The sequence below is a fragment of the Salvelinus fontinalis genome, chromosome 23, assembly GCF_029448725.1.
Source record: "Salvelinus fontinalis isolate EN_2023a chromosome 23, ASM2944872v1, whole genome shotgun sequence".
In the NCBI taxonomy this organism is placed as follows: Eukaryota; Metazoa; Chordata; class Actinopteri; order Salmoniformes; family Salmonidae; genus Salvelinus; species Salvelinus fontinalis.
The window spans coordinates 35,880,795-35,944,073 of NC_074687.1; the positions used below are offsets into that span (position 1 = coordinate 35,880,795).

Genomic DNA, 63,279 nt, shown 5'->3' on the forward strand with positions numbered 1-63,279 from the left:
ACAGATTGACACACACACACACACACACACAAACACACACACACACACACACACACAAGTGCCCTCCTGGAGATCTGTATCATTGCACATGCAGGTGTACAGCTCAGCTTTACTGTGGCCTCTCACAATGTAAACCTTGATAAACCGGCCCTGACGACAGAGGATGGATTAGAGAGAGAGAACACTGTGGTGTAAGCACTACTCCCATAGAACAGCACACATGGGCAAAATGTACACACACACACATAAACTCACACACGCACACAGCAGTTTACAGGAACCACATAGAACCACAGACACACACTGGTGTCTGTCTATTGACCCAAGGCAAAAACGTTTGTATGCCGTTCCCCTCAGGCTATCCCCAGCTATTTATTCTTCTTCTTTACCCAGATTCTCTCACATAAGGGTGACCACTGGTTGGAAAAGGCCTGTGGGGTGTGTTGGTGGTTGTATGGCTGACCTACAGTGACACCAACCCACACACACACTCTCCCTGTGATCTTTGCTTTGGTTCCCCATGTTTCTCTCCCACCAGACTGTGTCTGAGACACACACTGTATTGGCATTTGTGCGGCTGCTGTCGCCCACCCCCTGGGCCAAACCAAGCGTCATAGATTTCCAGTCGTCTGGCATTAGCCTCTGACTCCCGCCCGCATCCACTGGATCGCTCGCTCTCTTTCAACCTTATCTGAGCCATGTGCATCTGAGCATGTGCAATGCAAGAAGGAGCGAGAGAAGGAGAGGCAGGCAGGGGAGGGAGGGAAAGCAAGGGCACTAGACAGAATAAGCAATAAGGAGAGACGGAGGGGTAAAGGAAGAGCGAGAGAGGAGAGACTGAGAGTCGGTGGTGGGAAAAGGGAATAAAGGAATACAGATGGAACAGAGGAGGATGGAGAGTGAGTGAGGAAAAAATAAAGAAAAGAGGGTTGGTAAGATGGCTGGTGAGAGAGTACGCGTGGCAGCAACACAGAGCTGAGGGAGGGAGAGCACATAAGGCATTGTCAATACTTCTAATGAGAATGACATTCATACGGCATTATGTTAATGGAATAGGAGATTATTCTGAGGGACACATTGTACAAGATGATGCAATTACAGTCCTTACAGAGACCCAACTAAAGGAGGAGTGTGAAAGTGATGAAAACTGATGAACAACAGTGTTCTCTGTGGACTCATCAGCAGAAAGATAAGAGCCAGAGCTCCTCTTATTGGTTGGTTTAGGTACTGCTGCACTATTCCACCCTGGCACCTGAGAGCAGTTTGTGTTCCATAGAACTAAAGGAAGATGATAAGGAAAATAGAAAGTTGAAAGTGCTGTGTAGGAGCAGACATGTGCACAGATGGGGCTCTAGGGCACCTGAGCATCTGCCCTTGTGACCTCCTATGAGAAAAGTGCCCTTTCAGATTGGTAGCATTTTTTATTAATACATTTTTATTTGACTTTAAGTAGGTTTTCTCTCCTGTTCTGTGACAGAATTGCCCATCAAATTAGCTAAGTAAAAAAATACAATGGAAAATTCCACCTCCCCTGTCCCTCTGCCCCCCAGCAAGCGTGCACTGCACTCGTCCTTCTGCTGCTGCACAAGAAGAAGCTATAAGTAGTAGCACACTGGCTACATTTTGAGCTGCATGTCATCTCTCACGGACAGGGAATGGAAGGGTTCAGTTTGACAGTTTTTAATTAGGCCTAAAACCCAGTTGTTGGAAGCAGAACAAACTCCAATCAAGAGTAGTTATATTGTTACATCAGCATACAGTAGCTAACAGTTAAAAAATAATTGTTACTCCATGTTTTTTCCTGAGTTATTTTCTACTTCCATTGTTTCTCTATATTCATCAATTTCTTTAGTGTAGTTAAACACAGACAACATAATGAGAGCATTGCTATAATATAATGTTGACGGTACGTGACCGTTGGTATTATACATTGGGTATGTGACCTGCTAGTGTTGGGTGATGTGGGCAGGCTGGTGGGAATGTATTCTAATTTGTGCTAAGCGGACTATAAAATCTCTGTCCCTCTTGATACATGGGTGTTGTTTATCCAGAGTCATTCAGCATTTGTCACCTCAATAACAATAAGAGGGAGGAGAAATTACGATTTTGAATAATTAGTCTGAACATTCTAAATGGCACTTACAAAATGGTGCACCAAGCAGGGAATGTTGATTTAAATGGTAAAGTTTGTTCTATTCAAATGGTGTGTTTGTATGCTGTATCTTACAGTATGGAATGTACTTTGTCACTTTGCTGTACCTTAATTATATAGTTGACGTGAAATCAGGAAACTTTGCTAACTGCTCTCATTTTTAACCAATTTCACTTTGAGACAGAAGGGCTGTACTCAAAGCTGTGATACAGTACCTGTATTTTTAAATCTCCCGCTGTTTAAGGCATAGAAATAGAATTCTAATTCTATGTTTCGAGTTTATCATCTGTTCTTTCCCATCCTACCATCCGTTTCCTTCCTCCATCTCTTTATCTGGCATCTGCCTCTGGCACCTGATGAGACACTAGTACTGACAAGCCCAAAATGCCAACCAGTGAGAATCCCCACTGGGTATACTGTCTTTGACATCCATCGCACATCTCATCCTGCCATTATCTCAACTTTCCCGCAAAAACAGTCAAAGAAAAATGAAACGGAACAGAGAACTCTGTGATGAATCTCTTTTGTCTTCCTCTTTTGAAATAAACAACTTTATAAAAAATAAAAACAACGTGATCCACCATTTAAGCATTGTTCCACTCTGACACTGCTAGATAATGTCAACTCAAAGTTGACATGGCTTCCATGCAACAGAAATCATTACCATGTTTTTGATCGTTCTGAATCTATTCATTTCAGATGGTTATTTAGAGCTGAAACCCATTAGAGCTGTGAACCTTTGAGTTCGCTACACTTCTTTGTGCTTAATGACTCAATTAGTGCATCCATTTGTTCAATTAGACAATTAAAATGGTGTTAGTTGCATTTTACACTTTGAACAAGTTCACTGTTAAATGGATAGAGGGAATTGCAAGGAGGTAAGTTATCAGAGAATAAGAAAACCAATCCAACAAAAGAAGACAGAAGTAATTAGTGTGTTGAAGTCGATGTAAATATGACTTTTATGTTAAAGAAATTATTTTAATTAGCGAGATGATGTGATAATATGTGATATTACAGTGGTGTTATGCATTAGTTCAGAAAGCTGTCAATTTGCCCTTGGAAGAATACTGCCAAAACAATTGTCCATGTTTTGTCAGCATCACCACGGGAACAGACATGATGAAAAATATATTCTCAACAATATACATTTAAGCATATACTATAATGCCAGGTCACATGTAGATACACACATGCGCACATGTACACACACACATTGTATCAGGAGCCTAAGCTGACAGAACCATGGTAATAGCATCACCAACGTAAATCAAACCAGTTGAATCAGATGCAATTCATGTCTTTTGGAGGCAAAATGCAAATGGTTTTATGTGTTCAATTTACTCCTGAATCAATTTGTGCATATGTGTGTGTGTGTGTGTGTGTGTGTGTGTGTGTGTGTGTGTGTGTGTGTGTGTGTGTGTGTGTGTGCGTGCGTGCGTGCGTGCGTGCGTGCGTGCGTGCGTGCGTGCGTGTGTTGCGTACTTGTGTTAAGTATGTGTTTGTGCCCTCAAACCAATCATCAGAAGTCTTCCTGGACCTGCCTGGCTGTAAGAATGTAGAAGTATTTTCAGTAATTACAACAAACAGTCCATCTCAGTAATGGATCAGAGAGCTGGGTCTTACTGAACAAGCCTGCCAGCACCTTAGCTAGAAATTAAGATACAGTCCCCAGAGGACAATAGTGCAGTCAGGGTAGGCCGGGTAGGCAGTGCTTACCCTGTGATAATCTAAGCCAAATAAAACATTGAATTATATCAAAATTGGTCATTCAATTTTTTTATGTATATTTTTTCCCCAATTGGTAATTACAGTCTTGTCCCATCGCTGCAACTCTCGTACGGACTCGGGATAGGCATAGGTCGAGAGCCATACGTCCTCCGAAACACGACCCCGCCAAGCTTCACTGGTTCTTGACACACTGCTTGCTTAACGCGGAAGCCAGCCGCACCAATGTGTTGGAGACCTTCGTCAGCGTGTACGTGCCCGGCGGACCACAAGTAGTTGCTAGAGCGTGATGGGACAAGGACATCCCGGCTGGCCAAACCCTCCCCTAACACGGACGATGCTGGGACAATTGTGCACCGCCTCATGGGTCTCCCGGTCGGCTGTGACACAGACTGGGCTGGAACCAGGGTCTGTAGTGATGCCTCTAGCGCTGCGATGCAGTGCCTTAGACCGCTGTGCAGTGTTTTTTATGCTCAAAATCAAAACAATTGTTAAATCTGCATCAAAACCTCAGGAAAGGTGCCAGGGTCTGCATGCCTTCCCAATGTCCCAATCCATTCAAATTGTTGACACGCGTGCCAATACCTGACTGCAGTCACTGTTAATAGACAGGGTCAGTATAGGACTCATTGCTTTTCCTAGCTGACATTCGTTGCATTGTGCGTTTTTTTGTATTTTGCTCATTCGTAGTGCCTTAACATGTTGTGTGGGTAAGCTCTGCACATTTGGGCATGTCTACATAATTTGGAGGGCACATCCCTTAAACTAAATGAAGCTAGCTAGCTAGAAAAAACTACCTGAAAAATAGACACTAAGTTGCCTGACCAATGCCCTCAACAAACATGAAAAATCGACATCACACATCCAATACCTATGGAAGTCCAGAGAGGACATATGAATAAAAAATGAAATTTCCTCGTTATGTCGAGATCACGACGCATTTGTTTCATGATCACTACATAACAAAAGTTGTTTTGTGAAGATGACGAGATAATCAAAAGTACCACGCATTTGTGCAGATGCACGATAACCACCTCATCAAAGATCCCTGTGGTTGCATTAATCGCAATGCACTCGTGGGGCATTTAAGCCCTGAATGTTGCTTTACAAGCAGCCCTGTCTCCCAGGCTGCGTACTGCCCCCAATACCAAAGCCAATCACATGCAAGAAACAATGCAGATAACTTGGCTAGTCTTGTGAGCTAATATTCTTTGCTAGCTAGAAAACTATCTTTTATCTATGCTGATTGTTAGCTTCCAATACTGATCTGTATATAATTATAAGGGACACTTCATGTTTTGTGGATAATATAATACGACAGACTGATTAGATTCAATTTCAGCCTCAAGAGGCTGATAAGTCAGGATGCTGCCTTTTAGGCTGTTTTGTAGGTAAGACACCTTGCAGGCAAAATAGCAGTTCAAGTGCTTTATAGGCAGATGAATATCTGATCCAGGAGGTGATCTCTATTCCTGGCAGGCTGATCTGATTCAATAGTAGCCTCAGAGGCTGATGTCAGGAGGTTGTCTTGTAGGCTGTTTCATAGGTAAAGCTCCTTGCAGGCAGATTAACTGTCAGCGCATATCTTTTGCACACCAGTATCTCTTCTTGCACATGATCATCTGATGATTTATCACTCCAGTGTTAATCTGCTAAATTGTAATTATTCGATTTATTGCCTACCTCATGCCTTTTGCACACATTGTATATAGATTCTCTTTTTTCTACCATGTTATTGACTTGTCTATTGTTTACTCCATGTGTAACTCTGTGTTGTTGTCTGTTCACACTGCTATGCTTTATCTTGGCCAGGTCGCAGTCGCAAATGAGAACTTGTTCTCAACTAGCCTACCTGGTTAGGTGAAATAAAAATAAAAAAAATAAAAAATTATCGGCTGATGCATATCATCCAGAGTGAGTGAGCTCTATTCCTGGCAGGCTGATCAGATTCAATAGCAGCCTCAGAGGCTGATCAATCAGGATGCTGCCTTGTAGGCTGTTTCATGTGTAAGGCTCCTTGCAGACAGCCTACAAGCAGCATCCAGATGTATTAGTGTGTGAGGCTGCTATTGAATCTGATCAGCTTTCCAGGAATAGAGCGCACCCACTCTTGACACATAATGACTGCTAATCTGCCTGTAAGGAGCTTTACCTATGAAACAGCCTACAAAGCAGAACCCTGACTTATCAGCCTCTGAGGCTGAAATTGAATCTGATTAGCTTGTCATGAACGGCGCTCACCCACTCTGTAAATGTAATTATTATTCATAAAACATGAAATGCACCTTACAATTATGCACATATCAGGTATGCAAGCTAACAACCAGCCCAGATAACAAGCTAGTCAGCTAGCTAAAAAGACTACCTAGCTAGCTAGCTCGCTCACAAGACTTGCCAAGTTTGCTGCGTTGTTGCTTGCATGCACTTGCCGGTGGTCTTAGGTGTGGCACACAGCCTGGGAGACAGAGTTGCCTGTCAGGCATCGTTCAGGGCTTAGATGCTCCATGAGGGCTTAGATGCCCCATGAGGGCTTAGATGCCCCATGAGGGCTTAGATGCCCCACACGCTCTTGGCTCAAGGTAAGGGACAATTAGCTTGTTAACATTCTAACTAATAAATGGATAATGAGCTCCAAACACAAATGAAAGCATGATGTTAGAATGGAATGTACTATCCCTTAGTGTAGCAATCAATAAAAATGTATGGGCTGATCCAAGTGGGCTCTGCTGCCTCAGGCAGGGCATTTTGTCTTCATCACAGCCAGGCATTTTGGACCCCATGAAAATATATCACATTGGTCCTCACCACCACAGGCCACACCAACCCTGCACAATTGCTGTAACCACACACCTCCAGAACCCAATCGACCCTTCAAAGCTTTAAATAACTCTACCTTTGCAGGCTTGCAACTCTCTTGTAGTCCAATATTTACTGTACGATATATACTGACAGTGAGCTGTGAAAATACAACACTGTGCAGACATGCATGCAACATTCTGCATACAGTGGAATTCACTATTTGATGCAAGACTGATACCCTCTATAAGAAATGTGTTAAAAGCCATCTTTTACAGTCTAAATGTAATTTGAATGGTAAAATTCTTGAATGGAAAATTCTCTTACCATTACTGAATAACTTAAATACACATTAACCTTTACTTAACACCCATCCCGGATCCGGGAGCATCCTCATCAGTAAAAGCTGACTAGCATAGCCTAGCATAGCGCCACAAGTAAATAATAGCATATAAATATCATGAAATCACAAGTCCAATACAGCAAATGAAAGATAAACATCTTGTGAATCCAGCCAGCATTTCCGATTTTTAAAATGTTTTACAGCGAAAACACAATATGTATTTCTATTAGCTAACCACAATAGCCAAAGACTCAACCGCATATTTTCACCATGTTTCTACCGCATAGGTAGCTATCACAAAACCGACCAAATAGAGATATAATTAGTCACTAACCATGAAACAACTTCATCAGATGACAGTCTTATAACATGTTATACAACAAATTTATGTTTTGTTCGAAAATGTGCATATTTGAGGTATAAATCATAGTTTTACATTGCAGCTACCATCAAAAATATCACCAAAGCAGCCAGAATAATTACAGAGAGCAACGTGAAATACCTAAATACTCATCATAAAACATTTATGAAAAATACATGGTGTACAGCAAATGAAAGATAAACATCTTGTGAATCCAGCCAATATTTCCGATTTTTTAAGTGTTTTACAGCGAAAACACAATATAGCATTATATTAGCTTACCACAATAGCCAAACACACAACCGCATTTATTCACCTCTTAGATAGCATTCGCAAAAACCAGCAAAAGATATAAAATGAATCACTAACCTTGACCAACTTCATCAGATGACAGTCTTATAACATCAGGTTAAACAATACACTTATGTTTTGTTCGAAAATGTGCATATTTAGAGCTGCAAACCGTGGTTAGACATTGTGAATATGTAGCATCGATTCACCAGAATGTACAGAGCTATTTTGGACACTCACCTAATCTGACCAAAGAACTCATCATAAACTTGATATAAAAATACTTGTTATATGGCAAATGAAAGATACACTGGTTGTTAATGCAACCGCCGTGTTAGATTTTTTAAAATAACTTTACCATAACAAACAGCTTGCGTTATTGCGAGACAGCGCCCGCCAAAACGGCAGAGAATAGGAATCAACATTTTCCACAGAAATACGAAATAACATCATAAATTGTTCTTACTTTTGTTGAGCTTCCATCAGAATCTTGTACAAGGAGTCCTAGGTCGAGAATAAATCGTTGTTTGGTTTTAGAATGTCCTTTTCTCCTGTCGAATTCGTGCCACAATGCTAGCCAATGTTGATGACGTTCCCAGTTTCTCTCGACGCAAAGAACGGAAAACTCCAAAAGTCCAAATAAACGTTGAATAAACTGGTAGAACTCGGTTGAAAAACCTGCTTTACGATGTTATTATCACATGTATCAAATAAAATCAGAGCCAGAGATATTAGCCGTGTATACCGAACGCTTATCATAAGACAATATGGAGGTGCTTCCCGAGCCTTGGAAGACAAAGGAAATTCTGGATACGTCATTCCATGAGCTCTTGTTCGACCTCAGATCAAGCTAGACACCCCATTCCACCTTCCACTGCCTGTTGACATCTAGTGGAAGGCGTATGGAGTGCATGCATATCGATAAATATTAGGCAATTGAATAAGCAGGCCCTGAAACAAAGCCTCGTTTTCAGATTTTTCACTTCCTATCTGGAAGTTTGCTGCCAAATGAGTTCTGTTTTACTCACAGATATAATACAAACAGTTTTAGAAACTTGAGAGTGTTTTCTATCCAATAGTAATAATAATATGCATATTGTACGATCTAGAATAGAGTACGAGGCAGTTTAATTTGGGCACGATTTTTTCCAAAGTGAAAACAGCGCCCCCCTATTAACAAGAAGTTTTAACCTCTTCAATACAGAGGCTCTCTGGATGTTTCGTTTTGCCAAAAACAAGAAAATAAAAAGAAACCGTTAGTTTTATTAGTACATTGTAAATAAAATATTATATTAATGATGATAGGTTAATAATTTAATATTGATAAAAATGTACCTAATGTTCTAATAATTTTTTAGTGCCCCTGTCAGTCACAGGCCCTTAGAATCGTCCTAACTTTCCCCCCATACGGCGCACCTGGCCACAGGCATACTGTAAATCTATCATCAATATGTCCACTCCTACTTATAGCGTTTATATCGTGATCTCAACAAAGTAACTTTAGTTATGTCGTGATCATGAGATAAATAAATGCAAAGTCAATGAATAGTTTTGGGGATTTGATGAAGTGAGCGATGACAAATGAGCTGCGGCCTTGGCGGATTATGTATTGGGAGTGTTGGGAAAGTACAACCACGCCATTCTTGGCCCTCATGCCAATTGAAACTGAGAGACTTGTCAAACTCCAAGGGAATAAAGACTTTTACAACACTGTCACCGAGAGGTTCACCCCGATGGACTTCATTTACAAGTAGTAAGGGTAGGCCTAAATGCTCATGTTCATTCAACAGGCTACTCCATTCAGCACCATGGAGTTAACCTATAGTCTATCATATAAGTTGCCCCCAAGGCGATGTCCATTCAACAGTATAAAAGATGTCCCTTAGTAGCCTCCATCATTTTCACTATTGTCTACAGTGGTTTTAATTTGTATTTCATTTCCTAAAGAGGTCTAGCTGTTTATGGTTTAGATTTACGGACAACATCCCTGTGACGCATTTGACATTTTTGCAGTTTTACTTTAGTGCCTTATTGCAAACAGGATGTAAGTTTTTGAATATTTGTATTCTGTAGAAGCCTTCTTTTCACTCTGTCATTTATGTTAGTACTGTGGAGTAACTACAATGTTGTTGAACCATCCTCAGTTTTCTCCTATCACAGCCATTAAACTCTGTATCTGTTTTAAAGTCACTATTGGCCTCAAGGTGAAATCCCTAAGCTGTTTCCTTCCTCTCCAGCAACTGAGTTAGGAAGGACGCCTGTATCTTTGTAGTGACTGGGTGTATTGACACACCATCTAAAGTGTAATTAATAACTTCACCTTGCTCAATGTCTGCTTTTCTATTTTCTATTTTTTACCAATCTACCAATAGGCATGAGGCATTGGTTTGTGGTTGGATCTGTTTTTGAAATTCACTTCTTGACTGAGGGACCTTACAGATAATTGTATGTGTGGGGTACAGAAATGAGGTAATCATTCAAAAATAATGTTAAACACTATTATTGTACACAAGGTGAGTGCATGCAACGTATTATGTGATTTGTCAGGCACATTTTTACTTCTGAATTTATTGAGGCTTGCCATTAAAGATTTACATTTTTTAATCATTTGTAAAAACTGTTGACATGAGGGGGTATTGTCTGTCTACCAGTGACACAAAATCTCAATGTATTCCGGCTGTAACACAACAAGATGTTGAAAAAGTCAAGGGGTGTTAATACTTTCTAAAGGCACTGAATGTGTGTGTTACAGGCTTTGTTTTGTTATTGTTTTTTCGATTTGAAGGTTGGTTCTGCACAGGTGATATTCAAGAGCTGCAGAGACTCGCTTGGCATGAGAGATGTTGGAAGAGCTACACAGCCATTTAGCTCGTCCTGTTTGTTTGTGAATACAAAAGCCTTTTATTTTGTCTCCCTTTTTGGTTTGCTCCATGTCTATTTTAACTCCCTAACCTAAGTTGATTGACATTAGGATTAGGATGCCTTTCAGAACCCATTTTAAAACTCCACCTAGTTTAGCTGTGGTTGTCCGTGACTCATTTGTTAGTTTCCCTTTTATGTTGAGCAATTGGGGAACGTAACAGTGTGTAATAATATTTGACATAATATTATTATGGCAGTGGCTGCGAATGCAGAGTTTAAATTGCTAATTAGACTGTGTGTCTGTATCTTGATTGTGTTTGATATGCTACCTAGATAGCTGCATGTAACTCCCCACTTGAGTTTTACATTAGGGGGGAAAAAACAATTAGCATTTTAACCACACACAGGCCCTACTAACTGCTATTTAGCTTCTCAATGTTCATGCAAGTACCGCATGAGGAGGCTACCTAACTGCTCCACCTCTGGGCGGCCAAACTTTGTAGGCAGCTGGGCATATGTATCTGGACCGGTAACCAGAGTCTGACAATGGCGGAGATCATTTTGCATCGCCCTGCACGCTAAAGTTCCTTAGTTCGTTTGTCTGACTGCCTACTATTTCTGTCGGGAAAAAAACTAGCACATTTTTGCAATGATGATTGCTATTTTGACAGCCTGCCAGTGTCTCGCTTGTGTTTGATCTGCTTGCCTAAATAGCTGCATGTAACTCAGCAGCTAAAAACACGAAATAAACTGCCTTTGTTTCTGGCTTCTGTTTGCAATACTGTTACAACACACAACAAAGATTGTACAAACATGTTGATTATGTCTTTTGTGTACAACATGATAGCTACTGTAACGAGTGACGCTCTCCTCATCCTCGGATGAGGTGAGGAGAGAGGGATCTGAAGACCAAAACGCAGGCTTTGGGAAATAAGCCATCTTTATTAAACAACGATAAAGATGGCAACACGAAACGAAACAAACACTTGCAAAACTACAAAATAACAAAACGACGTTGACGAGACCTGAACATAAACTTACATAACTAAACATAAACTTACGTACAGGTAACAGACGACATCGAAACGAAAACGAAACAAACAAACGCTACAGTCCTATGTGGTACGAACATAACATACGGACACAGGAGACAATCACCCACAAACAAACAGTGAGAATGCCCTACCTAAATATGACTCTTAATTAGAGGCAAACGCAAACCACCTGCCTCTAATCAAGAGCCATACCAGGCAAACCAAAACCAACATAGAAACAGATAACATAGAATGCCCACCCAACCTCACGTCCTGACCAATTAACACACAAAAACTAACATAAATAGGTCAGGAACGTGACAGTACCCCCCCCCACAAGGTGCGAACTCCGGACGCACCAGCACAAAGTCTAGGGGAGGGTCTGGGTGGGCATCTAACCACGGTGGTGGTTCAGGCTCGGGGCGCGGTTCCCACCCCACCATAATCCATCCTAACTTCTTCCCTCCAAGAATGTCCACCCTCTTTTGACCCCCACAAAATTCCCTTAACAACATATCTAATAGGAAAAACACCGGGACAGAGAGATAAATCAAGAAAGAGGGATAGATAAGAATATAGAGATAGATGAAGATAGAGAGGGAGATTAGGATAGAGGGGCAACTCCGGACTGAAAGGCAGCTCCGGACAGAGAGACAGCTCTGGACTGATGGGCAGTTCTGGGTATCCAGCCTTTTCAGGCTGAAGGGCAGCTCATGGCTGACTGACGAATCTCGATGCTCATGGCTGGCTGACGGCTCTCGACGCTCATGGCAGGCTGACGGCTCTCGACGCTCATGGCAGGCTGACGGCTCTCGACGCTCATGGCAGGCTGACGGCTCTCGACGCTCATGGCAGGCTGACGGCTCTCGACGCTCATGGCAGGCTGACGGCTCTCGACGCTCATGGCAGGCTGACGGCTCTCGACGCTCATGGCGCTCTGACGGCTCTGGCTGCTCATGGCGCTCTGACGGCTCTGGCTGCTCATGGCTCTCTGACGGCTCTGGCTGCTCATGGCTCTCTGACGGCTCTGGCTGCTCATGGCTCTCTGACGGCTCTGGCTGCTCATGGCTCTCTGACGGCTCTGGCTGCTCATGGCTCTCTGACGGCTCTGGCAGATCCTGTCTGGTTGGCGGCTCTGGCAGATCCTGTCTGGTTGGCGGCTCTGGCAGATCCTGTCTGGTTGGCGGCTCTGGCAGATCCTGTCTGGTTGGCGGCTCTGGCAGATCCTGTCTGGCTGACGGCTCTAGCGGCTCCTGTCTGGCTGATGGCTCTAGCGGCTCCTGTCTGGCTGACGGCTCTGTAGGCTCATGGCAGACGGGCGGCTTTGCAGGCTCATGGCAGACGGGCGGCTTTGCAGGCTCCTGGCAGACGGATGGCTCAGACGGCGCTGGGGAGACGGATGGCTCAGATGGCGCTGGGGAGACGGATGGCTCAGATGGCGCTGGGGAGACGGATGGCTCAGATGGCGCTGGGGAGACGGATGGCTCAGATGGCGCTGGTGAGACGGATGGCTCTGGCCGGATACGGCGCACTGTAGACCTGGTGCGTGGTGCCGGAACTGGAGGCACCGTGCTAATGATAAGCACCTTCCTACTAGTGCGGGGAGCAGGGACAGGGCACACTGTATTCTCAAAGCCTACTCTATCCCTGATGCGTGGTACCGGCACTGATGACACCGGGCTGAGGACAAGCACATCAGGATTAGTAGGGGGAGAAGATACAGTGGGTTCAGGGCTCTGGAGACGCACAGGTAGCTTAGTGCGTGGACCCGGAACTGGAGGCACCGGGCTAGATACACGCACTACAGGGAGAGTGCGTGGAGGAGGAACAGGGCTCAGGATACGCACTGGTAGCCTAGTGCGTAGTGTATACACTGTAGGTACTAGGCTGGGGCGGGGAGGTGGTGCCGGAAATACCGGACCGTGGAGGCGTACTGGCTCTCTTGAGCATTGAGCCTGCCCGACCTTACCTGGTTGAATGCTCCCGGTTGCCCGGCCAGTGCGGGGAGGTGGAATAACCCGCACCGGCCTATGTAGGCGAACCGGAGAAACCATGCGTAAGGCCGGTGCCATGTATGCCGGCCCGAGGAGACGCACTGGAGACCAGACGCGTTGAGCCGGCCTCATGACACCTGGCTCAATACCCAATCTAGCCCTCCCAGTGCGGGGAGGTGGAATAACCCGCACCGGGCTATGCACTCGTACAGGAGACACCGTGCGCTCTACTGCGTAACACGGCGCCTGCCCGTACTCCCGCTCTCCACGGTAAGCCTGGGAAGTGGGCGCAGGTCTCCTACCTGCCCTTGGCCCAATACCTCCTAGCCCCCCCCCAAGAAATTTTTGGGAATTACTTACGGGCTTTTTTGGCTTCCGTGCCAGACGCGTTCCCTCATAGCTCCGGTTCCTCTCCCCGGTAGCCTCTGCTCTCCTCCGTGCCTCCAGCTCAGCTTTGGGACGGCGATATTCTCCCTGCTGTGCCCATGGACCTCTCCCGTCCAATATTTCCTCCCAAGTCCAGAAATCCTTGTTTCTCTCCTGTCCTTTACTCCGTTGAGTTTCCCTTTGCCGCTTGGTCTTAGCTAGGTGGGTGATTCTGTAACGAGTGACGCTCTCCTCATCCTCGGATGAGGTGAGGAGAGAGGGATCTGAAGACCAAAACGCAGGCTTTGGGAAATAAGCCATCTTTATTAAACAACGATAAAGATGGCAACACGAAACGAAACAAACACTTGCAAAACTACAAAATAACAAAACGACGTTGACGAGACCTGAACATAAACTTACATAACTAAACATAAACTTACGTACAGGTAACAGACGACATCGAAACGAAAACGAAACAAACAAACGCTACAGTCCTATGTGGTACGAACATAACATACGGACACAGGAGACAATCACCCACAAACAAACAGTGAGAATGCCCTACCTAAATATGACTCTTAATTAGAGGCAAACGCAAACCACCTGCCTCTAATCAAGAGCCATACCAGGCAAACCAAAACCAACATAGAAACAGATAACATAGAATGCCCACCCAACCTCACGTCCTGACCAATTAACACACAAAAACTAACATAAATAGGTCAGGAACGTGACAGCTACATGTAGCCTAACACCCCCTCTCTGAAAAACGAATGTTAAATCGCACTTGAAACAATGGCATACATAGTTTGAATATGTTGACCATATCTTTAGTGTACAACATGAAGTTTCCCTGTCCATGTCAAGGTGGGGGAAGGGGCAGCGGAGCAGTGGAAGCACTGTGCAGAAGCTACACAGGTAGCAGAGTGAGCAGCGTTCACATAAAATAAATACTGTACATCTATCTGCACATGCACGGAAATCTCCGTATCAATAGCCATGGCAAGTCGGGTTCCAGAAAATCCTGAACCGCAGCCACTCTGTAACATTATTGTGTGTATGCATGTGTGTGTGTAGAATTGTAAGTACATTGTGAAAGGCTGTGTAGTTTGCATGGCAAATTACTGTGATGAAATGTGTAGTCAGCATTCCAAATGATTAAGATGAAATGTGTTCATATAGTGGTTGTTTAGTGCCACCTATAAGTTGTAACTGTGGATGCTACATTGGTCTATGGCTGAGCTGAGTTGAGCAGTGTGTCATTTTGTCAGATGATATCAAATATGCCGTCATCAGAAGCTATCGCGTGAGTAACTTCGCTGCACTGGTATTTACACTTGGTGATTTTTTTTTCTCCATTTCGGGTTAATAGCCAATGTCACTCTGGTTGTTGGATCTATCTGTTGTATGGTGAGCTTGGGCTTCATGAAGGTTTATTTGTGAGTAAATCTGGCTTCAATAATAGCTAGTGCCTACTCAGCCACCAACCTCACCGCACGTCATTGGAGGGGAATATTTATAGAATGCTGATCTTTAATAATTTAAAAAATACCATTAAGCTCACATGGGTCTATGTATATACACCTGGGCTGATGGCGTGTTATGTGGGTTAGGTTTAAATCAGGCTACTACAGGAACCTACAGTATGCAAAAACTTTATCGCTGTACACGATATGACTATGTATTGTTGTTACCACAACACCATGCTCTATGACTGCAAGTTGGTGATGTAAATGAATGAGCTCTTATGTCAATGTTGTGTATCACCCACTTCAGTAAATTAGCGAGACAATTTGTTTTCTAGGTAATTCATGTAATAACTCGAATAATAGGCAAAAATCCTAGCACCAGCGAGATGGGTATGAAACCTGTTTGCCTGGCATCTGTAGTTGCTGACAGCCACCAGTCACCCCCGTTTCTAAAAGAAAATGGTCACAATTAAAAAGCTATTCAGTTCCGGCTAGCCAAGCTTTATTTACATTTCAGTCCATCAATGTGTCGAGGAACCCTGCAGCGCTCTCCGCTCAGTGGTTGATGTGTATTTGAAATACGAGTATAACAAGACTATAACTCACATTTATCTATAAACAAGCTTGATTCACTCAGTTTTATTTCAAAATGAATAAAATGTGGTCTGTATTTGTGTTTATTATTATTATTCTGTCTTTTATGACTAGGTTTAATCCATATGATTAGATATTTGCTGTCTATAGATGAGTCAGTAGCTTGTTTCTTAGATACAATTCCTCAGCTACAGAGGAAATAAAACAGTTATTCAATGGGTCGTTCCATGTCATTTCAGCAAGCCATGACACCCACCATCTCAGATTGTTTTGAAATCATTTCTGTAGTTACCAACAGATAAGATTAGCATCCCTGTAGCTCTATTTTGTTTGAGATTGATATATGATAAATTAGGCAAATTTATAGGATTCATATAATATTCAGTAAATATAGTACCTAACATCTGATTTGGACTAAACATTTTTCTAACAATGAGTAAGACATGAGGAATCCAAATAAATGGTCACCTACGAACCCACCAGGGTTAGGTTTATATCCCATCCTGATATTACCATTCTCTGACCACTAGATGGTGCTGTCCCTAACTGTTAAAGGAATAGTTCACCCAAATTACAAACGATATTTAGTTTCCTTACCCTGTACTGTTGACTAACCCCATTCCGTACAAATTTGCGAAACCGCGGCATTCAAACGAGGCTGTAATGAAAAAAAAATGGGACTGGGTGGGAACTACGTTTCTATTCAAGCATTGATTGACATGGTAATGAACCGATAGTATTGGAGAAAAGTTTTTTTTAAACGGACCCCTCTGACGCTGTACGTTAAATTGTGACTTGTCATGACGTAACGTACCACACGCATAATGCAACTCATTCTGTGTCATACAGCCTCTCTCCACCAGGTGTAATGCTTCTCTCTCAAATTAAAAACAAGAAAGGGACAAGAACAGGGTAAGGGGGATACCTAGTCAATTGTACAACTGAATGCATTCATTTTTTGCGTCATCACTGCAAGCTAACATGACTCTCAAAAGCCGCGACAGCCGCTGTTTTCTTCTGAAGATAACTTCCGCCCTAAAAACCCGATTCAAATTTGACACAAACCTTCAAATAGGTATGTAATGACACATGATAGAAACTCTTTATGGTGGTTTATTTACATTTTAGAGGTGATAAGTTGGACAGATCAGGTGAAAAAAAGCTGTTTCCCCACACGGCTTATCTCCCCTATCATGATGTAGGTTTCGCCTCCCCACCCATCATTTTAAAAAAGACCCGACAGAGCTCAATGCCTTCTTCAATCATGCAGAGACGGGCAGCATGAAGGTCTCGACACTGATTTTGCTGGAAAGGGGAGAAATGGTGCTTTACAATGGTATTCATATTACAGTATTGTTTTTGGGGGCTAAAATAAGGTAAATTGTACGTTACAGCACGATATACAAAAGTGCGTTAGCTAACTATAAGTAGTTTATGGACTACGTATGAAGGCAACCCATGCTTTGGTTTTGTTTACCTGGCCACTGTTTCAAATGGTAATTTTTCGGGCATTTGTAGCACAAATTCAATATGTGGAACAAGTCAATGGTACCTATATTAGCATTTTGGGCTTCATATCCTACAAGTTAGATTTTAGATTTGGACATGAAGCGTGAAAACGCTAATATAGGTACCATTGACTTGCATTGGATTATTTCCACAAATGCTAAAAAGTTAGCATTTGAAGAAGTGGACAACAAACCAAAGCATGGAAACCAATATGGAATTTTGTAATTTGGGAGAACTATTCCATTAAAACCTCCTCAGGCCCAAGGACCCCAACAAAAATCAACGCTGTGGTATGAACACAGACACAGGAAATAAACACCCACAAACCAACAGTGAAAACAGGCAACCTAAATATGGTTCCCAATCAGAGACAATGCAAAACACCTGTCTGATTGAGATCCATATCAGGCCAATTGACAACCCTAAACATAGAAACACATAACATAGACTGCCCACCCCAACTCACGCCCTGACCATACTAACTAAAGACAAAACAAAGGAAAATAAAGGTCAGAACGTGACACTAGACCTCTTGTATTCGGCGCATGTGACTAATAACACTTTATTTTATTCGATTTGATTTAAACAGTTTCATTCAAATGTTAATAAAAAAATAAGGTCCTCCAAGCAAAAAAAAGTGATGAAAGTGAATTTATAAGAATACTGTAAGTACGGAAATTGTTTGCTCAGTGGGAAATGAACGTCCAACCAGTCAGTGTCAACTGTGAGGAGTTTGGAGTTTTTGACAGCAACTATGTGAGATTATTACAGTATTATAGACACTATATCCTGTGATTTCCTATTATATTATACAGTATGTACTGTAGAAGAACCCCTGACCTTCGAACTACTCTTGTGTGGCTTGTGAGTGTCACAGAGCAAAACATTTTTGAGGTTGAACAACCCCAATGGTAATTGATTCAAAACAGTGTTTTACTGTATATTTCCTTCTCTGTTAGTTACTGATTTTTGCTTCACAGTTGTTTTCCATTATGTTTTCTGTTTTAATCTAATAAAAAATGGTCCATTAAATGTATTACGGGTATATTTAATGTACACTAACATCAAGGCGGTGACCCGTTCCTGTAGGTTCATGCTCTACAACATTCGCAGAGTACGACCCTGCCTCACACAGGAAGCGGCGCAGGTCCTAATCCAGGCACTTGTCATCTCCCGTCTGGATTACTGCAACTCGCTGTTGGCTGGGCTCCCTGCCTGTGCCATTAAATCCCTACAACTCATCCAGAACGCCGCAGCCCGTCTGGTGTTCAACCTTCCCAAGTTCTCTCACGTCACCCCGCTCCTCCGCTCTCTCCACTGGCTTCCAGTTGAAGCTCGCATCCGCTACAAGACCATGGGGCTTGCCTACGGAGCTGTGAGGGGAACGGCACCTCCGTACCTTCAGGCTCTGATCAGGCCCTACACCCAAACAAGGGCACTGCGTTCATCCACCTCTGGCCTGCTCGCCTCCCTACCTCTGAGGAAGTACAGTTCCCGCTCAGCCCAGTCAAAACTGTTCGCTGCTCTGGCACCCCAATGGTGGAACAAACTCTCTCACGACGCCAGGTCGGCGGAGTCAATGACCACCTTCCGGAGACACCTGAAACCCCACCTCTTTAAGGAATACCTAGGATAGGATAAAGTAATCCTTCTAACCCCCTCCCCCCCTTAAAAGATTTAGATGCACTATTGTAAAGTGGTTGTTCCACTGGATATCATAAGGTGAATTCACCAATTTGTAAGTCGCTCTGGATAAGAGCGTCTGCTAAATGACTTAAATGTAAATGTAATGTAATGTAATGCATCAAGTTCTAGCTCATTACATCCACAGTTTCCAATTGGCTCATTTCCCCCCTCTACCCTTCAACTCTTCCCCAGGTTGTTGTTGCAAATGAGAACAGATTCTCAGTCAATTTACCTGATGAAACAAAGGTTCATTAAAATTAATGTAAATAAATAACAACTTCATCAGGGTAGGTTGACAACAATACTTCAGCAAGGCAGAGGTGCAGTTGCATTGTGGCAATCCAGAGGCAGTGGAGCAAAAACTAGATCAGACTCTTGGGTCATGATTTAAGACTTTGCCAGAAGGGGTGTAGTCATATTGTGTGTGCGAGTGTGAAAGTAGAGCTATAGTGATGTATTTTATAGAGTGCGACATGCAAAGACATCTTAAATAAATGGCCAGATGATGAGCAATCCCACTGTGTGTACAGTATGTGTCAAAATGAATGTATGCTGTTGGAGAAGCAAACTTTATCTCTCTCAGAAACCTAACACCCTGGAAAGTCAGACAGGAAGGAATAAAGATATGTACTGTATCACCCGTAAACCAAGATAAATAGTTCACATGCAGTATCCCCGAAAAAGCTGCAGAGTTGGTACATTGCCAATTCTTTTATTTTTTATAATATTTTAAAACAATGGAACGTCACAAGATTTTAAATGATGGCATAAAACTTAAAGTTAGCATTTCTTTCTAAATGGAAGTAAAGGAAAATAAATGCTACAAAATGAACAAAACATACATTTTTTCAGTCTTTGTTGAGTGAATATAATGGAGCACGGTAGTATGCATTTTGAGAAACACCCATGGATTGTGTATGTGTGCCATTCAGAGGGTGAATGGGCAAGACAAAATATTTAAGTGCCTTTGAATGGAGTATGGTAGTAGGTTCCAGGTGCACCGGTTTGTGTCAAGAGCTGCAACTCTGATGGGTTTTTCACACTCAGTTTCCCTAGTTTATCAAGAATGGTCCACCGCCTAAAGGACATCCAGCCATCTCTACACACACTCACAGGGCCCTACACACTCACAGTGCCGTACACACTCACAGGGCCCTACACACTCACACAAACTGACACTCCAACACACACACAAACACTCACTCCATAATTTACTCACACACAGATAATATGCACAAACATTTATACTGACTCTACACACACGCACACCCAGTCTCATACAATCATAGTATACGCTGCTGCTATAATTATTATATATATTTTTATTTCTTTCAGGGGGTAGATCAGCTTTAATATTTACATTTACATTTAAGTCATTTAGCAGACGCTCTTATCCAGAGCGACTTACAAGTACATACATTCATACTTTTTTGTACTGGCCCCCCGTGGGAATCGAACCCACAACCCTGGCGTTGCAAGCGCCATGCTCTACCAACTGAGCCACACGGGAATATTGCAGATAGATTGTAGCTTACAACATAGTAATTGTCTGCATCACTTCCAATCCCCCATATATTTTTTTGATTGATATATATATATGTACACTACCGGTCAAAAGTTTCAGAACACCTACTCATTCAAGGGTTTTTCTCTATTTTACTATTTTATAGTAGTGAAGAATTCAAAACTATGAAATAACATATATGGAATCAAGTAGTAACCAAAAAAGTGTTAACAAGGCACACCTGTTAATTGAAATGATTTCCAGGCGACTACCTCGTGAAGCTGGTTGAGAGAATGCCAAGAGTGTGCAAAGCTGTCATCAAGGCAAAGGGTGGCTACTTTCAAGAATCTCAAAAAATATATATTTTGATTTGTTCAACACTTTTTTGGTTACTACATAATTCCATATGTGTTATTTCAAAGTTTTGATGTCTTTACAATTATTCTACAAAAAAAGAAAAACCCTTGAATGAGTAGGTATGTCCAAACTTTTGACTGGTACTGTACAGATACACATACATAAATATATTCAAACAAATACATACATACAGTACCAGTCAAAAGTTGTGAAGTTTTGAATCCGGCGTCTTTTTGCGTATCAGTTCATAAACAATGTGCCATGGAATCAGTACATCAAAAATCTCTTCACAACTATTTTGCAATCTATATGGCACAGTTGTCAAAATGTTTTATCCTCAAATGAAACTGGTATACTTTTTTATGTCACATTTTTCTTTAACCAATTATGTTTTTTAGTTTAGTGCAGGGCTGACAGGCAAGTTCCCTACTTTATCCCCCTTCCACTTTCCTCTTCCATTTTTGCCATAATGCTGCAATTAGTTGGTTGTAATTTTGGGTAAGCAGACATTTCCATATGTTTTTGTTAGCTGCATGTGTGACATAACTCCACCAGTCCTATTTATGATACTATTTACAAAGATTATCTTTTGGGGAAAAAATGCAAAAAAGGTATAATGTTATTTTCTTTATCTGTTGGTATATTTGAGTTTAGCCACAAAACTTGTTGCATTATTAGTTATTTTTTTCTGGTGGATTACATTTTTTTGTACTTGTTTAATATATATCCTGATGCCTAGTTGCCTTACCCCTCTACATATCTGCCTCTATCCCTCCAGTATCCCTGCACATTGTAAATGTGGTACTGTAACTGAGTGTATATAGTATGCTTACTTACTTTCTCGTGTTCTTCTTATTTCGTATTCATATTTCTCGTGTGTTTTTGTTCTACCTTATGTAATTTTTAGTATTACATCGTTATACCACCCTGCATACCACTGCTGGCTTGCTTCTGAAGCTAAGCAGGGTTGGTCCTGGTCAGTCCCTGGATGGGAGACCAGATGCTGCTGGAAGTGGTGTTGGAGGGCTAGTAGGAGGCACTCTTTCCTCTGGTCTAAAAAATATCCCAATGCCCCAGGGCAGTGATTGGGGACACTGCCCTGTGTAGGGTGCCGTCTTTCGGATGGGACGTTAAACGGGTGTCCTGACTCTCTGAGGTCATTAAAGATCCCATGGCACTTATCGTAAGAGTAGGGGTGTTAACCCCGGTGTCCTGGCTAAATTCCCAATCTGGCCCTCAAACCATCATGGTCACCTAATAATCCCCAGTTTACAATTGTCTCATTCATCCCCTCCTCTCCCCTGTAACTACTCCCCAGGTCGTTGCTGCAAATGAGAACGTGTTCTCAGTCAACTTACCTGGTAAAATAACGGTAAAATAAAATAAAATAAAAAATTGATTACTGCATTACTGGGTTTAGAGCTCACAAGAAAAGCATTTCACTGTACTTTTGGATGTGACATTAAAACTTGAAACTTGAATTGTTCAATCAAGCTTTTCCCTACCAGCCCGAGTCCATCCGGGCATAAAAACTACAATCTGTCTCCTGAATTAGCCTGTTGCGCATGGGAACACATGCACACTAGGCCAGAGCAAGTTTTCCCTGTCTAAACTAGCTGTATAAATTAACTATGCTAGTTTTCATTCTCATTACCAAGCTTCCTAAATACCGCACCCTCAACTTCAAAACTCCTTTGCTAGTTATACAATCATGTAACTAAGACATTTGCTGGAAATAAACATTGCTTCAATGTTGTTTCATTGTTTTGTTGAATGGTCATGACTAGTTTAAGATATCTGTCGCAAGACGGCGGGGGCGAAGGATATCATTGCTACTTAACGCGGATCCAAGTTCAGTTTTGAGATCATTGGCATAGAGTTAGCTGGTCGTTCTGACTGGCCTTGGAACTGTGACAAAGGGCAGCCTTTCCCGCTTGGCTCGATGGGATATGTTGTGTTCGTCTTTACTCTGTTTAACTAGTTAAAGCTCAAACCAAGTTTATTCACCCACAGGGTCAAACAGCTGAAAAAGACCAAGACATGTTTGCACCAGCACAAGTATTTCTGCCACCCTTTAGGTAGAGTCTCCTCCTTTTCTCTAGACACTACAAATTTGTTGCTAGGCAGGAAGTTAAGTAATGTGGGTAATAAACTGTTCCTTCTCCCTTCATGTGATCTGACCTGACCTCGGGCCCCCATTCCTCACTAATCCATAGCTATCCACCCTTACCAGTGACCGCTACTATGTGATTGCCTTTTTCCCTTACTTAGTAACATTCCAAGCCCCTGGCTCATAACCAACCTCCAGTGACCCCACCATATACATTCCTCATACATGCAACCATTAACTTCTAGCAAGTATTTCAAATTACAACCCAACAGTGGTGATTTTGCCAACACAGCCAGATTTGTACAAAATATTGTACCCTTAACCTTTATAAAACTGGCTATTGTATTTGTTGATTCAATTGGAATGTATTAATGTAATGAGTAATCCAGAAATGTCCCGTGTTAATTGACACAAGAAAACTCAAGAAAATAGCAACTCTACAGAGTGCAATGATTGGCTAAATTACTTCCGGGCACAAAAGGTCCCCAGAGCTCCTTCACCTCTTCACCACTCTATTGAGACTTGCTGAGGTCAACGTGACAATGAATAATAAGCAAACCCATTAAAAGGGATATGGCTTCGAGTTAGAATGAATATTATATATAATGATTGTTGGCTTCCGGGTTTAGTGGGCATTGTGTCAAGAAGCAGTTGGGTTGTGTTTCGGAGGACGCGCGGCTCTCGATATTTGCCTCTCCCGAGTCCATACGGGAGCTGCAGCGACGAGACAAGACTGTAACTACCAATTGGATACCACGAAATTGGGGAGAAAAAGGGGTAACTTTTTTATATAAATTCGTAAACAGCACAACGCAGAAGAGTCAACTATCACTTAGCGACGGCTATGGAGGAGGAAGTGGCTCTCTCGGAACGTTCAGACAGAAACCTCAACTCTCTATACAGTATATATGGCTTTGGATGTAGGTATACACATGCCGCGTTCAACCACTAAGCAAGTCAGAAAATTCAGCATTTCTTAGTTCCCACTAGCACATGAACGTGGCATCAATCCGGGGTAGGCCAGAGGGAGGGGACAGGAAGAGGGAGGAGGGGAAAGGGTAGGGCTATGTCCTCTTGCCAAAATGTAATCTGTGAATTACTGCCATTGACTTTAATTGTAAAGGGTGTGGACTGAGCAAAAACATATTCATCATGGGAGTTATGTAGTCCAAAACTCTGGTATCGATTCAAACAAGGTTTCGCTAAAACTGCATTAACAGAAAGGGATTTTTGAGCCTATGGGAATGAAATTCATGGCTCTAGAGTTACAGTTGCGTGGAACGAGTGATGAGAGAACGACTGGAATTTGAACAGCTGCACAATGTTTAGGGAGTGTTTATCCACAAGCCATGTCCAGTTGCAAAACACACTACATGAAGCCAGAGTAGTCTAAACCTTGTCTGCCTCAATTAGTACATTTTGTTAAAGATTCTAGAGAATAACTCTAGATATTAATGAGCAAGGATATTAATATGCAAACAAATTATTACAATTTAAGTAGGTCTCCCTACAGCATCCTTAACTCAGTTGCCGGAGAGGAAGAAAACTACTCAGGGATTTCACCATGAGGCCAATGGGGATTTTAAAACAGTTACGGAGTTTAATGGCTGTGATAGGAGATAACTGAGGATGAATCAACAACATTGTAGTTACTCCAGAATAGTAACCTAATTAACAGAGTGAAAAGAAGGAAGTCTGTACAGAATAAAAATATTCCAAAACATGCATCCTGTTTGCAACAACGCACTAAAGTAATACTGCAATTCACTTTTTGTCCTGAATACAAAGTGTTATGTTTGGGCCAAATCCAATAGAACACATTACTGAGTACCACCCTATATTTTCAAACATAGTGGTAAAATTGTAATCATTAAGGACTGAAGCCTTTTTCAGGGGAACATTTTTTCTAAGCACAGGCAAAATCCTAGAGGAAAACACTAGGCCAAATCTACACTGGACTTGCTTACCAAGAAGAAAGTGTCACGTTCCTGACCTGTTTTCTGTTGTTTTGTATGTGTGTGATGGTCAGGGCGTGAGTTTTGGGTGGGCAGTCTATGTTTTCCGTTTCTATGTTGGTTTTGGGTTGCCTGGTATGGCTCTTGATTAGAGGCAGGTGTTTTGCGTTTTCCTCTAATTGAGAGTCATATTAAGGTAGGTTGTTCTCACTGTTTGTTTGTGGGTGATTGTCGCTGTGTCTGTGTATTTTGCACCACACGGTACTGTCTCGTCTCGTTCGTTCGGTCGTTCCTGTTTATGTGTTCCTCGTTTCATGTAAGTTCATAGTTTAGGTCTGTCTAGTTCGTTTTGTTATTTTGTAAATCATTCAAGTGTATTTCGTTTCGTGTTTTTCCGTCTTGTCATTAAAACATTATGTATTCATCACCCGCTGCGCCTTGGTCAACTCACTCACCGAAAGAGAGCCGTTACAGAATCACCCACCAAACCCAGATCAAGCAGCGGGTTAACGGACAGCAACGACAGCAGCAGTGGGAAAAGGAGGATTGGACATGGGAAGAGATCCTGGACGGTAAAGGACCCTGGGCAGAGCCAGTGGAGTGTCGCCGCCCCAAAGCGGAGCTGGAGGCAGCGAAAGCGGAGAGGCGACGTTATGAGGAGGCAGCACGGAAGCAAGGCTGGAAGGCCGCAAGTACTACCCAAAAATTTCTTGGGGGGGGGGGGGGCTAAGAGGTAGTGGGCCGAGGGCAGGTAGGAGACCTGCGCCCACTTCCCGGGCTAACCGTGGAGAGCGGGAGTACGGTCAGACACCATGTTACGCAGTAGAGCGCACGGTGTCTCCTGTACGGGTGCATAGCCCAGTGCGGATTATTCCACCTCCCCGCACTGGTAGGGCTAGATTGGGCATTGAGCCAAATGTCATGAAGCCGGCCCTACATATCTGGCCACCAGTACGTCTCCTTGGGCCGGCTTACATGGCACCAGCCTTACGCATGGTGTCCCCGGTTCGCCAACACAGCCCAGTGCGGGTTATTCCACCTCCCCGCACTGGACGGGCTACGGGGAGCATGCAACCAGGTAAGGTTGGGCAGGCTCAGTGCTGAAGGGAGCCAGTATGCCTACACGGTCCGGTATTTCCGGCGCTACCTCCTCGCCCCAGCCCAGTACCACCAGTGCCTACACCACGCACCAGGCTTCCAGTGCGTTTTAAGAGCCCTGTTCCTCCTCCACGCACTCTCCCTATGGTGCGTGTCTCCAGCCCAGTGCCTCCAGTTCCGGCACCACGCACTAAGCCATCTGTGCGTCTCCAGAGCCCTGTACGCACTGTTCCTTCTCCCCGCACTCGCCCTGAGGTGCGTGCCCTCAGCCCGGTACCTCCAGTTCCGGTACCACGCACCAGGCCTATAGTGCGCTTCGAGAGGTCAGTGTGCCCTGTCCCTGCAGGCCTACTGTGCGCCTCAGCAGGGCAGACTCGGCCGTCTGCCCAACGCCTTCTGCACTGCCTGTCTGCCCAGCTCCGTCTGAGCCATCTGTCTGCCCAGCGCCGTCTGAGCCATCTGTCTGCCCAGCGCCGTCTGAGCCATCTGTCTTCCCAGCGCCGTCTGAGCCATCTGTCTGCCCAGCGCCGTCTGAGCCATCTGTCTGCCCAGCGCCGTCTGAGCCATCTGTCTGCCCAGCGCCGTCTGAGCCATCTGTCTGCCCAGCGCTGTCTGAGCCATCTGTCTGCCCAGCGCCTTCTGAGCCATCCGTCTGCACAGCGCCTTCAGAGCCGTCCGTCAGTCAGGAGCTGCCAGAGCCGCCAGCCAGTCAGGAGCTGCCAGAGCCGCCAGCCAGTCAGGAGCTGCCAGAGCCGCCAGCCAGTCAGGAGCTGCCAGAGCCGCCAGCCAGTCAGGAGCTGCCAGAGCCGCCAGCCAGTCAGGAGCTGCCAGAGCCGCCAGCCAGTCAGGAGCTGCCAGAGCTGCCCTCCGGTCATGAGCTGCCCTCCAGTCATGAGCTGCCCTCCAGTCATGAGCTGCCCTCCAGTCATGAGCTGCCCTACAGTCATGAGCTGCCCTACAGTCATGAGCTGCCCTACAGTCATGAGCTGCCTTACAGTCATGAGCTGCCCTACAGTCATGAGCTGCCTTACAGTCATGAGCTGCCCTACAGTCATGAGCTGCCCTACAGTCATGAGCTGCCCTACAGTCATGAGCTGCCCTACAGTCATGAGCTGCCCTACAGTCATGAGCTGCCCTACAGTCATGAGCTGCCTTACAGTCATGAGCTGCCCTACAGTCATGAGCTGCCCTACAGTCATGAGCTGCCCTACAGTCATGAGCTGCCCTACAGTCATGAGCTGCCCTACAGTCATGAGCTGCCCTACAGTCATGAGCTGCCCTACAGTCATGAGCTGCCACTCAGTCCGGAGCTGCCACTCAGCCCGGACCTGCCAGAGTCCCTCAGCCCGGACCTGCCAGAGTCCCTCAGCCAGGACCTGCCAGAGTCCCTCAGCCAGGACCTGCCCCTTATCCCGGTGCTGCCCTTTATCCCGGTGCTGCCCCTTATCCCGGTGCTGCCCCTTATCCCGGTGCTGCCCCTTCATTTAGGTGGTTTTAGTTGGAGGGTGGTCATTGGGAGGGGGATACAGAAGCGGGGAGTGACTATGGTGGTGTGGGGACAGCGTCCGGAGCCTGAGCCAGATGCCCACCCAGACCCTCCCCTGGACTTTGTGCTGGTGCGCCCGGCGTTCGCACCTTGGGGGGGGGTTCTGTCACGTTCCTGACCTGTTTTCTGTTGTTTTGTATGTGTGTGATGGTCAGGGCGTGATTTTTGGGTGGGCAGTCTATGTTTTCCGTTTCTATGTTGGTTTTGGGTTGCCTGGTATGGCTCTTGATGCAGAAAGTGAATGTTCTTGAGTAGAGTTTCCTAGTTCCGGATAGCACGTGAAAGCGGCATAAAGTGAGAATCAGCCCCACAACAGCTGGGGATCATTTGCATGGTGCTGGGAGGGGCCTCCCGGTCCATTGGTGGAGTGGAAGAGATAATTAGTTAGGGGAATAGGTTTACAGGCACAGGTGGGAAAAAAATGGGAAAAAACTGTTCATGTGCTGCACAGCACACCCGGTTCTTAGGGCGAGAGAAATGTTGTTTTGGCTACAGACACTGTTAGGGTGAATGTCTTAAGGTGAAATATTTGTTAAGAGGGAGAACTGACTACCTTTAAATGTTCTGCTGCCCTGTTCTGAATAAGGGTTTCTTCTTGGAGAGTGGAGTTAGAGAGCACAGGAAGGGGTTCTTGGAAACCTGTTGCTGTGCAGCTGGTGAGTGCATGCTCCTTTTAAGGTCCTTTTTGAAAACGATTTAGTATGGGTTTTTTCTGCATGCTTTTAATGCAGTTAGGGTAGAATTTTCTCCTGCACCCTGGGCAAAGTTAGAACTGTCTGTTACTGCTCTTGACTCACGACAGGTTGTCATAGTAATAGACCAGATGAAGGCAGAGCTTCCTGAGTCTGTTTAGAGATATACTATACAGTGGCATAGTAGCTGTTAACAAAGTAGGAAATAATGAAGCAACTTGTTGATTAGTTGTTTACTTACACAAGCATCCTGCAACTGACATGTTGAGGCTTGTTATAACCAGTAGGCTGTTTTCCCACCTCAACATTGGTCAAAGTGTTGCTGTGTCTCCTCACATAAGACACTTCTGTAAAGTTATAATTGAGGCAGACAGTGATATGTAGCCTACATAGTTTTATACATCTATGATGCAGTAGTCTGCATTTTATGAAAACTAAACACAAACTGCCTTTTCAGCTTATGTGACGGTGCAGCTGTGAATGACATCTGCCCTCATCGTGGCACCTAGTCAGCCATTAGTCAGCCATTAGCCATTAACACGGAAAACTTCGGTCAAAATTACTTCTGTGGTACATGAAGTTCAGAATCAATGCTTGGATTCTACTTGACGCCCTTGAGTCAAAACTTTATGGTTATGACTTGACATTGGTTGGGTACTGCAAGACTCTCCAAGACACAGAAGGTAAGTTCTGAGACAAAATGATCTCCTGTAACCAGGTAGCCGGGGGAGGGGGCTTGCACGTTGTTTTTTTGCTTTTCTAATTCTCAACAGTATGTGGGTACACAGAACCGAGCCCCCACCCCCATCAAAGTTGCCCGTCCCTGGTCTACAGGGTGTTTTGCATGTGTTAACTTCATGCAGGAGAGAGGCAGCCATGATGATACCCATGAACAGACAGGCAGGGATAGAGCGATAGAGAGAGGGAGAAAGAGGGACAGAGAGAGAGAGAGAGAGAGGGAGAGAGAGAGAGAGAGAGAGGGAGAGAGAGGGACAGAGAGAGAGGGACAGAGAGAGAGGGAGAGAGAGAGAGAGAGAGAGGGACAGAGAGAGAGGGAGAGAGAGAGAGGGAGAGAGAGAGAGAGAGAGAGCCTCTCCAAGCTCATAGAGTTCATAGACTGATGATCTGTCTTAGTGTGAATCAATCTGACATATTATATATGATCTCTGATTAAATGATAGCGGCTTAAGTTTAGAGGATGTTTTGCATGAGTTAACTTCATGCAGGAGAGAGGCAGCCATGATTATATATATTTTTTTTAAATAATTTTGTAGAGAGGAGATTGATTAATTTCAGTTTGACCGTTCATGCCTACCTTTTCTTTATACAAAAATGTTTAACTGTGTATGTTGCTGGTTATTATTACATTATTACAACTGTATTATAAGTAGAAAATAGTACGTTAAAAACTACACATTATTTAGAGCAAAAGTAGTAACAACCTGACATAGGGGAAGTGAGTGAAATGCTAGGAAATTATTCATACAGTAGCAGAGAAATAGTACAAAATGGTTAAATTGAGTATATCCACATAACATTCACACTGGTATTCAGTACAGTATGAATGGTCATGGCCCTAAGACTGATTGGATTGTACCAGAGTAAGTGACCCTCTGCAAGGCCCCCCTTAGCGTTCTAAATCTGTAAGTTAATATTTGTCTTTATCTTTTTCACTAAAAAGTCACTAGTACTGAGCTTTAAAAACCTGAGCATTCACAGGGTTGGTGTGAGGAGGGCAGAAGAGGGGGTTGAGGAGAGTTATTCAGCTCTCCAGACTAAACTGTATATCTGACTGTTTGACTGTGATAAGGCTGTGCTCCATGCTTCCTCACAGCAGCACTTCCTCTATTTGTTAGAAAGCTGTTGGGTCAGCATGCTGCAGATACAGGGAAGCAGAGGGAGGAGGGCTTGTGGACCATGTCTAAGGGAATGGGGTAGTATAGGCAGCCTCAGATGTTATTTTGTATTTGTTTTATTGTATTAGAGGGTAGATCCACTTTAATATTGCAGATAGATTGTGGATTCTATCAATGTAATTGTCTGCATAATTTCCAATCCCCCAAATATTTTGTCCTTCTTTATTATTTTCCCCTAACCCTATCACCCCTCCGCTAATTGGAGTAAACTAATGGACAGCAAAATGTAGGCTTCAACTTCCAGCTTATACATACTTTATACATTTTACAGACATGGTATGTATATTTTAAATTAGTTATCTTTTTTTATTGTTTTCAGTTGTTTTTAGTACCACCCTTCAGCTACCCTCAAACCCACCCATCTATCCCTGAAAACCATCCACTTTTGATTTCTAATTTCCATATATTTTAACTGTGCTTTAATGTTTCACAGAAGTTTTGAACCTTTCTATTCTCATAATTTCTACAGATTGTAAATTAAAGATGAACATTTTTACTAAGAGTATTATTATACTGAACAAAAATATCAACGCAACATGTAAAGTGTTGGTCCCATGTTTCATGAGCTGAAATATAAAGATCCCAGAAATGTTCCATAAGCACAGAAAGCTTATTTCTCTCAAATTTTGTGCACAAATTTGTTCACATTGTAACGAACGTCGTCTGGAGAAGGAGAAGAGGACCAAGGTGCAGCGTGGTAAGTATTCATAATACATTTAATAAATACTAACACATGAACAAAACGACAAATGAACAGTTCTGCAAGGTGCAATACACAAAACAGAAAACAACTACCCACAAACACAGGTGGGAACAGGCTACCTAATTATGGTTCTCAATCAGAGACAACGATTGACAGCTGCCTCTGATTGGGAACCATACCAGGCCAAACACCTAGAAATACAAAACATAGAACAAAACATAGAATGCCCACCCCAACTCACGCCCTGACCAAACCAAAATAGAGACATAAACAAGGAACTAAGTTCAGAGCGTGACAGTACCCCCCCCCCCCCCCCCCCCCCCCCCAAAGGTGCGGACTCCGCAAAACCTGAACCTATAGGGGAGGGTCTGGGTGGGCATTTCACCGCGGTGGCGGCTCTGATGCGGGACATAGACCCCGCTCCACCTCTGGCTTGGCCCACTTAGGTGGCGCCTCTAGAGCAGGGACCCTCGCCACCGACCCCGGACTGGGGACCCTAGCAGCGGGCCCCAGACAGGAGGGCGACTCTGGCAGCTCCGGACAGGAGGGCGACTCTGGCTGCTCCGGACAGGAGGGAGACTTTGGCTGCTCCGGACAGGAGGGAGACTCTGGCTGCTCCGGACAGGAGGGAGACTCTGGCTGCTCCGGACAGGAGGGAGACTCTGGCTGCTCCGGACTAGAGGGAGACTCTGGCTGCACCGGACTAGAGGGCGTCGCTGGAGGCTCTGGATTAGAGGGCGTCGCTGGAGGCTCCGGACTAGAGGGCGTCGCTGGAGGCTCCGGACTAGAGGGCGTCACTGGAGGCTCCGGACTAGAGGGCAGCGCTGGAGGCTCCGGACTAGAGGGCGTCGCTGGAGGCTCCGGACTGAAGGGCGTCGCTGGAGCCTCCGGACTAGAGGGCAACGCTGGAGGCTCCAGACTAGAGGGCGACGCTGGAGGCTCCGGACTAGAGGGCGTCACTGTAGGCTCCGGACTGAAGGGCGTCGCTGGAGGCCTCGTGCCATAACTCGTCACTGGAGGCTTCTTGCCATGGATCATCACTGGAAGCTTCTTGCCATGGATCATCACTGGAGGTTTTGTGCCATGGATCATCACTGGAGGCTTCTTGCCATGGATCATCACTGGAGGCTTTGTGCCATGGATCATCACTGGAGGCTTCTTGCCATGGATCATCACTGGAGGCTTTGTGCCATGGATCATCACTGGAGTGGAGAGACACACAGGAGGCCTGGCTCTGGGAGCAGGCACAGGACTCACCAGGCTGGGGAGACATGCAGGAGGGTTGAAAGGTTGCTGGGGAGACATGCAGAAAGTGAAAGGTTGCAATCTGAAAAAAGGAACAAGGCCATTTTTTAACACAGGGTTAGCCATTCTTACTAATCTGCTGGAAAACCATTTAGGACTAAAAGTACAACTTTTATATGACAGAGGTTCAATGCTTTAATATTTAGTAATTTCAGCTCTCCCTATTCATTATATAAATAGGCCCGTTTAATTTAGTTTGGTTTGCCGTTCAAAATAAAGTGGAATAATTTTTGCTCTATAATTAAAAAAAAAAATTAATTGGTCTAGGCAGGGCCATAAGTAGATAGGTAAACTGGGATATGATTAAATAATTAATCAGCCTTGATTCTGGTTTTGACAGTTTGGAGTGAGATACTCAACAGGAATGTGTCTTACATTGTATCTGTGTAGCAATGAAAGATGTGATTTAAAGAACAGAACAGCAAGACCTAGTGAATGCAACACCGTAACAGGTGTGTGGGTTTGTCTTTGTTCATGTGTGCAAGCATTTGTGTTTGTGTGTGTGTGTACAGTATACGTTTCTTTGCACCTATACTAAACAGGCTAAGAGGGATTAGGATATTTACGTACCATCTCCTCTTACTTACTTTCCCATAGAGATGTGATACCAGAGAGCCGAGTAACACCCCCACACTCCTACATCAGGATACACCTTTAATTTCTCTCATTTATGTCTCTATCTTTTTCTTTTTCTTTTTCTCTCTCTGGACGTCCTGCCTAACACCCGCTCTGCCCGGCATGTGGAACTCCACGGCTGTGGCCTTTAACACGAACCCTGACTAGGCGAAACCAGAAGCCATGACACAACCCATGCCAACCAGTAAGTATTCTTCAACTGTCCAATCTGGTACCGTTGAACCACCACACAACTCTCTCTGCATGCCTGAGCAGCCTGGGCTGTGCCTTGCAGAACAGAAACAGATTGTAGTGTCACCTTCTGCTCCACCACAGTATTTTACAGGAAGGGATAATGGTTTGTAGTATGCAGGGTGGAGTCAGGGTGAAAGTACTAAAACAGATTCACTCTCGAGACCCCCTATACTCCACACTGTTGTAAAGCACACAGCACCTGACCTTGTCTACCCCTGAGAGAGAAAAAAATGGAAGAATCACAACATATATCGAACACCTGGTAGTGAGGGGCATGCTAAGAGGCATGCTGAGTGCTGCTTGTATTACTGGGTTTGGGCCAGGAGTGTTCCAATCAAGAAAACAAAACAACATGAACAACAAAAAGCAGCTGTTTTATTTTACTCCTTGTGATCTTCCATTGTTGATTTGAATTTCATCATTTTTTAAATGTCTTTATTTATTAGACTCCACCTGTGTGTGCCCTGTCAAGAGCTGCCTTGTAAAGTGGCCAAACATTGACAGAGCAGGAAGAAGATTGTTACAGTTGTTAGAATTTCTTTCAAAGCATTGACATTTAAATGTTTTAACATTTGAGTCATTTAGCAGACACTCTTATCCAGAACGACTGTTAGCTAGGTGAGATAACCACATATCTCAGTCATAGTAAGTACATTTCTCTTAAATAAAGTAGATATCAGAAAAGTAAAAGCATTTCCCTACAGTTTCCATACATTAATGAACATTTATATTTACTGTAATTCTCTATATTTGCAGTACATTTTCATTGCTATATGGAATATGGTGATGTGTGAAACTCACTCCTCAGCCTGAAGTGTCACCACTTGCTCTGAAAAACTGCTAGCTTTCCGAAGGCGCCGACTGGTAAGACGCTTCGGGAAGGCGGTGTACTATAAAGGCAGATCTCCTAGATCTCAGGGTGAGCTGAATCAGGAGGAAGCGGTACTCGCTAAGCAAGTAGCGTGACGACTGTTACATATACACTAAATAGCTCTTACACATCCACAAATTTACTGTATGAAAGAAAATTACTAAATAAAATGTTAGAATCAAGAAATGCAAATTATATTAATCTATTGAAAACTTTACATTTTGAAATATCCAGATGTTGTAACGAGCAATATTTGAGGGTTTATACTTTTATCAGATCAATCAAAGTTCATCATTAAAATCTGATTTGAGCAACAACAAAAAATAAATAGGCCTATATTTGAGCAAGTTTTGATATACAATACGATTTCATGTGGCGTGAAGAAAAACACATTCTCAGTCTTTAAGAGTTCATCATTGAATATGTACTGTATTGACAGACAGGTAAAAAAATATATACATTGTCACATACACAAATGTGTTGTTTTAGGATGGCAGCTGCCATGAGCCAAAAATAAATGCTGGAAGTGCATGGTCATGTATACAAAAAATACCTAAGGCACATAAGTATGGGGGGGTGGCAGGGGGGGGGGTTAAGTAGATTCTTGTCTGTTAGAAATGCCTTCACTTTTAAAAGCCGGGCGACTCCATCTATGCTATATTCACAGCTGTCATTGTGTGTGCTATCCATTGTGCGTGCTAGGGTTGTCTGCTAGGGTTTGGGGGAGACGGAGCAGGCAGGCGATATGACAGCTGTGAATATAGATCTCCTCAGACCCCGGGCCCTGGGCCTGACAGTGGGGAATGTGTTACCAGAGTGACAGCTAGACACCCACAGGATAAAAACAGTCATCTCTCACAACCAACCACTTTTACAGAGTTGTGGGATTTAACAAGGTGCAATTTTATCACGAGAAAAAGTATTCCCTCATTAGTGATGCAGTGACAAACAGTTAATCTGGCTGGATATTAGAAGCAAATTGCTCAGGTTGGGTTGAAGATGTTATGAACATTTAATACTATATATATTATATTATATTCATATATATATATATTCATCTCTGTGGGTTTCAGGATAAATTACAGGACCACAAAGTGAGGTTGTATGGAGAACACCACCACATGGGCCACAGGTTTAGTCAGTGTCTGTCTCGTCAGTGTGTAGATCAAATTTTATCTCCATACATCTGTACTATCTGAAGCATTTAAGTTAATGACATAATAGCAAGTCGTATCACTCAATATATCTGTAGGCTACTATGAGAGAGACAGTTATGGGCCAAAGAAAGAAGCAGGCAAGCGCCTGCAGACATTATAAAGCTGTCTTTCAGGGCCTGATTGTTCCTTCTCCTATTTTCCGGTGATGCATTTTTAAACTCCATTTTCATAACAGAGGAGAGGCAGCAGCAAACATCATTTTATTCGGCTACTTCAGAAAATGACTGGTTCTCCAACCCATGCATAATAAGCTTTAGGAAGGGAGGGTAAAATTTTCCTCTGCACAAGTCTGTGAATTTATTATTTCTCCTTGTAAGCATGACATTCCTTTCACTGAGCACACCTGAAAGCCTGAAACCCGTAAAAGAATATTAGAGGGTTGTAGATTTAATTCGATATTGTACAGTAACTACTGACAGGAATTAGGTTGAAGCAAAAAAGAGGTGATCACTTCGAGCTCCAATTATCTCAAAATAGGCGATGAAGACCCAATTTTAGAGACTGACTTGTCACTTTTTGATGAGGATAAGCTCCAATAACTCTGCTTTATGAGATATTAATGATTAAGCGAGCATAAAATTTGCTATCGTGCTTGGCTGCTGATAACCCTAAAGTGCTAGGAGGGAAATGTGATTTTAATGTTAATTGACAATTACCTGCCACCATGCCTACAGGTTGAATCATTCCCCGCCTGTAGCACAAGACAATAACACCATGGGAGCCACAAAGTCCAGCATTTCGCTACACCTGCATTAACATCTGCTAAATATGTGTATGCGACCAATAAAACGTGATTTGATTTGAAATAAAGTACATGTGTGGCAGTGTCATAGGTGTGCTTTGAGATCATCCTCACATTGTCATATGGTGGGACCGAAGATGGGTATACACCTGGGCTCATTCAGGTGTCTATATCCTTCACCATACAACTGCAATATGACTGTAGTAAGCTTTGTGTTGTGTAGGAGACATTTTGTTGGTGAGCTGAGGATAAATAAACAACTAGCAGACTGTGAGTGATTCTAGGGTTTATGTACGTAAGGCTTTTAGTTAACAACTACATGACGTCACACACAGCCACGAATGCTAGATTAATTTAACCACACACTAAGGAGTATGTCAATTTGACCGTATGTATACAGATCTGTTAACATCCATTTGCTCATCAAGCACCAATTGTGGACCAGGACACATTGAATAGGTGCATTAAATAGGTGTTGAAGAATAATGATCTGTTTTTCAACCAGCTGGCAGGGCTGTTCAAAAACACTGAGGCAGCGACCTGATGTTTGTTTGTATAAGCTGTTCTGGTGGCTGTCACTCAACATGTTCTCATTAGCCTGCTATAGAAAAGAGGCCCTTCTCTATGTGTTATCAACTTTCACTGTGCTAGCTACCATGTTAACTTCCTGCAGCATATAACTGCAACCTATGAATAATCAGACATGGAAATAGAGCTATTATTTTCCCACACACACTAACCCCCAGTGCCCCTATCTTAGTTCACAGAGACAAGCATGTAGCATCTCAGACACCGAGTCAGGAAAGGACACAGGATAATGGAGATTCTCCATTTTTAGTATGAAAGCATATGTGTCAGAGGAGCTGAGAGGAGATGACAGTAGAGCTGACCTTGACTTGTCTGGGCTGCTGGAGTTGTGCATTCGGGAGAGGCTGTGCTTGTGAGGAGGCAGAGAAGGAGATTTCCCCTTCCTCTGCTCTCACTGTCAAGGTTTTTACTCTACTTTCAGACAGGTAGAAAGATTGATAGAGAGAGGTAGAGAAAGAAAAAAGCTGGAGAGAGAAAGAGAGCATGCTTGACAGAGGAGGACACAGACAAATACAGAGAAGCAGAGAGTGACAGAAGGGAACATTACATGGCAGGCTGAGAGAAAGTGCTACAGAGATAGATTGAGCCTGGGATGGATGGAGTAGTTGGAGAAATCGATAAGAAATTAAAGGGAGAACTGGAGTAGAATTAAAGACGAGATGGGAACAGGAAATAACCCTTTCTGTTTTCTTGGAGCAGGATGTGTTGTATTTAGAACTGTGTTTTTACAGGAGATGAGGGAGAAGAGGAGGAGGATGTGTTGTATTTAGAACTGTGTTTTTACAGGAGATGAGGGAGAAGAGGAGGAGGATGTGTTGTATTTAGAACTGTGTTTTTACAGGAGATGAGGGAGAAGAGGAGGAGGATGTGTTTCTTAACCAGTGTGGAAAGAGGGGAGAGACCCAACAACAATCCCAGACTGGCGTCTCTGTAGTGTGTTTATCTCACTCCGCCCAGAGTCTCCTCCCCTATCCACTTCATCCCTCAGCTCCATGCTCCAGAGATAACAGGACAGATGTGCTGCCACAGCAGCAGCACCAACTACCTCACACTCTCCCTCTCTCCCTCATGCTGGTGCTATGGCTTCACACCAGGGAGAGCCAATCAGGTGCCTGGCAGGGAGGCTAGATGCTGGTCCTGGAGGACAGCTGTCCAGTACGTTTTCCAATTCCCTTGGAGCGTCTGTCTTTCAGTTTCTGGAGACAGCAGAGGTGCTTAATTGATTCCACCCAGGGTAAAGGGTGAGCACTCTCAGATGTTTATAGCACTCCCATACAGTGTAAATCTCAGTGCGGTAGTGTTACACACATATCTAAACTGAGAGAAAAGCAGGAGAAAATGGTACGGTATCTCACCAAAAGTTTCAGGCTCTAATATCCTCTGTCGTCAGTAACCACAGAAATGTTATGGGTAATATTTAAAAGTTGGTTCCGATTTTGTAAAAAATGTATAGCATTTGCAATGAATCAAATTCCAAGTATTCGGGTGCAGGGTGCAGAGTTGAGACGCAGTTAATTAGGCCAAAACCATGGCAACAAACGTTCACTGCTTTTCTACAAAAGAGCAAAAGCCTTCGCCAGGCGCTGAACCTATCTGCCACGGTCTGGACTGTTCTGTTTATCTGTTTCTCCCTGATTCACTGGTCTCTATGTGTGTGTCTACAGTAGTTAGGCCGGCAGAGAACAGACCTCTTTGTATATCCCCATAGGCGGTAAGGCGACGGGGAGCACAGGACAAGGCACCATCTGTCCCCAATAATCCTCAATCATGCCTGAAGCAAGTCATCTGATCCTGCCATAAGATTTCATAGCCATTAACAACCTGGCCCAGACTCTTCCCATTCCCCCTTTACCCAGTCAGCAATGGGACAACTGCTGTACCTTTTACACTACAAGGAAAGATAGGAAGATGAACGGAAATGGAAGTAGTGTTCTACAGTTGCCAGTGCCATATGGTTGGAAGAGATAGGGTCTCAAAGCTATATTCCCAGCCAGATGTGACCCCCAAGGCCAACCTGGACTCAGTGGAAGACTTAACATAGTAAACAAAAATCCGTGATGCTCAAATTTGTATTTTGTTTTCTATGTTACGTCTAGTCTATAAGTCCGGGCTGCCAAGGCTGCCAGCCAGTAAGAGAGAGGGATTAGTTTGCTGCCTACCAGTGTCTTTCCAAGAAGAATGAGGAGAAGGCACAGGAATGGGTGTTTGTCATCTCCTTCAGCCTGTCGTGTGAATGTGTTTGCATTATGAAGTGGGGTTTGAAGTGGACTCTCTTGAGGATATCCCCCTGTTGAAGTCAATGTAACACAGATACCATTGTTCAGCTTTCATTAAAAACAGTTCCCAAACAACAATTCAGAAGGATAGACTAATTCATGAAAGGCAGGTTTACATACCATTATGGGCCTCCATGGTCTCAAACAAGTTCATGAACCCTAACTTTTCCTTGTTGTTTATATTTGCCTAATATTTTATTCTGAAGTACAATGCAACCATTGGTTGTTCTCCAAAAATAAAACGTATGCTCATTATTGTTCATAAGCCACTCCGACGCAAATACAATTGCATTGCCATAATTCACAGGGGGAAAGATCTTTCTTCCTGCTGCCAGTAACCTTTAGCCTCCAATTATTTTCCCTCTGTGTGATTTTGTAATGATAAAGTGTGGTCCTGCTATTGAATCGGTACAGGGGAGCACTGAGATAATTGAAAGGATCTGAGGGAAAGTGATTTCATTTCTCAAATAACAATCCCTGAGGCAGTCTCCAGCTGACAGTGTCTGATTAGGGCTAATAACTGTTTCAGCCAGGGTGCATATGTTAAGTTTTAAGTATTAGTAGCCTAAAGTTAAGATGACAACTGTTAGCATAGCTGGGCGACTGGTTAACTTTGGTCAGTCAGGTCAAGTAAGGCTTTCGCAACATGCTGGAATAGTGATCTGATCTGCCAGATGACATCATGTTTATTGAGGTGTCTGATCTGCCAGATGACATCATGTTAATTGAGGTGTCTGATCTGCCAGATGACATCATGTTTATTGAGGTGTCTGATCTGCCAGATGACATCATGTTTATTGAGGTGTCTGATCTGCCAGATGACATCATGTTTATTGAGGTGTCTGATCTGCCAGATGACATCGTGTTTATTGAGGTGTCTGATCTGCCAGATGACATCATGTTTATTGAGGTGTCTGATCTGCCAGATGACATCGTGTTTATTGAGGTGTCTGATCTGCCAGATGAAATCATGTTTATTGAGGTGTCTAGTTGTTTGATTTTGATGATTGCCACACATTCAGGGCACCACCTCTTTCTCTAAAGGTGTGTGACTTTCTCAATCTATTCTGTCTGTATTCCTCATTTCGTGTTGATGTAAAGTTAAGGAGAAAGGTAAAAAACAGGGAGAGTGATGCTGCTACTATATGTGTCCAACACAATATTTCCAGTTTATTTCCCGAATCTTCACTAGGTAGGTCCTATGTCCTCAAACAGTTTTTCACAATTTGGTCGTAGACTCTTGGGCTATGTCCAGTCAACCAGCCATTTTAACCCTGTGACACCCAAGCGTTTTTGCAGCACTTAGAAAAATTACTCAAGCTAAGAATGTTTGTTTCTCAATTTTTTTATACAGAATCACTACATCATAGAGAAGACAGGGGGACACACAGCAAGAGATACTGGGTCTAAGGATATTAACTATGTAGTGTTTGACATGAGTTCACGACCTGTTGCATTTTTGCATTTCTGCACTTGGAGGTCTCACAGGAATAAGAGACAAACAGTGTTTCCCTTCCAGCTTAATTTTCCAATATGATCTCCCTGAAACATCATAATATTATTTCCCAGTCACTAAATAACTATATATGTGACCTGGTGACCAATGGGTCATTCACAATCTCCCACATGTCAACTCTCTCAATAATTCAGAATCCATTTTTGCCTCTGAAAGATGAAAACATTTCCTTCATGCAATTTTAAACTGACCTTGTGCTTGGTAAACACTATTTCTGCAAAGCTCCTCATTTATTTTTCCGAGCATTCGACTCCAGTTGAATTTGTTATCATTTTTCACTTTTTGTTTTGAAGTGAGATCGGACAGTGTCATCAGACAGGATGTGCAGAGGGCCAGCCCTGCTTCACCCAGTGACTCAGGAAACATGTGTCCACAATGTTAGATATAAATCTTTAACTGGTCACTCAGGCCACAGATTATAATTGGTTTGACAACCAGTGCTCGAAACCAAACACCCAAAGAAGTTACCATTGTGCTTCCCTGGAGGTTTGACCTAAAATATATGGTTATTTGATAGGTTGTAAGGCTCCTGGTAACAAGTCTCTGAGAGGGGATCTGGGGCGCACCCTAATCCATCGTTCTGACAGCTCTGGGGCTGACAAATAAGTGACACTGCAAGTGGGGGAGAAAGATAATTTGTTTTGTCTTCTTAATCAGAGCTGCGATATTGGATCCAATGTTCTATTGAGAGCCGTCCTCATGGTGGCATGGTAAATTATAAGATGCCAATCTAGAGGCTTCCTCAACAGGTTAATTACTTTTAGAGTATTCTATGGCAGTCCGATGATAACATTGTCATCGATCATCCTAGTAGAACTTTGATTTTGCAACAGAACTTGCAGACAGAGACTAGGGAGTCTGAGAGCCTGAGTGTGAGAGCGATAGCGAGAGAAAAGCCTGAACACAGCCAGATACAGACAGAGAAAAGCAGAGTAAGAATCTGGGGAGAGGCAAGGAAAGATAAGGGGAAATGGAAACTAATGCCAAATACTTGAGACACAGTGTAATGGTTCAGTATAATGGTTCTGGGGCGTGGGTGGAAGGGTTTGGAGGGGCCAAACATGTTTTATTACAGTACGGCCCACTGGATCACAAACAAGAGTTTGTGCTGAGGAGTGGCTGCCCTGTAACCTCAGTCTAGAAGCCCTACCTCTCTATTCCATCTTCTCCTTTCACTCTTCCTCTCCCTGTCTTTGTATATAATTCCAGGTTTTTTCTCTAATTGTCTTTTTTTCCTCTCCATTTGTCCCGGTTGCTTACCCTCACGCCACACCCTTCAGACACCTGCTTTCTGCAAGTTGTTGGCCTCCTCACTCACTTGCTTCCTTCCAGAGCTGTGATTGAAATGTTGTCATTGAGAATTCTGGTCCCGGTTAGAGCCTCTGTCAGAAAATGGATACGGGTTGTCAGGGTAGCAACGAGCAGCGAACTAGCCGTGGAAGGAAAGGGGAGAGGGATGATCATGGCACATGGGTAGGTCTGCGAGAACCAACGCTCCACATATTTAACTTGTTACAACACAACACATAACATTTGATAAACAACCTCAGGTTCCAAGAAGCGCTCCCTCAAGGACCAATTTTCTGATAAGATCTCTCGTACAATCATGCCTACAGCCAGAAGAAATATGCTTTTGATGGGATGCCTGATAATAAAAAGTGTTCAACAATGAAAATACAGGTTTGTAAAGCCTGTCCAAGTTTAACACAAAATGGTGTCTGACAAGCTTAAAACTCCAACTCATATATTGGGCTTTTACGGGGGCGACCCACTCAAGGCTACTTACAGGCCTGGTCTTCTTCTGTATACAGCATTTCACTCCACAAATTAACTTTACGTAGTATCCTTGGCAACAATTACAAGACCTCAGACTTAATCATATTTTACCTTAAACACAGACTGTGTATTACCTACTGTTTATCAATAGGCCTAGATGAAGTGTACTGATAATTGTGTTTATTCAGTGGACCCTTTGGAGAAGATAACAGCTGACTGTTTTGTTTTGAAAATTGTATTCTGTATCTACGAGATGGATTGAGTTTTGTTTTGTACAGTCTGTATTGATTGAGATACCCAGCCAGATTTCATTAAATGAAACTTTGAAGCCATTTTTGTTTTACTACCGCACTCTCTCTCTCTGTCCGTATGCGGTACACAGAACTATTCTGATGATGACTTTGCTGTGTGTCTGTTTGTAAAGACTTCATTGCAAGTTCATTACTGATGTTTCCCTATTGCCAGATTGCACTGGCATTGCTTGCATTTCATCAAAGCATCTGACATCACTGCTGTTGAAGAGATTGCACTATTGCCCTCCCAATCAACCCAGTCTAAAGCAACAGAAGAAAGAAAGTCATTAGAATGTGTTGATTAGTTATGCCTGGCGGGCCGTTCGCAAGTTATTCAAATATGTGTCGTTCTGCTGCTTCGTCTCTCAGGCGGTCATTTACTTTCATTACCATCTCTAGAGATGATGATCAACCTGCATCACTGCTGCAGAATGCACTAGATAGAACAACGCTGAGTAGTCTGGTGCCTATCTAGCCTAAACGGCTGCCATGCAACTTGAACAGTGTTTTGCAGGAGATCTCTAAACACACAAGGGCATAGGCTTTCTGCTAATACTGAACGTACAGTTCTTCAGTAAAGATACCGTCTAATGTAAGTGTTTATCCCAGAGCTGAGTAGCTAGCAATCACAGTAACAAATACAGTATGGAGAAAATATGAAGTGGTTCCCATTAGATATCTGTTTTTACCTAATGAACTCATAGAGGCTGGTCAAACCTCTCAGATTAATATTTTAAAATGGCATGTCTGCATGGTTTCAGAGCTGATAAGATGCCCCCCTCTCCAGCCTCCCACCGCTACCCAATCCTTTCCTCCGTATCCTTATCACAACGTGACTTGGAGGTCAGTGCATGAGTATAGTACAGTATGTGAGGGAAATATTAGTCTGGAACATGGAAGAGAAAAGGTAGCTTTGGCCAGCTCAAACAAAGTAGCCATTTTGATTAGCGAAGCACGATTGTTTTCTCAAACAGCAATGTGCATGTAGCCAAGAAAATGTGGTAAGACTGGATTGCAGTCCATTGTACATACCCATACATACCCGTGCATACCCATACATACCCATACATTCTGCCTTTTGTATAGTCTATCGGGGAGTTGCGCTCTTGGACTTAATGGAAGCAGTAAGCTCGGGCTTTCAGTTCCTCAGAATGGCTATGAGCTACTGACTCAAGTGACGAAATCAAAGCAATTCTTCAGTCAACCATTTATTGCCCTTTCATTGATTAGTCCATTTAGATATTATTTTTGTTGTACAGCCCCATACCAGTGTTACTCTGACAGTGCTCTTACTGCAGGGGATAAATAAGAAATATGTTTTCTCCTCTAAGTGATGTGACGAGGAAAATGATTGAGAAAGCCAAAGTTCTTTTTTTATACCTGCAGTGTGTGGGAGAGGCAGGGTTCAGAAACACATGTATATGAATATTAGACCAACGTTTTTAAAAAGTAATAAAGTCAAATATGAGCCCAGGCAGGGAGTTTGAGGTGAATGAAAGATACAAGAGACAAACTCGGCATATTAAAACTCTTCTGCAAGGATAAAGTTCGCTTGGTCTGCAAATTGAAATATTTGACATTTTACTCAGGAGCGTTATCTTAATGCATTCTAAGACCCTGACGTTGGGAGAAAGTTCATTGTTCATTTATGGAGACCTTGCAGTCTCAAGACCAGGAGTAGGTTTTTGATGTGATTGGTTATGATTTCTCCTGGTTGCTTACATAACATATACCTAAGAATAGTGTTGCTAATGGTTGGTGCTTAGCTCATCCACAAACACAAATGCTGTACATTGAACATGCTATAGGCTTGTGTATCATTTTCTCGACATGCAGTATATGTATTTAGAAAATGCAGTACACAGTATAATAAGGGGAAAATAAATAAAGGGAATTGCAATATTATCATGTTTAACCAAGACACAAGCACTCCGCCTGCCAGAACTCCAAAGAGGTGCATTTCATTTTAAAAGACACTAAGTATTTCGATTTTTCAGACAGCTGCATGAGCAGCCCTCAGCATGTTAAATAATACAAGACGAGCATCCTTCTCTGTGGAACATTACCGAAAGAGGAAGAGCAGAGAGAGAGATGGGGGAAGAGAGAGGTATTTATCCAGTCATTTAGTGGATGTTTTCACCCTCAGTTAGGCACAGGCAGCGGGAGTCAGCCATATCCACCAGACAACGACAGGTGGGAAATACAGTTGAGAAACCGCCCTTGCACCCCATCGATATTAAAAAGTTTGAAATCCTCTGAGGTGAAACTGTGAACACCGTCTGTTCAATCCTTGAAATTTGAAGGCTGTATTGAAGAGTTTGCAGGTTTTTTTGCAGTGTTATCAAAATTCATATCTAGCATCTACATATTTGACACTGAATTTTTATGATAGTCTCCCAATCTCCCATGTTGTTTGATAGGCTCTGCTTCTCAGACTGAGATGGAGATTATTCTCAATCCCCTTCTGCCACTTCATAATTGGAGAAGCATTGGTCCAACAAGCTAAATGATCCCAAATATTTTTGGGATTACAAATTGAACAGCAACTCACCAATAAGTACAAGTTAGTAACAACACCACAACTGTTGATTTGATTTGAGACATAATTGTGTTGCGACAGCATGGATGGCCTCAAATGACCGCTGCCAAAAAACCAAGAGTGTTATTGTCATGGTTGCTAGCATTTGCATTCACCTCTCAAGACTTATCACAACTCCATTAATGACATCCCCTATGCCAGCTGGCCCAGAGAGGGAACCAGGAAATTGACTGTCCAACTGCAATACCTCTATACTGAAAACTACTTTAGAGCGCCAACTCTGCACTACGTGATAACATTTTCATTAAGATTGTCCCATGCAGTCTGATAGTGTGAGAAGCAAGATGCCAGATTTTCTAACATTTAAATGGCTATTATTTACTTTTCCTTACGATGGCCACTACATTGGACAGCCATTTAGGGACCAAGAGCCACTAGAGCTAGATGCGGCCAGGCTTTAGCATATATTTATTTCCTGAGAATATCATATCAGCACAGTGTCAGCCACAGATCTGCAGGGTGGAATTAATTTGGCTTCCAGTTCCCCCTTCCTTCCTACAGGGAGACACTTACCAGGCCTGCTTCACAGCCGGCTTTGGGCAAGATTAACGCCACTTCTGGGAATGCGATGAAAGCAGTGTCTCGTTCCCGGGGCAAACTCTTCTGCGGATGTGTCGGCGAACGAAGTGAAAGAAGGAGGTGATGCACGTTGGCTAATGCTCTGTGGCATCCAATACTCACCACCCTCCTCACGCCTTTGCCTGCCTGTCGGCCTCTTTGGCTTCTGGTGACGGGAAGAGAAATCTGCACTTGGATGTGGCTTAGTGGTCCCCATCGGGGGCAGTGCAGATGTCCCACTCTCCATGTTGCGACAGCGAGCGGATCTTGCTAACGAGGCTAACGAGGAGGCACCTCCGGGCGAGACAGGCCCCCCGTGTTTGCTGGCAAATTTATCAGGGATTTGAGCTCTCTCCACAGCTCTCAGATCTTGGCTGGCCTGATTAAGTGTAGACCATATAAAGAAATTAAACTTAACCCATTCCCCTACCCTGAATTATGGATGGATATATTTTTGCTTTAAAAAAAGGATAGGATAGGCTGCCTCCCTCTGAATTTCACCATGCATCTTAGTAGCAGCTTAAACTATTGACCTGCTTGCTGCCTCATGTGATGTTGAATCTTGCCTTAAGCAAAGTTGCTATTTTTTCCAGCAGGGTTTCCTTGCAAGTATTTGAATTTATGCATGCACTTGAAAGAGTGCAGTTCTGTAACAAAATATTGAGTAACATTGTCTACCTACACTTTATAAGAAGTATAACAGTTATAGCTGTTGTGTAATTATGTAAAAATATTGTTTCAGCGACTATTCATATATAGTAAGACTGTGAGGTGAAAAATGTATTATGATTATACATTTCTGGAGTGAAAGTGATATTGTCTTCTGAATCTTCCACTGTATTCTACAACCAAGCACTGCTTGCTTTCTTTGTGTATTCACAGGTCTGAGTGAAACACCAGACATGATGACCCCTGTTGGTGAGTTTATTTTTCGATAAAGTATCTTAAGTTTCTGCAATCTGAATAAGGTTATTCATTCCGAAATCCAATCTAGATTTTTACAAGGGAATGAGATTGCATAGAGGTATCCTGCCTTCTATCTGATAAACAGCGATAATACACCACACTAAAGAATGGTTATATTTAGATAAGACAAAATACATGCAGCTCGGCAGCAGACACAGGGCGTTTCTCAATATGCATACTACCGTGCTCCACACTCTCATGCTCCGAGTGCATTCTCCCAGGATGTTCTCTTGAGTATGTTCTCTTGAGGACAAGAGTGTGGAGAACACATAAAACATTACATTTGAGAAGTCCTCGCACTCCCCCTACTGTATTACCTGACGCTGCATCTCCCCATTCACTGAACATTCTTCCAACCAGGACAATGGTAACAATAGAGGCAAAACAAGATATACACAAAGTAAACATTTTACTTCATAATTGTCAGCTAGATATATGTGAATTGTAGTAATCTAGCCACCCAGCTAGTTAAACAGGCAACAATAACCTAAAACTAATGTTATGCAAGGTAGATGTACATTGGCCGTGTGTAGCTAGCTACCAATTCTTCATGGCTAGCTTGCTAGTCAGTAGGCCCTATTGAGTTACCCATTCACTGAACCTTCTTCCAGCCAGGACAATGGCAAGAGACGAAACAAGATATACACAAAGCAAACATTTTACTTCATAACTATCAATTAGCTATATGTGAATCGTAATAATGTCGCTAACCATATAGTTTTACAGGTAAAATGACCTAAAATTAATGCGATGCAAAGTAGATGTAAATTCTTTGTGGGTAGCTAGCTAACAATTCTTTGTGACTTTCTGGCTAACTAGCAATAGTAGCTAGCCAATCAGCCCTAATGACTTAGTATGGGCTTGCGATCTACAGTACGTAGGCAGGTAAACATGCCAAAATTAACACAGCATGTATTTACTTAGATATCAAGATAACATATTGTAGTCAGGCAATATATGAAATGTGAATAGGTAACATTTCATTCCGAAGTCGGAGTGTATTTTCTCTCGCTTCAGCTCAAGTAATTTAACTTCAATAAATGTTGCGTCATTTTTTACATGGTTGCGTCATTATTTCTTTGCATACTTTCCTTTGAAGATTACATCGATGCATGCTTCAAAATATGTACAAACAGAGTACGCATTCGAGAAGTGCTCTCCGTGCTCCGTTTCACATACTTTGATTTGGACACATACTCCGATCCTTCCGTGCTCCAATTTGCATGCTCGGAGCATGGTAGTATGCATTTTGAGAAACACCCACAGTCTCATAACGGAGTATGTGTTGCTTTGGTCAGGTCTAACTGAGGGTCTGTGAGTCTGCATCTAAAATAGCCAATCATATTTGGATCAAGATTGAATGACTTATGTAATTCATATGTATATTGAGGCCCCCAGAACAGGCAAGCATTTGTCAAAGTCCATAGGCCTAAAGTTGATGTTTTTTACACAATTGAAGAAAAAAAAAAATCAAATCTTGATTTAGTACACAGTAACTGAATGAGCCACGCATCCTGGACACTGTCCCATCCCAGCTGCTTCACTTCACTACTCTGTTCCCACAACTACACACTGAGGATCTGTTGTTGAATTTCCCTCCCTCCGTCCCAAATGAGAATGCTCTGTTAGGGCTTTTTAATTGCTGAGAATGTGTCCACATCATAAACAATGCATCGAGATGAGGATCTAATGAGTGGGCGAACACCAAGATGTGTTTCGGGTGATTAGGCATTAATGAGGCTGCCTTTTAATTGCGCACTTTGGGGTCTCCATTAACTAATCACCATTTTGTTCTTCCTTTCTTTCTTCCTTCTTCAGCTATAGCGCTTTCTCATGCTTGCAGGGATCGATCTCAATTTTGGATTTAACGTTGTGTTTTTATAAATGACACGGTTTCGGCTTTGACTGACTGACTCTGTGACTCTGTCCTTCAGAGAAAGTCAAGTCAAGATGGGCAGATGTTGCCTGTGCAATAATTCATGATTACCTTTAATCACTTTCTTTAATGAGAGTTTTGTCCCCCCGGTGACGGATACAAAGTACCTCTCTGCACACACACACACCAGGGAGACAGCTGTCTATTAAAACAAACCTTTATGAAACATTTACATTTGTTAAAATAACAAAGTAAGCCTGGGGAAACCATCCCAGAGACGACTCTGGGATGGAGGCCTTCTAGGCAGAGTTGAAAAGAAAAAGCCATATCTCAGACTGGCCAATAAAAAGAAAAGATTAAGATTGGCAAAAGAACACAGACACTGGACAGAGGAACTCTCCTCCCGTAGTCGCCTCTTCACTGTTGACGTTGAGACTGGTGTTTTGCGGGTACTATTTAATGAAGCTGCCAGTTGAGGACTTGTGAGTCGTCTGTTTCTCAAACTAGACACTCTAATGTACTTGTCCTCTTGCTCAGTTGTGCACCGGGGCCTCCCACTCCTCTTTCTACTCTGGTTAGAGCCAGTTTGCTCTGTTCTGTGAAGGAAGTAGTACACAGCATTGTATGAGATCTTCAGTTTCTTGGCAATTTCTCACATGGAATAGCCTTCATTTCTCAGAACATGAATAGACTGATGAGTTTCAGAAGAAAGGTCTCTGTTTCTGGCCATTTTGAGCCTGTAATCGGACTCACAAATGCTGATGCTCCAGATATTCAACTAGTCTAAAGAAGGCCAGGTGTATTGCTTCTTTAAGCAGGACAACAGTTTTCATCTGTGCTAACATAATTGCAAAAGGGTTTTCTAATGATCGATTAGCCTTTTAAAATTATAAACTTGGATTAGCTAACACAACGTGCCATTGGAACACAGAGGTGATGGTTGCTGATAATGGGCCTCTGTACGCCTATGTACACCTATGTAGATATTACAAAAAAATCTGCCGTTTCCAACTACAATAGTCATTTACAACATTACAACGTCTACTCTGTATTTCTTGTCAATTTGATGTTATTTTAATCGACAAAATATTTGTGTTTCTTTTTAAACAAGGACATTTCTAAGTGACCCCAAACTTCTGAACAGTAGTGTATATGAGCACATCTGAAATTCTTTTCTTTTTGCCTCGTTAGTTTGCGACGTGGATGATGGAAACTTTGATGCCATACTAGGAGGTGAGTTATAATAGAGTTCTTCTCATGCCCAGAACATTCAAAGGGTTTCCATCAGCTTTGCTTCCCTCTGCAAACCTCATCCAAGTCGATATGGCTGATGGATTTGATGCTGGAGGCAGACATCCTCCTTAGTTTAACGATGCAACACAAAGACATCACTTTCCCTTTCTTTCAAAGCAGCAGTCTGCTAAATGTTTCGGAACAGAGCTATTTAAAGCTAATTTCTGGAGTCAGCCAACCAACGGGACAAATTTTACATGTAATGCCACTGCTATTTTTATGGCACAAAATACTGTCCTTGTCTGCCAACAGCTGTAACAGACCACAAAATATGCATTTAAGAAGACACATTGTCCTTCTTCTACCAGTAATGTGTTCAAACTAGAATCTAGCGTGAAACTGACTTTTTATTATCAAGAGACTGGCATTCTACAAAATAGACAATTAAGTTGCAAAACATCTTCACAAGTTGTGATTTTTGGCCCAAGACAGTTTTTTCAAACTTAACAGGTCACTGTAGGACAATGTGTCTCTCCTACCACATTACCGCTACCATTCACTGTTGGCTAACCATCACAATGAACTTTGATTGAAATATTGTCCTTTGAAAATAACAGAGAAACAGTTGTTTAGGCCTGTACTTGTCTCTGAACACCACATTATTGAACAAGCTCTTGTTCTGTACTGCACTCTGTTGGCAGATTTAAGCTTGATAAGTATTTGGAGATGCACATCCCTTTTGGTTTTGGGTTGGCGTTTACCAACCATCAAGGAACGGTCGTCTTTCTGATCCACATACAGTCCAATGACTTTGCCCATTCAAAGATCAATGACACTTCAATGTTGAAGTCCTGCCTGTGCAGAATCGCGGGCTATTGTGAAAAGCATCCCCCATTGTATTTTGTCATTGTGATAGTGAATTGTCATTGTGAGACCAAAGTCCTTGCTGTAACACCCTCATCTATCTCCATTTGCAGCTGTCATTGCTGCTGTGGTCCTGGTGCTTCTTTGCTTGGCAGTGGTAGTGATTCGCTACATGTACCGGCACAAAGGCACCTACCACACCAACGAGGCCAAGGGCACTGAGTTTGCCGAAACAGCGGATGCGGCAATTCGAGGCGACCCGGCTCTGCAGGATGCCATGGACGAGAGCAAGAAGGAGTACTTCATCTGATCGCAGGAGCGGCACCCCCTGCTGTTTACAATGAACTTGAGTCTGCCAAAAGAAGTGTATTTTGGGGTTGGAGGATAGAAAAGCTTGGAGAGGGGGTGAAAATGCCCTCGCCATACTGAGGCTCAGAGTAACTGTTCAGACAATCTACCAAAGAAATATCAGATGCATCTTACAATAATATAAATTCGGTATTCTTCCCCCTATCTGTTTTTCTCTCCAATATATTTGGCATATCACCAAGCATATATACTTTTCAAAACACTGACTTTGCTATTAGGAGGCTATATTTGGCATGCAGAAATGGGGAACTGTCAGGAAAATGCTTCTTATGAGGATCTAAGGCACCCATAGACACCTATGCCTTCTGTGGAAAAAGCAAGAGTATTCCTAGAACAGAGAGTTGTAATTAATGGTATTGAACCCAAAGCAAAATCAATTTTGGAATGAAGAAACCTTTTAATAAATTGTAGGTGGAAAACATGGAACAAATTATGTCGAAGGAAGCAACTTTTACTGTAGTAAAATTAATCACCAATGGGCCCTTACCAAAATCCTGAATATGTCTGGTTGCTCCATGAATTACTTTTGAAGAACATTTGTTTGGATTGTGAATGTCAATTTGTGAGTGTCAAGGGACTGCCTTTAGCAATGGTTAATAACTAGTTAATTACAGATCCAAAGAGATAAAGTGAGAGCTGAACAAGCTAAAACTGCAGGAAAACCTTGCCGGATGAGGTTAGTTGTGAATACCAAAGTGATGCTCTGTCTTAGACAGGGAGAACCAGGGTTCAAACAGGTTCCTAATGACATTTTCTCACTAGTAGCCTGTACACTGACTAAAATCAATTCCAAGTATATTGACATGCTATTTGGATAGCCACAGAAAACGAAACATATTGTGGTCTTCCCATCCTGATTTGGGCTTAATAAATTACACTAACTAAAAGTATTGTGCGGTTTGTGTCCATAAAATGTTTAGCATGAACATTATAGACCTGACATTTTTTTGGATTGATGCAGAAATCCATGATGACTTTGTGAGCACCAGAGGTTCCTGTATAAATGTCTAAGGGTGGACAAGTGTTGTGATCTGGTCAAAGCCGTAACCATATTTGTAGAACTATTTGTGGGGCGATTTCTTGGAACACTGTAATGATGCTTTTTAAATTGCCTTGCTAAGGAAAAATATTAAAGTACAACTCATTCAGCTGTAACTGCACTGACTCAGTAAAACGACAACTGCAATCATTGGATATTGTTTGAGACTTTCCGCCAGGATGATACTAAAAATGAGTACACCAAGGCTTTGTTTTTTTTTGTCAATTAATTTTATTGTGGTGGAAATGGCAACTGAAAATAACCCCCCCCCCATGCTCCAAATCTCGTTTCAATTCCCCAAACCCTTTTTCTCTTCTCTGCTGGCTTTGATTAATGTGAACTTTTCTTTGTCTCCATGATTGCCAAGTACTAAAAGAAAAGAAACAACCGTTTTCTTGATTCAAAAAGAAGGTTTGTTAGAGAGGACAATGCGAGATGGCTCCTCTGCAAATTATGCTTTGAAAACTAGTGCTGATGCAAACAAGTATAAGACACATACGCAGCAATATAATTATTCACTCTCCTGAGGGCGGACACTTTTTTTTAGATCACACCTTAAATGGAGTGTAAGACAATTGCTACCAAAATGTATTTAATCTCTGCTGAAGATAACTAAATTCTCTCTAGCTTGTAATTTCCAAACACAAGATAAAAATGAAAAGACTTGTAGTAAGAGGATGCATGCCTGTGCCAAGGTATAGCACTTAACAAAAGCTTTTCCAGAACTGAAGATACCTTGATCCCAGAATTGTGCATCATTTGTTTGCTTTTGGCCCTCTTTGCAATAGTGCATGTTATAGACTTTCTCTATAAGTGTATTTCATACATTATTGGCAGCTTTCAAACTGAGAGCTCTCTGTAACTACAGTTCATTTATTTTTTTTCATTCTTAACTGACAGGAGACCACTGGCATTGAGAAACAGAGAGGATAGATCTGAGCTAGCCTCAGCGGCAGTAAGAAATACAACTTTACTCTCTGTTTCTTTTGCACTGTGGGATTACCAGATTCAAGTGGCAGGAATTTACTCTTTACGTCCCCTTCACCTTGAATGTTTTCTTAACTGTTGAATTATTCATGTTGGCGCATTATTTTGAAGCTCAAATGTTTTATTTATTTCCACGAGGTAAATCCAACTAAAAGCAAATAAAAGGCATTCTAAGTCAAATGTACTATTTCCAAGTTTTCGAAAATGACATATATAAATGTATTATTAAGTGAAAAGTGCTGCTCGGGTTCAGAAGTATTTTCCACGACTCGTGAGCCGTGACTGGTCTTCCAGATCAATAGACAGCCGAGTGTAGTTATAGCCATAGTGTAGTCTGTTTGTGAAGAACTCTGATGAGCCCACTATCAAAAGACTGCTGTGAAACTTATCAAGCATGGCTCCCCTTGCAGGGAAGATTTAGTTCTGAACGGTAAACAAGCTGAGCATGATGAACTGAGATGAACTGAGCATTGCTTCCATGTAAGCCACTCTCTTGAAATCTCTAAGCTCCACCATGATTCCAGGGGAAATAATCTATTTCTGCCGTACAGTATAAAACTGACAAAACCACGTCATTTTCTCTGGTCAGGTTGCATCGCAGTCACTAAATACTCGGTCTCAAGCCTAGAGCATATGAATGTCTCGCAACAGCTTCATTTAAATAATCTATTCTCTTTCCATCCATATACTGTCCATAAAAATCGTTCACACTCAAACAAGACAATTTTTTATTAATATGTAGGCCTACTGCTACCGTACTTTCCGTAACATATTTTAGCTGTGTTTGGCGCCTGGTTTATATCCCTCCCAAAAATTGAGCCCTCTCTCAGACACTCATGTGGAGAGACACAATAAGGCCTGTTTGAGCCGACAGGTCTCAGACAGGAGTTATGGCCCAGACATTTGCCTTGATTGATCTCCCCTCTCTGGGAAAAGAGAATCACCGTAAATAATTCCCAGTGTGGTCTAACAGACATGACCGTTGGACACTTCTTGTCAGATCCCTTTTCAGACCGCCGCTCATTTCAAGCTTCACACTTTCAAAATTTGTGACCGTAGCTTGAAGCTCCTCAGCAAACAGGGACCAGTGCCAAGAAGACAGAGAGAGATGAGAGTGCCTGAGTCATTCTGCACCATCACATTTGCAGCCAGGACAGTTAATTTAGCTATGAATCCCCAATACAAGTACAAGAAGTATTAGTCTTTGTGCTGGCGTTTACACAAACTACAAAGATTGGTGGAAGCTCGCCCTTCCCCAGTCTTGACTGAGATTGACTATTTTGAATCTCCCTCGGACATTGATGACGCACAGTGATTCTTGCCAAGGACAAATAGCTTTATTGACGTTTATATTAGTATTCTATAAAACTCTGAAAGCACCCCTTCTCTAAGAGTGAGCAAGATAAGGGAAAAAGAAAATGCATTTGAGTGTTGAGTGTCCTCCTTTGTGATAAAAGCTTAGCGTGCTGTTTGATTTGTTCATTGTGTTGCCTTGTGGTGACATGGTGTGCTCAGGATTGTCATATCAAAGTCAAGTTTCAACTGGGAGAATTTAATAAGCTATTCTTCATGACAACATTTGCCCACCAGCAAAATAGTTCTGGATGTTTAATGACTGCTTTGTGTGTGTGTGAGTCAAAGTTTAAAAAGTTCAAGCTGGGCTCTTTGGTCCAAAGCTGTTGTTTGGGAGTTGACATTGCTTTATGTTGATCACCTGTCACGCCCTGGCCATAGAGAGGTTTTTATTCTCTATTTTGGTTAGGCCAGGGTGTGATTAGGGTGGGCATTCTAGTTTCTTTATTTCTATGTTTTCTTTTTCTTTGTGTTTGGCCGGGTGTGGTTCTCAATCAGAGGCAGCTGTCTATCGTTGTCTCTGATTGAGAACCAAACTTAGGTAGCTCTTTTTTCCACCTGTGTTTGTGGGAAGTTGACTTTGTTTAGGGCACATAGCCTTTGAGCTTCACGGTTTGTTTTGTATTGTTTATTGTTTGTCGGCGTCAGTTCTAAAATAAAGAGAAAATGTACGCACACCACGCTGCACCTTGGTCCGCTCATTTCAACAGCCGTGACATCACCCAGGGGTTTATACAGATTGGTTCAAAGGCATGATAATACACAAGATTTGCCTACATAATGTACTCTTCCTGTATGTTGCTTTAAATTAAGGAGGTGTACAAACATCATGTAGCTTAGATTTCTGTATATCTGGGATACGTTTTTAATCATGGTGGCACTTTACTACTTTTTGAACTCTGGATGAATTATAGCTAGCAATTAGGCTACTCATAGATTCATATCTGCAAAGGGCTACACTGTCAAGACAGGATATGGAGAATTCACTGCCGCACCACCCAGGAAATTGCTGTGTATCAAAAATATAATTAGTAATCTAATATGAATGTAGTGTTAGCAGATAATTATGAATAATAGAAACTCAATAAGACTTTTAGATGAGGTGCAACATAAATGTTCACAGAGCTTAAGTGGGGGGACCAGAATCATAAGAACTTAACTGTGCATCAAAAGGGACATAAGGGAGGAAGAGCTGGCCAAGCAGATTAATGTGCCTTGTTGCTGTTCAGAAAATGAATTAATCAAGAGTTGCACAACGTCAATATACTGAAGCAGCCGATATATAACACTTAAAATAATATATAGCGATCTTATCAAAGGAAGTATTCTTTGCTACTCATTTAGATAGTTACGCAATAAGTATATGTCTTGGGCTACCATGAAGACATCAATTAATCCTTAAGAGCCTAAGGGAGGGTGGGGAAGTGTGTGAGTGTGGGGGTTCTACTAAGCTAACATGGAAATTTTTAAAGATGGTCATACCAAGGGTCATTTAGCTACTTGATTTAGAATTTTAGGACCCCTTCAGGTATCTAAAAAATATATACAGTAGCAGTCAAAAGTTTGGACACACCTACTCATTTAATGGTTTTTCTTTATTTGTACTATTTTCTATGTTGTCGAATAACAGTGAAGACATAAAAACTATGACGTAACACATATGGAATCATGTAGTAACCAAAAAAGTGTGAAACAAATCAAAATATATTTTATATTTGAGATTCTTCAAAGTGGCCACCCTTTGCTTTGATCACTTTTCGCATTCTCTCAACCAGCTTCATGAGGTAGTCATGTGGAATGCATTTCAATTAAAAGGTGTGCCTTGTTAAAAGTTAGTTTGTAGAATTTCTTTCCTTCTTCAAGCCAATCAGTTGTGTTGTGACAAGGTAGGGGTGGTATACAGAAGACATTAGACTGACAGAAGTCTGTCCTTTGGTCTGATGTCCAAATGTGAGATTTTTGATTCCAACTGCCTTGTCTTTGTGAGATGCCAAGTAGGTGAACGGATGATCTCTGCATGTGTGATTCCCACCGTGATGCATGGAGAAGGAGGTGTGATGGTGTGGTGGTGCTTTGCTGGTGACACTGTCAGTGATTTATTTAAAAATCAAGGCACACTAAACCAGCATGACTACCACAGCATTTTGCAGCGATACGCCATCCCATCTGGTTTGCGCTATCATTTGTTTTTCAACAGAACAATGACCCAACACACCTCCAGGCTATGTAAGGGTTATTTGACCAAGAAGGAGAGTGATGGAATGCTGCATCAGATGACCTGGCCTCCACAATCACCCGACCTCAACCCAATTGAGATGGTTTGGGATGAGTTGGACCGCAGAGTGAAGGAAAAAGGCTTAGCATATGTGGGAACTCCTTCAAGACTGTTGGCCTTCCAGGTGAAGCTGGTTGAGAGAATGCTAAGAGTGTGCAAAGATGTCATCAAGGTAAAAGGTGGCTACTTTGAAAAATATCAAATATTAAATATATTTCGATTTGTTTAACACTTTTTTGGTTACTACATGATTCCATATGTGTTATTTCATAGTTTTGTTGTCTTCAGTATTATTCTACAATGTAGAAAATAAAGAGAAATAAAGTAAAACTCTTGAATGAGTATGCGTCAAAACATTTGACTGGTAATGTATAGTTGATTTTAAAAACACACAGTAAACAGTGTCTATATATGGAAAGAAACACATTTAAACATTTCAGCCAATTGATTGGTTGAAAGAACAGACGACTTTCGGTCCACAAAGATTTAGTTGAATACAGCCCTAAATTGTAATTTAAAAAAAAACGTTTTTTAAAGTAAAACCCTGGAATTAGTTGGTGTGTCCAAACTTTTGACTGGTGTTTTATACAATTTTTTTAATGAAACGTTGAATTTGGCCTTACTGCTCATAACCCATAGAAACACAGTGAACAACAGATAGTCCAAAAATGTGTCAAAAGGAAATTTGTGATGTCCTATATCTGAGAGACATCAGAAAGATCAGGAAATTATTGTAATTCATTTTTACCCATATTTAACCCCATATTTTGGCACTTTTTACTGGTATCAGGCGACCTTCAGCGTCCTATAGCAAAACATGTAGGTGTTTGTGATTTTCTGGATTTTGGATGGTCTGACAAACATCGCTGTAGCTCGGCCACCTTCCATCTCAGATGCGGAAGGCTGCCATTGGTAGATGAGATGGATCTCTATTTTAAAGTTAAATGTAACTAAATGTAATCAAAAATGTAATCTACGTAATCCCCAAAAGTAATAATTTATCATTATAGGGCCATAAACAATAACTATTAATGCTGCATACTCCAATAAATGTTAAAATCTCACCATTCTGGTAAAAATAGTTATACATTAGATGTCTAGTCACTTTTGAGGACACAAGCTCAACTACACAGTACAAATATGATACAAATATGAAAATGTGAAATATTTGATATCATGTGTTTCCTATTCAACAAAACTGTATTGAAGAAGGCTTGAAATTACCTATATGCTTTCTAAATATAGTATAATCAAAATATAAAATTACTAACTATAAGATTTCACCTTCCTTATAACTGCAAAATACATATTTCGGAAGAGCGAATGAAATGGTAGGAGGTACATCCCAGCTTCAAGTTGTTTCAGATTTCAAATCCTACATCAGGCAAAAATAATAATACTACTGTGTCCGAGGGGAACCAGGGCTATCGCTCAATGCAAGCCATTTCGATCTACAGTGTCCACAGATTGATTTATAAGCAGAAATGTCAGTTGGAACCGGTACCAAAACCACGCAGGTACCCTAAACAGGGGACATTATGTCTAAGAGGTTTTAAGCAGACGGATTTGATGGTGAGATTTGTATTATGCTAATTATATTTACTTGAGGCGTGGACATCGAATCTAGGGTTTTTTAATAGTGCTGATTTAAAAGAGTAATAAACAGTTTCAACTCAATCCATTGGCTGTATTAGCTGATGTGTGGTAAGCACTCTGGTGTAAAATGGCTGCTGTGCACTGGATAACTAGTTCCAGAAGTTGCTATAAAAAGATTGAAATCTCAAATTGCAGCTTTGATTATTACTCTACATCTACACTGAGTGTACAATGACATAGACAGATCAGGTGAATCCAGGTGAAAGCTATGATCACTTTTTTATGTCACTTGTTAAATCTACTTTAATCAGTGTAGATGAAGGGGATGAGACATGTTAAAGAATGATTTTTAAGCCTTGAGACAATTGAGACATGGATTGTGTGTATGCCATTCAAAGGGTGAATGGCAAGACAAAATATTTAAGTGCCTTTGAACGGGGTAGTTGGTGCCAGGCGCACTGGTTTGTGTCAAGAACTGCAACGCTGCTGGGTTTTTCACGCTCAACAGTTTCCCGTATGCTCAACAGTTTCCCATATCAAGAATGGTCCACCACCCAAAGGACATCCAGCCAACTTGACACAACTGTGGGAAGCATAGGAGTCAACATGGGCCAGCATCCCGGTGGAACACATTCGACACCTTAGAGTCCATGCCCAGACGAATTGAGGCAGTTCTGAGGGCCTAATCGACAGAAAATGACCATTAATATATGACATTCGAAAATAACTGGTACTCAATTTATAGCAAATGGTAAACAATTATGAATATTTGAGTATTGGGTATTGAGTTTGTACACATGCTACATTTGATGCACAGCAGTGGCGGTCGGTGCCATTTAAGATGAGGGAGGATTATTTATTTTTTATGAGCATGGCCTTATTTCTATTACGGCATATGGCTGACTGTCATTCATATTCCATTAACCCAGCTCAATGTAACATAGATAGGTTTAGGCTGGCACAGTACATGATACTAGAATAATCCCTGTACCCATCATGAGGTTGCTACAACCTAGTTTACAAATTAGGTGTACAGGTCAAGAGAATTTTGAGTAATCAAGGTGTCAGACAGTGACACGTTCAAGGTGACACATGCCTCTTCACTGTTGACATTGAGACTGGTGTTTTGCGGGTACTATTTAATGAAGCTGCCAGTTGAGGACTTGTGAGGCGTCTGTTTCTCGAACTAGACACTCTAATGTACTTGTCCTCTTGCTCAGTTGTACACCAGGGCCTCCCACTCCTCTTTCTGTTCTGGTTAGAGCCAGTTTGCGCTGTTCTGTGAAGGGAGTAGTACACAGCGTTGTACCAGATGTTCAGTTTCTTGGCAATTTCTCGCATGGAATAGCCTTCATTTCTCAGAACAAGAATAGACTGATGAGTTTCAGAAGAAAGGTATTTGTTTCTGGCCATTTTGAGCCTGTTATCGAACCCACAAATGCTGATGTTCCAGATACTCAACTAGTCTAAAGAAGGCCAGAAGCAACCTTGTATTGCTTCTTTAATTGTTTAACCGTTTTCAGCTGTGCTAACATAATTGCAAAAGGGTTTTCTAATGATCAATTAACCTTTTAAAATGATCAACTTTGATTAGCTAACACAACGTGCCATTGGAACACAGGAGTGATGGTTGCTGATAATGAGCCTCTGTACGCCAATGTAAATATTCCATAAAAAATCTGCCATTTCCAGTTATAATAGTCATTTACAACATTTACAATGTCTACACTGTATTTCTGATCATTTGATGTTATTTTAATGGACGAAAAATATGCTTTTCTTTCAAAAACAATGACATTTCTAAGTAACCCCAAACCTTTGAACGGTAGTGTAATTCCTAATCGCAACTCTCTACGCGCTCTCCTCTTTTCATCTTTTTTCTTATTTTCTTCTCTTTCGCTACAATCATGCAGTACAGTGTACAGTCAGAAAGCAGTTTAGAAGTTACACCGGCGGGCCCCGGTGGTAATACATTTATAAGACCACAGTCTTACCTTGATTGTTGGTTAGCCATAGCCAGCTAGCTAACATAGCATCCCTCTCTGTTTGAGTTGGGTGTTTGAGTAGACTAAACTAGCTAGCTGCATTTGCTAGATAAGTGAAAGTGAAAGTTTAAAAAAATACAACCAAATATATCTCTCTCACTCATTTCTCCTTTATTTTGGAAGAAATTAATTTGTTCAAAACTATTCAACTATTTTCTGTCTCTCTCTTTGAGTCAGCTACTCACCACATTTTATGCACTGCAGTGCTAGCTTGCTGTAGCTTATGCTTTCAGTACTAGATTGATTCTCTGAATATTTGATTGAGTGGACAACATGTCAGTTCATGCTGCAAGAGCTCTGATAGGTTGGAGGATGTCCTCCGGAAGTTGTCATAATTACTGGGTAATGGAAGGGGGTGAGAACCATGAGCCTCCTAGATTTTGTATTGAAGTCAATGTTCGCAGAGGAAGACAGAAGCTAGCTGTCCTCTGGCAACACCATGGTGCTACCCTACAGAGCGCTGCTGCGGCTACCGTAGACGTTCATTACAAAACAGTGTGTTTTAATGAATTATTTGGTGATGTGAATATATTTTGCTTTATCTAAAAATCATAATAATGTTTCACTATTTTAATGTTCATGAAGTTCACTGAGGAACCACCACTGATGCAGTCTGGGAGTGGTAGAGTTTTTAGAAATGTGTGCAGAGAAAGAAGCAGATCTGTCCTTAATCTCTCCATCAACAATACTTTTTAATCATTTTCGTTTTTTAAGTTTGTGTGCATCCTCTAAAAAAATGCTTCAAACATTTGCCTGCCAGCCAGTTTTAGAAGTGATTACTTTACTTGCAAGAGCGATGCTTACTTTGAGGGGTCATTTTTTGGAGAGCGTCCCGTCTCCCCTGCTGACTCTGTGACATCTGTCCTCACAGGATGGGGGCATACATCACTTCTGTTACGGTACTGAAGGTATTTTTAGACATTGAGATTAGCCCTCTGCCAGAGGGGTGGGAGGGGAGGCTGGGCAACAACTGACCTGAAGATCGACACATGCTGTAGAGAAGGGATTTTAAGAGTAAACTGAATTAAAGTGATAATACAAAGGATTCTGAAACTCTTGTGATGATGTTTCCAACCATAATGTTTTATTTAGTGTGGAAATTACACCTTCGAGACTATTCTTTTGGTTGGATTGTATTGGACAAACTAAATCAAGCACAGCTCATGTATTTGGAAATATAATAATACTAATAACGTATTCATAGGAATAATGTATTGTCTTTCAGTACATGTAAATCAATCAAACATTCCACACCTAGTACTGTGCTTCATTATTAATGAACTTCATCTTGCAAAGTGTTCTTAAGGTCCTTGAATTGAAAAATGTACAGCTACTCACTGAGCCATATGATTAAAGGGGAATTTCACCCTGGGGGAATCTGGGCTTGTTTTCATCATGTCTGAGGCATTTCTAGGACAGTGAGATGTGTTTCACACATAATTACCCAGGAGGAAGGCAGGTCAGGGCTTTGTTCCCTGAATGATACACCCCATGACGGCTTCCGGTGTATTGATGGGGGGGTGGATCTAAAAATGAACATATTCCTGCTTTGTGGCATTTTGCGAAGGCTCCATGTTAAACTGATCACACAATACATTTTTGTGTTTGTAGATATGGTTGTACTTTTCGATAGAGCCATTGGACGTCTTTCAGCAATGTTTCTATTGGGGGATTCATTGCTAAATATACAAGCAGACACATTTTGTCCAGTCTCTGGAAGACTACAACTTGTGTTGGGTAGTGCTTCATGCTCTGGCCCCCGTCCCTCCACTAAGGCAGGCTTTTTTCAAAAGGAGGCGGACACTAACAACAATCCTTTGGGCAAACTGAAAGAACTTACCAGACGCAATGGCTTCAAGTGATTCCTCTCATCAACATGAATTTGATGATGGAACATCTATTAGCTACATCGTTACATTCAACCATACATGTTTCAACTGGAATATAGCAAAGAGGACTCAAAACAAAGAGTTGGATTTAGCTAATGCAAAGTTAGAAGCTCAGCAACAGCCGATGCCACCACCAAGAGGGCAGATGACAAATGCGGTGCCTAGCTAAGTAAGTTATTTTTCCTGCAAGCCACCTAGCTAACTTTAGTTTATCTACTGAAACCCATATTGTATATTGCTGGCTAACATACTACTGTGTTACAGTGGGGGGAAATTGAATTATGTTTCTGTTTGATAACTTAGCTAGCTAACTAAGTCAGCTAGCTAAACAACTACCGGTAGCCATATCTATGACTAAAAATAGAAGAAAAATTACGATTGGGGCTCTTTTATATCTCGATTGTAATACTTTTTCTCTTTTTTGTCGTAGATATGGCTAGCTATTAAACTGCAAGCTACAACGTCACAACAAGCCACCTAAAGCTAGGTTAACCAGCAAACGTCAGCAGTAGCTAGTTAGCCTGGTGCCTGCTAATTTGTTATGTGCCACACCTTGCATTTGTAACTTGTTCGCAAACATATGTAACATCAGCAACTGTAAATGATTTTACTAGCTAGCTATGTAACATAATTGATGAGGGTTGACATTGGTTATGATTATGATCGTGGATGCACTTCAATCCCACAAAATTATAGGCAGGACGCAAGATAGGATTCCAAACAGATGTAAATAAAAGGATTGCATATTCAGCAGGCTAGTTAGCTAAATTTACTAGCAAACAGAGATTTACTGTTGTAAATCTCTAAAACTGAAGCTGGTTTTACTATAAAAACATATTTGCATAAGCATGCCTGATAGACATGGATGTAGGTACAGTTTTAGGTACATACACTAAGTTAACTGTGCCTTTAAACAGCTTGGAAAATTCCAGAAAATTATGTCATGGCTTTAGAAGCTTCTGATAGGCTAATTGACATCATATCAGTCAATTGGAGGTGCACCTGTGGATGTATTTCAAGGCCTACCTTCAAACTCAGTGCCTCTTTTCTTGACATAATGGGAAAATCAAAAGAAATCAGCCAAGACATCAGAAAAAAAATTGTAGA

At 42.3% G+C, this 63,279-nt stretch overlaps 1 long non-coding RNA gene across 1 annotated transcript; it reads left to right on the plus strand.

The window, feature by feature from the left end:
• Nucleotides 1-33,107: 33,107 nt before the first annotated feature.
• LOC129821203 (uncharacterized) lies at nucleotides 33,108-49,758 on the plus strand. The gene is made up of 3 exons (XR_008754284.1): nucleotides 33,108-33,194; nucleotides 46,563-46,598; nucleotides 49,714-49,758. It is a non-coding gene; the product is annotated as an uncharacterized LOC129821203 (long non-coding RNA).
• The last annotated feature ends 13,521 nt before the right edge of the window (nucleotides 49,759-63,279 follow it).